The sequence below is a fragment of the Bos grunniens genome, chromosome 1 (genome assembly GCF_055505025.1).
Source record: "Bos grunniens cultivar Pamir isolate PY7600 chromosome 1, Bosgru_T2T1.0, whole genome shotgun sequence".
NCBI lineage: Eukaryota > Metazoa > Chordata > Mammalia > Artiodactyla > Bovidae > Bos > Bos grunniens.
In genome coordinates this window covers 17,810,486-17,882,207 of record NC_141165.1, presented here as the reverse complement: position 1 = coordinate 17,882,207, position 71,722 = coordinate 17,810,486, and the positions used below count along the sequence as shown (strand labels likewise).

General features: G+C 44.3%; 1 protein-coding gene across 2 annotated transcripts; it reads left to right on the top strand.

Moving 5' to 3' along the window:
* The first annotated feature begins 18,608 nt into the window (after positions 1 to 18,608).
* Positions 18,609 to 62,593, top strand: B3GALT5 (beta-1,3-galactosyltransferase 5). Of its 2 annotated transcripts, none has more exons than XM_086341873.1 (3): positions 18,609 to 18,722; positions 57,292 to 57,437; positions 58,340 to 62,593. In XM_086341873.1, the coding sequence occupies exon 3, from the start codon at positions 58,340 to 58,342 to the stop codon at positions 59,273 to 59,275; it is 936 nt and encodes a 311-aa protein (XP_086197999.1). In that variant the 5' UTR covers positions 18,609 to 18,722; positions 57,292 to 57,437; the 3' UTR covers positions 59,276 to 62,593. The 2 variants fall into 2 exon arrangements, with proteins under 2 accessions (XP_086197999.1, XP_086197905.1); XM_086341779.1 differs by having other exon boundaries at positions 18,636 to 18,755.
* Positions 62,594 to 71,722: the final 9,129 nt, after the last annotated feature.

The window sequence follows — 71,722 nt, the reverse complement described above, 5'->3', positions numbered from 1 at the left end:
ACTGTTATGAGTTTACTAACTGTCCATATACCTTCTTCGGGAAGTGACTGTTTAAGTCTTTTGTACATATTTATGTTCAATTGTTTGTTTTCTTACTGTTGAGTTTTGAAAGTTCTTTGTTTTTTTAAACTTCACCTTTTATTGTATGCAATTCAGAAGTTTTCAGTATATTCATGGAATTCTGCATCCATTACCACTAACTGTATAATATTTTCACCATTTCCAAAGAAATCACACATGCAGTAACTGACGGGTTTCCCTGGTGGCTCAGCTGGTAAAAAATCTACCTGCAAGGCAGGAGACTCTGGTTTGATTCCTGGGTTGGGAATATCCCCTGGAGAAGGACTAGGCTAGCCACTCCAGTATTCTTGCCTGGAGAATCCCTATGGACAGAGCCTGGCGGACTATAGTCCATGGGGTCACAAAGAGTAGGATGTGACTTAGTGACTCAGCACAGCATAGCACATGTAGTAACAGACACTCTCTATTGAGTTTTAAAAAAATATTTGTTTATTTTTGGCTGTGCTGGGTCTTCGTTGCTGCATGGGCTTTTCTCTAATTGCAGAGAGTAGGGGCTACTCTTCTAGTTGTGGTGCAAGGGTTTCTCACTGTGGTGGCTTTTCTTATTGCAGAGCATGGACTCTAGGCATGCAGGCTTCAGTAGTTGCAGTGAGTGGGATCAGTAGTTGGGGCTCCCAGGCTCCAAAGTGTGGGCTCAGTAGTTGTGGTGCACTGGCTTATTTGCTCTGCAGCATGTAGAATCTTCCCAAACTAGGGATAGAACCTGTGTCCCCTGCATTAGCAGGTGGATTCTTTACCACTGAGCCACCAGGGAAGCCCTCTATTGAGTTCTGAAAGTTCTTCACATATACTGGATACAAGTTCTTCCTCATCCCCTCACTTAGAATGAAGTGATTCTTCCTCATCCTCCCATCACATTCTGTTAAACTTCATTCACATCCAGATTCAACTCTTGAAATGAACAGTTACTGATGAGTTGGTCTCTCTTCTGCCACTGGGGCTCCTGAAGGAGAAAGAGAATGACTTTTATCTTCTTCTGTGCCCTCCTCAAAGGATGAGCAATGTGTGAAGACAACGCTCCAGAGTTTATACTTTTGAAATGAAAGTCTGCTCTTGCAAGTGGCCCTCGGGAGTAGATTCTCTACAATGACTCTCTAGGAGCAAAACTCAGGACATGTATAAGTCTCAATTGTAAAAGAATATTTGAGTGTGAAGTTGATTTCAACACCCCCCCAAAATAGTTTCAAGGTAGGTAGACAGCGTCTCTGACAATGATGTGCATACCTCCAAATAATGGCTTTATTGAGAGGAAGGCAAATTCTTCTGAAGGCAATGCTGACATAAGTGTTGGGGACTCTCATATAACCTTCCATCCTGTTGCCCACTGTTCAGATGAGGATACTGGAGGAGCCAACTTCCAAAGCCAGCATCTTGCAGAATTAGAATGAGCGGACTCTCAGTGACCCCACCTTTCTGTCACCTCCCTGACTTGGAAGATGCAAGGTGCAATGTCTTTAAGATGCAAGGCAAACATCTGTTTGTAGACTTCAGAATCTGGTTATGTTTAGATGTTCCAGCATTCACTGGAGATGTCAAGGGATGCAAGGCAAACACCTGTTTGTAGACTTCAGAATTTGGTTAGGTTTATTTATTAATTTTTTCACTTTATTTATTTATTTTTTTGGAGGCTAATTACTATACAATATTGTATTGGTTTTGCCATACATTGACATGAATCTGCCATGGGTGTACACGTGCTTCCCATCCTGAACCCCCCTCCCACATCCCTCCCCATCCCATCCCTCTGGGTCATCCCAGTGCACCAGCCCCAAGCACCCTGTGTCATGCATCGAACTTGGACTGGCGATCCATTTCACGTATGATAATATACACGTTTCAATGCCATTCTCCCAAACCATCCCACCCTCACCCTCTCCCACAGAGTCCAAAAGACTGTTCTATACATCTGTGTCTCTTTTGCTGTCTTGCATACAGGGCTATCATTACCATCTTTCTAAATTCCCTATATATGCGTTAGTATATTGTATTGCTGTTTTTCTTTCTGGCTCACTTTACTCTGTATAATAGGCTCCAGTTTCATCCACCTCATTAGAACTGATTCAAATGTATTCTTTTTAATGGCCGAGTAATACTCCATTGTGTATACGTACCGCAGCTTTCTTATCCATTCGTCTGCTGATGGACATCTAGGTTGCTTCCATGTCCTGGCTATTATAAACAGTGCTGCAATGAACATTGGGGTATACGTGTCTCTTTCAAATTCAGGTTTCCTCTGTGTGTATGCCCAGCAGTGGAATTGCTGGGTCATAAGTTAGTTCTATTTCCAGTTTTGTAAGGAATCTCCACACTGTTCTCCATAGTGGCTGTACTAGTTTGCATTCCCACCAAGAGTGTAAGAGGTTTCCCTTTTCTCCACACCCTCTCCAGCATTTATTGCTTGTAGACTTTTGGATCGCAGCCGTTCCGACTGGCGTGAAATGGTACCTCATTGTGGTTTTGATTTGCATTTCTCTGATAATGAGTGATGTTGAGCATCTTTTCATGTGTTTGTTAGCCATCTGTATGTCTTCTTTGGAGAAATGTCTATTTAGTTCTTTGGCCCATTTTTTGATTGGGTCGTTTATTTTTCTGGAATTGAGCTGCAGGAGTTGCTTGTATATTTTTTAGATTAATTCTTTGTCAGTTGCTTCATTTGTTATTATTTTCTCCCATTCTGAAGGTTGACTTTTCACCTTCCTTACAGTTTCTTTTGTTGTGCAAAAGCTTTTAATTTTAATTAGGTTCCATTTGTTTATTTTTGCTTTTATTTTCAATATTTTGGAAGGTGGGTCATAGAGGATCCTGCTGCGGTTTATGTCGGAGAGTGTTTTGCCTATGTTTTCCTCTAGGAGTTTTATAGTTTCTGGCCTTATGTTTAGATCTTTAATCCATTTTGAGTTTATTTTTGTGTATGGTGTTAGAAAGTGTTCTAGTTTCATTTTTTTACAAGTTGTTGATCAGTTTTCCCAGCACCACTTGTTAAAAAGATTGTCTTTTCTCCATTGTATAGTCTTGCCTCCTTTGTCAAAGATAAGGTGTCCATATGTGCGTGGATTTATCTCTGGGCTTTCTATTTTGTTCCATTGATCTATATTTCTGTCTTTGTGCCAGTACCATAGTGTCTTGATGACTGTGACTTTGTAGTAGAGCCTTAAGTCAGGTAGGTTGATTCCTCCAGTTCCATTCTTCTTTCTCAAGATTGCTTTGGCTATTCGAGGTTTTTTGTATTTCCATACCGATTGTGAAATTATTTGTTCTAGTTCTGTGAAAAATACTGTTGATAGCTTGTAGACATTGCATTTAATCTATAGATTGCTTTGGGTAATATATTCATTTTCACTATATTCAGTCTTCCGATCCATGAACATGGTATATTTCTCCATCTCTTTGTGTCCTCTTTGATTTTTCACCAGTGTTTTATAGTTTTCTATATATAGGTGTTTTGTTTCTTTAAGCAGATATATTCAAAGTATTTTGTTTTTTTCGTTGCAATGGTGAATATAATTGTTTCCGTAATTTCTCTTTCTGTTTTCTCATTGTTAGTGTATAGGAATGCAAGGGATTTCTGTGTGTTGATTTTATATCCTGCAACTTTACTATATACATTAATTAGCTCTTGTAATTTTCTGGTGGAGTCTTTAGGGTTTTCTATGTAGAGGATCATGTCATCTGCAAATAGTGAGAGTTTTACTTCTTTTCCAATCTGGATTCCTTTTATTTCTTCTTCTGCTCTGATCGCTGTGGCCAAAACTTCCAAAATTATGTTGAATAGTAGTGGTGAGAGTGGACACCCTTGTCTTGTTCCTGACTTTAGGGGAAATGCTTTCAATTTTTCACCATTGAGGATAATGTTTGCTGTGGGTTTGTCATATATAGCTTTTATTATGTTGCGATATGTTTCTTCTATTCCTGCTTTCTGGAGGGTTTTTATCATAAATGGATGTTGAATTTTGTCAAAGGCTTTCTCTGCATCTATTGAGATAATCATATGGTTTTTATCTTTCAATTTGTTAATGGGGTGTATTACACCGATTGATCTGTGGATACTGAAGAATTCTTGCATCCCTGGGATAAAGCCCACCTGGTCATGATGTATGATTTTTTAAATATGTTGTTGGATTCTGATTGCTAGAATTTTGTTAAGGATTTTTGCATCTATGTTCATCAGTGATATTGGCCTGTAGTTTTCTCTTTTTGTGGCAACTTTGTCAGGTTTTGGTATTATGGTGATGGTGGCCTCATAGAATGAGTTTGGAAGTTTACTTTCCTCTGCAATTTTCTGGAAGAGTTTGAGTAGGATGGGTGTTAGCTCTTCTCTAAATTTTTGGTAGAATTCAGCTGTGAAGCCGTCTGGTTCTGGGCTTTTGTTTGCTGGAAGATTTCTGATTACAGTTCCAATTTCCATGCTTGTGATGGATCTGTTAAGATTTTCCATTTCTTCCTGGTTCAGTTTTGGAAAGTTGTACTTTTCTAAGAATTTGTCCATTTCTTCCAAGTTGTCCATTTTATTGGCAAATAGTTGCTGATAGTAGTCTCTTATGATCCTTTGTATTTCTGTGTTGTCTGTTGTGATTTCTCCATTTTCATTTCTAATTTTGTTGATTTGATTTTTCTCCCTTTGTTTCTTGATGAGTCTGGCTAATGGTTTGTCAGTTTTATTTATCTTCTCAAGCTTTTAGCTTTGTTGATTTTTGCTATGGTCTCTTTTGTTCCTTTTGCATTTATTTCTGCCCTGATTTTTAAAATTTCTTTCCTTCTACTGACCCTGGGGTTCTTCACTTCTTCCTTTTCTAGTTGCTTTAGGCGTAGAGTTAGCTTATTTATCAGATTTTTTTTTCTTGTTTCTTGAGGTAAGCCTGTATTGCAATGAACCTTCCCCTTAGCACTGCTTTTACAGTGTCCCATAGGTTTTGGGTTGTTGTGTCCTCATTTTCATTCGTTTCTATGCATATTTGATTTCTTTTTGATTTCTTCTGTGATTTGTTGATTATTCAGCAGCGTGTTGTTCAGCCTCCATATGTTGGAATTCTTAGTAGTTTTTCTCTTGTTCAGTTCAGTCGCTCAGTCGTGTCCGACTATTTGTGACCCCATGTATCACAGCATGCCAAGCCTCCCTGTCCATCACCAACTCCCAGAGTTCACTCAGACTCATGTCCATCAAGTCAGTGACGCCATCCAGCCATCTCATCCTCTGTCATCCCCTTCTCCTCCTGCCCTCAATCCCTCCCAGCATCAGGGTCTTTTCCAATGAGTCAACTCTTTGCATGAGGTGGCCAAAGTACTTGAGTTTCAGCTTTAGCATCAGTCCTTACAAAGAACACCCAGGGTTGATCTTCAGAATGGACTGGTTGGATCTCCTTGCAGTCCAAGGGACTCTTAAGAGTCTTCTCCAACACCACAGTTCAAAAGCATCAATTCTTTGGCACTCAGCCTTCTTCACAGTCCAACTCTCACATCCATACATGACCACAGGAAAAAACATAGCCTTGACTAGACGAACCTTTGTTGGCAAAGTAATGTCTCTGCTTTTGAATATGCTATCTAGGTTGGTCAGAACTTTCCTTCCAAGGAGTAAGCGTCTTTTAATTTCATGGCTGCAGTCACCATCTGCAGTGATTTTGGAGCCCAGAAAAATAAAGTCTGACAGTGTTTCCACTGTTTCTCCATCTATTTGCCATGAAGTGATGGGACCAGGTGCCGTGATCTTCGTTTTCTGAATGTTGAACTTTAATCCGACTTTTTCACTCTCCACTTTCACTTTCATCAAGAGGCTTTTGAGTTCCTCTTCACTTTCTGCCATAAGGGTGGTGTCATCTGCATAGCTGAGGTTATTGATATTTCTCTTGGCAATCTTGATTCCAGCTTGTTTCTTCCTGCCCAGCGTTTCTTATGATGTACTCTGCATAGAAGTTAAATAAACAGGGTGACAATATACAGCCTTGATGTACTCCTTTTCCTATTTGGAACCAGTCTGTTGTTCCATGTCCAGTTCTAACTGTTGCTTCCTCACCTGCATATAGATTTCTCAAGAGGCAGATCAGGTGGTCTGGTATTTCCATCTCTTTCAGAATTTTCCACAGTTTATTGTGATCCACACAGTCAAAGGCTTTGGCATAGTCAATAAAGCAGAAGTAGATGTTTTTCTGGAACTCTCTTGCTTTTTCCATGATCCAGCGGATGTTGGCAATTTGATCTCTGGTTCCTCCGCCTTTTCTAAAACCATCTTGAACATCTGGAAGTTCACGGTTCACATATTGCTGAAGCCTGGCTTGGAGAATTTTGAGCATTACTTTACCAGCGTGTGAGATGAGTGCAGTTGTGTGGTAGTTTGAGCATTGTTTGGCATTGCCTTTCTTTGGGATTGGAATGAAAACTAACCTTTTCCAGTCCTGTGGCCACTGCTGAGTTTTCCAAATTTGCTGGCATATTGAGTGCAGCACTTTCACGGCATCATCTTTCAGGATTTGAAAGAGCTCAACTGGAATTCCATCACCTCCACTAGCTTTTTCGTAGTGATGCTTTCTAAGGCCCACTTGACTTCACATTCTAGGATGTCTGGCTCTAGGTCAGTGGTTACACCATCGTGATTATATGGGTCATGAAGATCTTTTTTGTACAGTTCTGTGTATTCTTGCCACCTCTTCTTAATATCTTCTGCTTCTGTTAGGTCCATACCATTTCTGTTCTTTATCAAGCCCATCTTTGCATGAAATGTTCCCTGGGTATCTCTAATTTTCTTAAAGAGATGTCTAGTTTTTCCCATTCTGTTGTTTTCCTCTATTTCTTTGCACTGATTGCTGAAGAAGGCTTTCTTATCTCTTCTTGCTATTCTTTGGAACTCTGCATTCAGATGCTTATATCTTTCCTTTTCTCCTTTGCTTTTCACTTCTCTTCTTTTCACAGCTATTTGTAAGGCCTACCCAGACAGTCATTTTGCTTTTTTGCATTTCTTTTCCACGGGGATGGTCTTGATCCCTGTCTCCTGTACAGTATCACGCACATCTGTCCATAGTTCATCAGGCACTCTATCTATCAGATCTAGGCCTGTAAATCTATTTCTCACTTCCACTATATAATCATAAGGGATTTGATTTAGGTCATACCTGAATGGTCTAGTGGTTTTCCCTACTTTCTTCAATTTAAGTCTGAATTTGGCAATAAGGAGTTCATGATCTGAGCCACAGTCAGCTCCCAGTCTTGTTTTTGCTGACTGTATAGAGCTTCTCCATCTTTGGCTGCAAAGAATATAATCAATCTGATTTCAGTGTTGACCATCTGGTGACGTCCATGTGTAGAGTCTTCTCTTTTGTTGTTGGAAGAGGGTGTTTGTTATGATCAGTGCATTTTCTTGCAAAACTCTATTGGTCTTTGCCCTGCTTCATTCCGTATTCCAAGGCCAAATTTGCCTGTCACTCCAGGTGTTCCTTGACTTCCTACTTTTGCATTCCAGTCCCCTATAATGAAAAGAACATCTTATTTTGGGTGTTAGTTCTAAAAGGTCTTGTAGGTCTTCATAGAACCGTTCAACTTCAGCTTCTTCAGTGTTACTGGTTGGGGCATAGACTTGGATCACTGTGGTATTGAATGGTTTGCCTTGGAAACGAAAAGAGATCATTCTGTCGTTTTTGAGATTGCATCCAAGTACTGCATTTCGGACTCTTTTGTTGACCATGATGGCTACTCCATTTCTTCTGAGGGATTCCTGCCTGCAGTAGTAGATATAATGGTCATTTGAGTTAAATTCACTCATTCCAGTCTATTTTAGTTTGCTGATTCCTAGAATGTCGACATTCACTGTTGCCATCTCTTGTTTGACCACTTCCAATTTACCTTGATTCATGGACCTGACATTCCAGGTTCCTATGCAATATTGCTCTTTACAGCATCGGACCTTGCTTCTATCACCAGTCACATCCACAGCTGGGTATTCTTTTTGCTTTGGCTCCATCCCTTCATTATTTCTGGAGTTATTTCTCCACTAATCTCCAGTAGCATATTGGGCACCTACTGACCTGGGGAGTTTCTCCTTCAGTATCCTATCATTTTGCCTTTTCTTATTGTTCATGGGGTTCTCAAGGCAAGAATACTGAAGTGGTTTGCCATTCCCTTCTCCAGTGGACCACATTCTGTCAGATCTCTCCACCATGACCCGCCCATCTTGGGTTGTCCCACGGGCATGGCTTAGTTTCATTGGGTTAGACAAGGCTGTGGTCCTAGTGTGATTAGTTTGACTAGTTTTCTGTGAGTATGGTTTCAGTGTGTCTGCCCTCTGATGCCCTCTTGCAACACCCATCATCTTACTTGGGTTTCTCTTACCTTGGGCATAGGGTATCTTGTCACGGCTACTCCAGCAAATCGCAGCCCCTGCTCCTTACCTTGGACGAGGGGTATCTCCTCACCGCCTCCCTTTCTGACCTTCAACGTGGGCTAGCTCCTCGAGGCCCTCCTGCGCCCCCGCAGCCACAGCTCCTTGGACGTGGGGTTGCTCCTCCCGGCCGCCGCCCCTGACCTCGGATGTGGGGTAGCTCCTCTCGGCTGCCCCCCCTGACCTCGGACATGGGGTAACTCCTCTTGGTCTCTGCCCTTCGGGCATGGGGTCCTCCCGGCTTCTGCCCCTGACTTCAGACATGGGGTAGCTCCTCTCGGCCGCACTTAGTGCGCTGGTCATCGCAGCCACCTGGATTGAGATTTAATCTTACTGCATTGTGGTCAGAAGAGATGCTTGGAATGATTTCAATTTTTTTGAATTTACAAGGCTAGATATATGGCCCAGGATCTGATCTATCCTGAAGAAGGTTCCATGTGCACTTGAGAAAAAGGTGAAATTCATTGTTTTGGGTGAAATGTCCTATAGATATCAGTTAGGTCTAACTGGTCTATTGTATCATTTAAAGTTTGTGTTTCCTTGTTAATTTTCTGTTTAGTTGATCTATCCAGAGGTGTGAATGGGGTAGTAAAGTCTCCCACTATTATTGTGTTATTATTATTTTCCCCTTTCATACTTGTTAGCATTTGTCTTACATATTGCGGTGCTCCTATGTTGGGTGCATATATATTTATAATTGTTATATCTTCTTCTTGGATTGATCCTTTGATCATTATGTAGTGTCCTTCTTTGACTCTTTTTATGGCCTTTGTTTTAAAGTCTATTTTATCTGATATGAGTATTGCTATTCCTGCTTTCTTTTGGCTTCTGTTTACGCGGAATATCTTTTTCCAGCCCTTCACTTTCAGTCTGTATGTGTCCCTTGTTTTAAAGTAGGTCTCTTGTAGACAACATATATAGGGGTCTTGTTTTTGTATCCATTCAGCAAGTCTTTGTCTTTTGGTTGAGGCGTTCAATCCATTTACATTTAAGGTAATTATTGATAAGTATGATCCTGTTGCCATTTACTTTATTGTTTTGGGTTCAAGTTTATACACCCTTTCTGTGTTTCCTGTCTAGAGAAGATCCTTTAGCATTTGTTGGAGAGCTGGTTTGGTGGTGCTGAATTCTCTCAGCTTTTGCTTATTTGTAAAGCTTTTGATTTGAATAAGATCCTTGCTGGGTACAGTAATCTGGGCTTAGGTTATTTTCTTTCATCACTTTAAGTATGTCTTACCATTCCCTTCTGGCCTGAAGAGTTTCTATTGAAAGATCAGCTGTTATCCTTATGGGAATCCCCTGGTGTGTTATTTGTTGTGTTTCCCTTGTGGCTTTTAATATTTGTTCTTTGTGTTTGACCTTTGTTAATTTGATTAATATGTGTCTTGGGGTGTTTTGCCTTTGGTTTATCCTGTTTGGGACACTCTAGGTTTTTTGGACTTGGCTGACTATTTCCTTCCCCATTTTAGGGAAGTTTTCAACTATTATCTCAAGTATTTTCTCATGGCCTTCCTTTTTGTCTTCTTCTTCTGGGACTCCTATGATTTGAATGTTGGGGCATTTAACATTGTCCCAGAGGTCTCTGAGGTTGTCCTCATTTCTTTTAATTCTTTTTTCTTTTTTCCTCTCTGTTTCATTTATTTCTACCATTCTATCTTCTACCTCACTAATCCTATCTTCTGCCTCCGTTATTCTACTGTTGGTTCCCTCCAGAGTGTTTTTTATCTCATTTATTGCATTATTCGTTATATATTGACTCTTTTTTATTTCTTCTAGGTCCTAGTTAAACCTTTCTTGCATCTTCCCGATCTTGTTTCCAGGCTATTTATCTGTAACTCCATTTTGTTTTCAAGATTTTGGATCATTTTCACTATCATTATTTGGAATTCTTTATCAGGTAGATTCCCTATCTCTTCCTCTTTTATTTGGTTTGGTGGTCATTTATCCTATTCTTTTACTGGCTGGGTATTTCTCTGCCTTTTCATCTTGTTTATATTGCTGTGTTTGGTGTGGCCTTTCTGTATTCTGGCAGTTTGTAGTTCCTTTTTATTGTGGAGGTTCCTTGCTGTGGGTGGGGTTGGACGTATGGCTTGTCGAGGTTTCCTGGTCAGGGAAGCTTGTGTCAGTGTTCTGGTGGGGGAGCTGTATTTCTTCTGTCTGGAGTGCAATGAAGTGTCCAGTAATGAGATTTGAAATGTCAGTGGGTTTGGTGTGACTTTGGGTAGCCTGTATATTGAAGCTCAGGGCTATGTTCCTGTGTTATTGAAGAATTTGCATGGTATGTCTTGCTCTGGAACTTTTTGGCCTTTGGGTTGTGCTTGGTTTCAGTGTAGGTATGGAGGCATTTGATGAGCTCCTATCGATTAATGTTCCCTGGAGTCAGGAATTCTCTGGTGTCGTCAGGATTTGGACTTAAGCCTCCTGCTTCTGGTTTTCAGTCTTATTCTTACAGTAGCCTCAAGACTTCTCCATCTATACAGCACCGATGATAAAACATCTAGGTTAATGATGAAAAGTTTCTCCACAGTGAGGGACACCCAGAGAGATACACAGAGTTACATGGAGAAGAGAAGAGGGAGGAGGGAGATAGAGGTGACCAGGAGGAGAAGAGGGGGAATCAAAGGGGAGAGAGCAATCTAGCCAGTAATCACTTCCCTGTGTGCTCTCCACCATCTGGATCCCTCAGAGATGTTCACGGAGTTACACAGAGAGGAAAAGAGGGAGGAAGGAACCAGAGGTGGCCAGGAGGATAAAAGGGGGAATCAAAAGGAGAGAGAGAGATCCAGCCGGTAATCAGTTCCCTAGGTTTTCTCCACAACCTGGAACACACAAAGAGATTCACAGAGTTGGGTAGAGAAGAGAAAGGGGAGGGAGGAGATAGAGGTGACCTGGTGGAGAAAAAGGAGACTCCAAAGGGGGAGAGAGCAGTCAAGCCAGTGATCTTGCTCCCAAGTAAAAATGGGTACTGAAGACTGGGTTCTTAAAGGTACAAAATTGATAAAAAATACCAAAAAGCAAAGATTACAAATCTAGCATAGAGGTTAGATTCTCAAAAATACAGTATTAAAGGAAAAAACAAAGTCACAAAAATTATTTTATATATATATATATATATATATGAAGTTTGCTTTAAAAATTGGGTCTTTTTTTTTGCAAAGTAATGGTAGGTTATAAGAATAAAAATTAAAGGAGTAATAGAGGACTTAAAAATAAAAAAAATTTTTTAATTAAAACAATGATAATAGAAAAAATATATCTAGGACTTTCTCTGGAGTTTTTGTGGACAGTGTGGGGTCAGTTCATTTTCAGATAGTTCCTTGATCTGGCTTACACTTCTCAAGATCTATAGGCCCCTTCCTATGTAGTCAGTGCTAACTGCAGGGTTTTAATCCTTTGCACCTGTCACTTCCAAAGCGGTTCCCTCTGTTTATTTTAGCTTCTTCTGTTTGCTGGCCTCTTCAGTGTCTAATTTCCACCCTGGCACAAGGGGGTGGTGGTGGTCACTTTTTTAGGCTCACTTGTTCAGTCATGCTATGGGGATGGAGGAACACTGCAAACAAATATCACTGGCATGTGTGGGGAGTGCTCCCAGTGTCTCGGCGACACTGGGTTTGCCCCTGCTCACGGCGTGTGTGCTTTCCCAGTCAGCACTGCTCAGGCTCTAGGTTGCTCTGGCGGGAACTGTCTGAGGCTGGCCCTGGGTTGTATGCACTTCCCAGGTCTAAGCCACTCAGGTTCAGGTACTAGGGTACTCCACAAAGGCACAGACTCAGTTGGGCCTGAGTTTTGTGCCCTTCCCAGGTCCGAGCAGCTCAGGTGACAAGGTGCTTGGCGAGCGTGGTCACTGCGACTTATTGCCTCCCCTGTCCCTGCTGCCCGGTTTTCTGCACCTTCTCAGGTGTGCTGTTTGTCTCTCCTGGGGAGCTGATCTCTGGCTGCAACCCTCCTGGCAGATGTTGACGGTTCAGAATCCCAAGGAGTCTTGGTTAGCAATGAAGCCTGCTTGCAGTTTGGTAGATCATGCCTCTTTGGGGCTGCGATTGCCCCTTCCAGCTCTGGCTGCCCTCGCCTGCCTGTCTCTGGTGGGGGATGGGCCAGTCTGTAGCTGGCTAGCTCTGCTCAGTCCTTTGTTCTGTGAGGGGGCCTGGCAGTGTCTTCAGTTCAGTTCAGTCGCTCAGTCGTGTCCGACTCTTTGCGATCCCATGAATCGCAGCATGCCAGGCCTCCCTGTCCATCACAAACTCCCAGAGTTCACTCAGAGTCACGTCCATCGAGTCAGTGAGGCCATCCAGCCATCTCATCCTCTGTAGTCCCCTTCTCCTCCTGCCCCCAATCCCTCCCAGCATCAGAGTCTTTTCCAATGAGTCAACTCTTCGCATGAGGTGGGCAAAGTACTGGAGTTTCAGCTTTAGCATCATTCCTTCCAAAGAAATCCCAGGGCTGATCTCCTTCAGAATGGACTGGTTGGATCTCCTTGTAGTCCAAGGGACTCTCAAGAGTCTTCTCCAACACCACAGTTCAAAAGTATCAATTCTTCAGCACTCAGCTTTCTTCATAGTCCAACTCTCATATCCATACATGACTACTGGAGAAACCATAGCCTTGACTAACTGGCCCTTTGTTGGCAAAGTAATGTCTCTGCTTTTGAATATGCTATCTAGGTTGGTCATAACTTTTCTTCCAAGGAGTAAGCGTCTTTTAGTTTCATGGCTGCAGTCACCATCTGCAGTGATTTTGGAGCCCCCTAAAAATAAAGTCTGACACTGTTTCCACTGTTTTCCCATTTATTTCCCATGAAGTGATGGGACAAGATGCCATGGGTTAGGGCTTTTGGCAGGATAGCTATCCCACAGTCTGAGTTGCTATCTCAAGCTAGTTCACTCAGATTGCCCTCGCGGCATTCAGACCTTTACCCTAAGCAATGCAGCCCACCCCTCCCTGTCCAACCCCTGCTTGCTAGTGGCGGATGCAAGCGTCTCCACTGCTTCTCTGCTGGGAGTTGCCTTTAGGCACATAATCTGTGGGTTTTAATTATTTATTTATTTTTCCTCCCGGTTATGTTGCCCTCTGAGGTTCCAAGGCTCACCACAGACTCACAGGTGAGAGTGTTTCCTGGTGTTTGGAAACTTCTCTCTTTTTTAAGACTCCCTTCCCAGGATGGATCTCTGTCCCTACCTCTTTTCCTCCCTTTTTATCTTTTATATTTTGTCCTACCTCCTTTTGAAGACAATGGGCTGCCTTTCTGGGTGCCTGATGTCCTCTGCCAGCATTCAGAAGTTGTTTTGTGGAATTTGCTCAGTGTTCAAATGTTCTTTCGTTGAATTTGTGGGGGAGAAAGTGGTCTCCCCGTCCTATTCCTCCGCCATCTTAGGACCGCTTCCCTCCTGGTTAGGTTTAGATGTTCCAGCATTCACTGGAGATGTCCAGGGGAGCATGTCCCTGTGTGAATGATGTGCACTATGTTGAGAAGTCAGTATGGTCAGAAGTTAGCATACAGCATGAAAGTAAGTGTTAATTGTTCTGTCCTGCCTGACTCTTTGCAACCCTATGGACTATTACCCACCAGGTTCCTCTGTCCATGGGGATTCTCCAGGCAAGAATACTGGGGTGGGTAGCCATTCCCTTCTCCAGGGGATCTTCCCGACCCAGGGATCGAACCCCAGTCTCTTGCATTGCAGGCAGATTCTTCACCGTCTAAGCCACCATGGTAGCCCAGTATACAGCATAATAATGTGTACTATGCAGAGAAGTTAGAGCTGACTCTCAACAGCTGAAAGTCCAAGGGGTCATTTTTTAAGAGTTCTTGGGTTTCTTATGTGTCATAAAACTTCATTGTTCTGGAATAATCCCCTCAATAAAATACTTACATGAAAGTACAAAATACAGAATATACTGATGCAGGTTTATATACACTCTGGCCATGCCCTGAGGGCTGAAGCACTCTATTTTTTCTGAGGTGGCTGGGGTCATCCAAACTCAGCCCTCCTCCCTAACCTGACCTAGCTAACTCTAACCCTCTCTAGCTGAAAGATTGTCTCTGTGGTGCCCCTCAGAGTGTGAAGCTCTTTATTATTTGCGAGGTGTGGTCCTATCTATTTATAGGAATGAGCAGCCATACTTATTCCAATCTGTAGGGCCATAGCTTTGTCTTCTTAGGACCACATGGGCCAACCTGGCTCTAGCCAGAATCTCCTCACTATCTCTTGTATTGGCAGGTGGGTTCTTTACCACTAGTTCCACCTGGGGAGCCAACATACACCAAACTCTGAGCTAATTTCAGCCACTTTCTCTGAGCTCAGAATATCAGTTCCCAAACCCTTCACCTTGGTCCATGAGAACCTTATTTAAGGCTTCAGGAAACTGCTGATGGCCTGAAAAACCTCACTGGCTCAGTCATTCTAATTGGTAGTGAATTCCCTGGGAGCACCATTTTTCAAGCTTCAAAGAACTTCTAATCAGCTCTCTAATTTGCATGAGGGCCCAGGGACCATCCCACGGATGCTGGTTCCACCAGCTTCTTGAACTAGATGTGCAGGACTCCTTGCTGGCAGCTGTTCTCTAACACAAATGAGAAGTAAGCAACACACCCACCTCCTGTGATCACCAATGAAGGGAAGGATCTTTCCATGCCTCCCACAACACCTGAGACCCAACCTAACAGCATAAGGGGAGTTTTCTCCATCACTCCAGCCCCTCTGCACTCTCTGCCCTTGGTCCCTCCTCCCACCTGTCTATCCAGCAAGTATGGTTCAAGCATCCACTCTGTGCCAGGGTGAACTTGTGCTGGGGATGTGCTGGCCTGCCCTGAAGTCCCTGAGGTTCTGGAAGGGGAGACAAGCACACACAAGGGAGCAGATGGTCTTGGCAGTGCCAAGGGGCAGAAGGGTAGAGTCATGTGATAGGGAGTGATGAAGGTGGAGCATGTGGGCACTAGTGGTGTTCAGGGGAGGCCTGTCTGGTAGGTGGTACCCAAGTAGGATCTGAGTAAAGCCCGGGAGAGTCCCAGGGATATCTGGAGGAGGAACATTCCAGACAGAGGGAAGAGAGGAGGGGCCCAGACCCTGCCGTGGGAGTGAGCTTGACCTGATCAAGAGACACAGGAAGTCGACTTTGGCCAGAGTCCCCACTCTACATGTAGTGAAGCCTTCCAGTCTAAGAAACGGCCCTTTTCCATGGGGCCATCACTGATAAACGTCTTCTGTAGGATCTGTGGGGTGCTGGGTTCCCTACCTTTCTATTAGAGCAGTGCTTTGCAATTAGGGGCAACTTTGCTTCCTTTGGGACACGAACCAGTGTCTGGAGACAGGTGTGTGTGTGTGTGTGTGTGTGTATTCGCACACACACCAGCATGCCTGGCAATGCCTGGCATCTAGTGGGGAGAGGCCAGGTTTCCTGCTAAATACCCCACAACACACAGGATGGTCCCCACAGCAGAGTTCTCTGAGCCAAAGTGTCCACTGCGCCGGGGTTGGGTGCTCTGGTTTGGGTCCGGATGGCGTGGGACTGGCAGTCACGTCCCTGGTGCAGAGAGGAGTGGAGGCGGGGGTGGGGGGTGGACACAGTGCCAGAGATGCCTCTGCTTCAGCTAAACCCTTTCTTCAAGTGGAGCGTAGTGCACTGCACTGACGGCGGGGTAGGGGAAGGGCGGAGGGGGAATCCACCCCAGGGTGACAGGCACAGCAGCCAGAATCCCCCACCTTCCCCCCACCCCCCTCGCCCCTCCTGGAGCTCAGCAAACACCAGCTAGCGTCAGGGCCTCAGCCAGGGGGAACTGGGATCCATCCAGAAGGTGGTGCTTCCCCTTTCCGGACAGGTGTGTCCAATGCTACGCGATTTGTGTACACAGACCACAGTCACCACGTGGTAGTGCTGAGCCACCGAGAGGCAAATTCCAGTCTCAGCCTTCGCTCTGCTTTTTCAGCATTCTCATCTCAGGGGAACACTGGCCTCCACCCCGGGTTCCATGTCCCCAGGCCCTTTTCTCTAGGTCCTGGACTTTCCTTGCTCCGCCGCACACCCCCTCCCCACGCCCTCAAGATTAAAATACATCTGCTCCATGTCACGGTCCCTCGGGATACCAGAAGCGAAGCCCTGAGCCCACGGAGCTGAGGTGTCTGTGACTTGGTACCCACGTTCAGAAAAAGGAGCGCGAGATTGGGAGGGACTTGGCTGAGGAAGCGAGAAAGAGAGAGAGAGGGAGGAGAGGGGTCCCTGGGGAGACCAGGCTTCACCTCGCTCACCCGTTACGCTCTGCCCGCCCCACCTAACCGCTGTGGAGCCTGCGTCCGCCTGGTCTTGCGGGATGAAAAGCGCTCAGCTGTGAGGCCGTTTGGTTACCCCAGGGAACATGCGGTATCCACCGAGGGCTGTGCAGGAGCGCGGGGGAGGCGGGTAATCGCATCACCCTGACACTAGCGCTGACTCTCATCTGATCAGCCTCTTCCCCGGGGGTCCGCCCGCCACCCACAGCTCCGCCCACTGGATCCCGGGAGCCACTTCCTTTCTCTGCAAGCCCGCAACAGCCGTTCTGCGCATCTTAGGCTTTGGCGCTGCAGCTCACTAAGTATTCGGGGGTCTTCTTCCTCCCTTCCCCCCACGAGAGCTCACTTCATCTTTGCGCCAGAACGATCACGATAACCGTGGCGAAATAAGGCCTGACAGTCTTCCGGGGTTATGGCAGATACGAGCTTAAGGAAGAGCAGTCAGTTCATTTGGCCTGCTGTAGGGCCTGAGCATTGGGAATTAGAAAACTTTCCCACGCAATTTTACTGTGAGGCCAGGGTTGACAACCCCTGAATTGGATGATCATGGACAAGTCCCCCGTTCTTAAAAAAAACAAACAAACAAAAAAAGCGAAAGCAGCTCAGTCTTGTCCGACTCTTTGCGACCCCATGGACTATACAGTCCATGGAATTCTCCAGGCCAGAATACTGAGTGGGTAGCCTTTCCCTTCTCCAGAGAATCTTCCCAACCCAGGGATCGAACCCACGTCTCCTGCATTGTAGGTGGATTCTTTACCAGCTGAGCCTCAAGGGAACATACATGTATATTTTTGTACATGAATATCTGTCTGTCTATATTTTCTCTGCCAGAGACAGCTGGGGTCCCCTAGGCACCTTCTCATTCATCTGATCCCTTTCGCGCTCCCCATAGACTGTAGCCTGCCAGACTCCTCTCTCCATGGGATTCTCCAGGCAATGATATTGGAGTGGGTTGCCATGCCCTTCTCCAGCGGATTTTCCTGACCCAGGGATTGAACCTGCAGCTCCTGCATTGGCAGGTGGACTCTTCACCACTGAGCCACCTGGGAAGCCCACATGAGTATCTATCTGTCTATATTTTCCCTGTCAGAGAGAGCTGGGGTCTCCCAGGCACCTTCTCATCCATCTGACCCCCTTCACGCTTCCTAACTTCCCAGCGCCTCAGTTTCCTCATCTGTTAAGTGGGAACAGTGCGTACTTCACTCGGCGGTCCTAAGGATTAAACAGCCCCCGTAACTTGTCCTTCTGTTATCTGACCTCGAATCTGCCCATCACCAAACGGCTCTGAAAATGGCATCTCTTTTCTGAAAGAGCGGAGGCCCTCCTTGAGGCATCTGGGGTTTGGGGAAGCGCGGGACCGCGGGGCCTTCCCGCACAGAGGGTGTTTTGGTTTTTTCGAAGTTAACTTCGGGACCGTTTCCATGGTGGGCAGGGAGAGAAACTCAAGGCTCCCCTCTCCCCTCAAGGTATGTGTGTGTGTGTGGAGGGGGGGCGGGGTGGGTTCTGCTGGAGAAGGAAATGGCAACCCGCTTCAGTATTCTTGCCTGGGAAATCCCATGGACAGAGGAGCCTGGCGGGCTACAGTCCCTGGGCTCCCAAAGAGTTGGACACGACTGAGCGACTAAACAATAACAACAACAACAGCAACGGGAATTTGAACAAACTCCACCGCCCTGAATGTCCGGTGCTGCGCGAAAGATGCTCTTCCGCTGGGGGGCCACCAAAGCGGAACAGCGCAGACGGTGCCTGCCGCCTCCCCTGGCGCTGGGCGTCGGGGTCAAGTCACCTCCCGGAGCCCCGCGCGGGGCACGGGTGGGGACTCGGGGGGCCCAGCCATCCCCAGCAGCAGCGCCCCGAGTCCCCGCCCGCCTGCCGGCTCCTCACCTATCAGATTTCCTGTGCGCACCGCGCGCCGCTCCTCCCACCTCCTAAAGGCCAGCGCAGGGGACCGCCGCGCTCCGTCAGGACCCAGCTACTCAAGGGACGGCGCAATGCGGCTCTGAGCTCGGGCATCGGTACGGCCCCGCGCAGGGAGTGCGGGGCGCGCGGTGAGGCCCGGCGGAGCGGCGTGTGGCGCGGGCGGTGCGCGGGCGCGAGACATGCAGCCCCTGGGGACCTGGAGGCGGGGGCGCGGGCCCGGTGCACTTCTGAGGCTCACCTAGCCTACTAGGGGCTTGACTTCTCTCTTTCTGCTTTGTAAATTAAGGAAATGGTTACAAGACCAGATTTGACCAAACTTGGTCTGTAACAGTGTACTCATTTAAAAAAAATCTACCCCCCCTTTTTTTTCTGGTTGTTGTTGTTGTTTTGTTGTTGAGAAGTTCTAACCTATTAGCAGATTTCTGTTATACAACATAGTGTTATCAACTGTCTTCATCCCCGGTGGTTCAGACGGTAATCTGCCTGCAGTGTAGGAGACCCAGGTTTAATCCCTGGGTCCGGCAGATCCCCTGGAGAAGGAAATGGCAACCCACTCCAGTATTCTTGCCTGGAGAATTCCACGACAGAGGAACCTGGTGGGCTACAGTCCATGGGGTCGCTATTGCCGCCTTGCTATAAACATTAGGTTGTCAGAAACACTAGTTCCTTCACCGCTCTAGCTCCTGGCAACCATTCTTCTACTGTTTCTATGATTTCCACTTTGTTTTTTAAAAATTAAGATTCCACATATAAGTGATACCAGGTAATATTGGCAGCGCTTGTCTTTCTGTGGCTAACTTCACTTAGCATAATGCCCTCTTGGGTCATCCATGGTGTTACAGAGGGCAGGATTTTTTCCCCCTTTTTTAAGGCTGACAGCATGGAATGTCTGTATATCTTTATCTATATCCATATATACACATAAATATAGCATTTCCTTTATCTGTTTGCCTGTCCACACTAAGATTGTGTCTGTACCTTGGCTCTTGTGAATAATGCTGCAGTGAGCACTGGAGTACAGTTAGCTCTTTGAGATGATGTTTTCGTTTCCTTTAGGTTTTATACTCAGAGATGGAATTGCTGGATCCTATGGTAGTTCTGATTTCTTAAGGAACCTCCACACTGTTTTCCACAGTGGCTACACCAGTTTGCATTTCCATGAACAGTACACGTGTTCTATTACTTTTTTCTCCACATGCTCGAGGACATTGTTATCTCTTGTTCTTTTGATAATAAGCATCCTAACAGGTGTGAGGTGATGGCTCCATTGTGGTTCTGATTTGCATTGCCCTGATGATTACAGTTTTTGAGCACATTTTCACATACCTGTTGGCCATAAGTATGTCCTCTTGGGAAGAAAGATTCCTTGCCTTTTGCCCATGTTTAAATTGGATGCTTTGTTTATTTCTTGTTATTGATAACTAGAGGAGGAAATGGCAACCCACTCCAGTATTCCTGCCTGCAGAGTCCCATGGACAGAGGAACCTGGTGGGCTACAGTGCATGGGATTGCAAAGAGTCGGATAGGACTGAGAGACTGAGCATGCATGCGTGCTATTGGTAACAATGTATTGATTTCTGAAGAGTTATCCCTACTTTCATTACATGCCCAGGAAGTTGGGTTACTGACTGGACATAGTGCAAGCAGAAGACTAGGGAATTAACACTGAATAGAAAGTCTCACAGTTAAAATGAATAAGCCAATCTAAGAAAAAAAAAATCAATTCCTTAGCACTGGGCCCAGACAGCTCCTGCAGAACGTGGGCGTTGTGGGGGTGCTGACAGGCAGGCGATGTGGTGAAAAGACATCTTTTCACTGAGTGCCAGTAGGGTTTTGATTTTGAGTCTCTTTAGCTCATTCCTAAATACCTTACAATTTTATAATCAACATTTTAGTAATATCTCTGCCAGTCGTGTGTGTGTGTGTGTGTGTGTGTGTGTGTGTGTGTGTGTGTGCACGCGTTATGCATGGTAAATAGTGCGCCTAACTTTTTAAGGAATCCTGTTTCTGTTTCACTTTCTTTGTTTGTTTGTTTTGGTATCTGACCTGTTGGGGATAAATACAGCTTCCAAAACCCTTTCCAAATCACCAGTAATCAGATATTGTGAAGTTATTTTTTGCTTTCTCTTTATATTAGCATGACAAACTTAAAAAAAAATCCTCATTATGTATTTGCCTTTTGTAAATAATTAGTAGTACCTCCCATTCCCTTGTGTCCCTCATTTACTGTTTCTGCCCCTGCACTTTTACTTGGAGGAGTAGAATTTAATGAAGATAGAGATCTGAGGAGAGTGTCATATTCTAGTGAGCACTAGTGGTGGGGCACGGCTACTGTGTAGAGTATCTTATAGACAGGAAATTCGGCTACTGTGTAGAGTATCTTATATACAGAAAATTCCTAGAGTCACATTTGTGGTTAAATGCATGCTGCTTCTGACCATCCTTACATGTAACAGAATATTTCAGTTAAGTTACATAGTGTGGTAGATGGCCATCTTCTATGGTGTTTCCTCCTCTTTTTTTGTAAACTGATGGGTTTTTATTTTTGCTTTTTAGTTAATTATCTATTTATTTTTGGCTCTGCTGGGTCTTTGTTTCTGCGGGTTTCTGTTTTGCTTTCTCTAGTTATGGCAGGGACTACTCTTCTCTGTGGTGTGCAGGCTTCTCATTGCTGTGGCTTCTCTTGTTTCGGAGCATGGATTCTAGGCACAAAGTAGTTGAAGGCTCTAGAGCACAGCTGAGTTATTAGTGTACTGCTGTACAGGCTTAGTTGGGGCATGTGGGATCTTCCCTGACCAGGGATCAAACCTGTGTCTCCTGTACTGACAGGTGACCACCCAGCCACCAGGGAAGCCCTGGTATTTCTTCTTAAACAGCTACATGTAAGAGGCAAATTGTTTCCAAGAGAGAGCATTTTGTATTTTCCTTTAAGTGAAATAAGTCAGACAAGGCAAATACTGTATGATCTTATGTGTGGAATCTAAAACAAACAAGAGAAAACCTCTCCAAAACTGAACCCAGAGATATAGAGAACAGATGGCAGTTATCAGAGGCTGCGAGAGTAGGGGGTGGAGGTGGGTTGGGGGGCATTGCCCTAATGGTGCGGGAGTGAGTGATGAGAATGAAGACAGAACATGAAAGCTAGTGCCATGGGTCGGAGACCTGCAACCTCTATTGGACTGAGGTTCAGAGTCCACTTGGAGTCCAGCTTTATTCCTAACTGCAGACTACAAGACTTTCTTTGATCTTATCTTTCTCCAAACACTACACTGACGTGGTCCAGATCTCCTTGTTTTCACCCGAGGCCATTCCCTCCTGGGCTAGTCTTGAGAACAGTCAGCAAGTGCGTAGGCAGTGTTCATGCCTGGTGTTGAACTGGTGTTCCGAGGTTCCGAGGTCCATTCATGATCTCAATCATAATCCTTTCTGGGTCTGCCCTTGGGGTTTGTAACAAGGCAGTTATGCTAAGAAAAGCATAAAAGATAATCACTAACACAGTTGATTAATATACACTGTTTTTGCAGGTGCTATTTCTATGGAATTTCTCAAGGTTGTGAAAGCACATTATTTAGGAATTCCCACTACCAGGGTAGGGGGGTGTTAGGCAGAATGAGTGAAGACGCTCAAAAGTTACAAACTTATAAGAGAAATATGTCCTGAGAATGTTATCAATACATGGAGAAAAATAAATCTCTCTCTCAAATCTTCCTTTTAAGGAATGGATGCATAATCTATTAAGATCTCTTTTCTATGTCTTTTCATTTTTTCTTTCTCTTCTCAAGTCAGTTCATCTTAAATAGTTCCTTTGTTAGGTAAAATTAAGCTCTGATATGTGCAAAGAGGATTTCAATATGAGGTCCATTGACATATAACTCCTATAAATGCAAGTTGAGTATAAAAATATTTCACTAAATCGTTACCGTAAAAAATTGAGAAGTACAATGCTGTCTTTGGAAAGAGTCTTCCACACACGGGCACCCTTTCTTTTGTAGGATTCCTCAGTTGGTGTTTTGAATAAACAAGAATCACAATTAATGTCTGATTTTCTGAGAGGCTGCATGCCTGTCCCAGTCTTCCTTGCAGGGGTGACAGACTCATCCTTTCATGAACGGACCAGTGTGCAGCCCTCCTTCCTCAGTCCTGCTTGCTCATCTGCAGGCAGTGGACAAGTGCAGACTTAGGTCAGTTCAGTTCAGTTGCTCAGTTGTGTCCGACTCTTTGCGACCCCATGAGTTGCAGCACGCCAGGCCTCCCTGTCCATCACCAACTCCTGGAGTTCACCCAAGCTCTTGTCCCATTGAGTCGGTGATGCCATCCAGCCATCTCATCCTCTGTCGTCCCCTTCTTCTGCTGCCCTCAATCCCTCCCAGCATCAGAGGCTTTTCCAGTGAGTTAACTCTTTGCATGAGGTGGCCAAAGTATTGGAGTTTCAGCTTTAGCATCAGTCCTGAAAGTGAAAGAGGAGAGTGAAAAAGTTGGCTTAAAGCTCAACATTCAGAAAACTAAGATCATGGCATCTGGTCCCATCACTTCATGGGAAATAAATGAGACTTAGGTCAGTTCGGACCAATTCTGGAAGGGAGTCGGGGGCTCCACTGCCGCCTACCTGGGCATGGATTTGGACTTGGACTTCAAGCCAGGCGCTGGTGTCCCAGGAGAGTCCTTTGTTTCTCAGGATGCTTGTCTATTTTGACCCAGCTTCCAATCAAATTTTCACTTGGTTCTCTGCCAGAAGGTAGATCCTTGTCGCGGATCCACGTTCCAATGGTCTTGAAACTCGGCTTGACCCTGGTCAGCCTCTCTCCCCAGATGCTTGGGAGGCTGCCTAAGATGAACCTGGAGACTTTGAACTACCTCATTCCTTGCTCTCTGAATATAACTGTCAACACCAGTCAGCCACTCACTGACTTTGTTGGGTAGAGGCCTTGTTTGATCTACTGCCACCCTGCCCCCAACTGATGCTCTTGGGTGATCCCAGCTTTGTAACCTCCTGTGGTGTTCTGTTGACCTCCTCTGCTGCTGCTCCCCACCTCCAGGAAAACCCTCTGAATGGGTAGGGGCTTCTTCCAGCCCTCTTAATTCCAGACTGTTCTCCTTTGCCCTTGGCCTGAGCTTGCTTCTGTGACTGGCCTCTTGTGGGTTTTGACAAGACCTCACTTATTAAGGGACTGAACCTGTGTCTGAAGAGGCAAGGGATGGGTAAGGTGGCTTCTAGACATTTTGACAACAAGTGTGATCTTCCTTGAAAACTGGATTAGGAGGTATGGGTATTGTGGAATGAGATGCACTTGGAAGAAGGTATCAACCAGAATTTTTATATCTAATTTTGAGTGGTTTCCCATAGTCCCAATAGAAGAAACAGAGTGAGAAGTGGAGTGGGACCACGCTGGGTAAAGGAAGCAGCTGGCCATTTATTCACACATTCGTGGAGAGATAAAAATTATGGATGCTGGACCCAGATGCCCGAGTTCATATCCCAGCTGTGTCAGGTACTTGTTTGGTGATCTTGGGCAAGTTACTTCATTTCTTCCTGCCTCACTTTCCTCAGTAAAGAATCTGCCTGCAATGCAGGAGACCTGGGTTCCATCCCTGGGTTGGGAAGATCCCCTGGAGAAGGGAGTAGCTACCCACTCCAGTATTCTTGCCTGGAGAATATCTTGGACAGAGTAGTCTGGCAGGCTATAGTCCATGGGGTCACAAAGAATTGGACACGCCTGAGCAATTAACACTTTCACTTTACTCTAATGAGATGGGAGACAATAATGGTATTTATTTCCTTGGGGGATAGTTTTGAGATTAATGGTTTCATAGGTGTAAAGTTTTACAGTAGTGCCATTATGTAATACATGTTACAGAAGTTACAGCTATTAATGATATTTGCCTTTTATGTGCCAATCCTTTAGCCATGTTGTATACAGTTGCTGCAGGTCAAGGATGAGAAATAAAAATAAAGTAACAAAGCTAGTTTTCTTTTATTAAATTAAAAAAAAAAGCAATTGTCTCCCAAATGTGCCCAAACTATTTTGAGCAGTAGTAGAATTGCTGGACACTCCAGTACTCTTGCCTGGAAAATCCCATGGACGGAGGAGCCTGGTAGGTTCCTGGTAGGTTCGCGACCATGAGGTCGAGAAGAGTCGGACAAGACTCAGCAACTTCACTTTCACTTTTCACTTTCATGCATTGGAGAAGGAAATGGCAACCCACTCCAGTGTTCTTGCCTGGAGAATCCCAGGGACGGGGGAGCCTGGTGGGCTGCCGTCTATGGGGTCACACAGAGTTGGACATGACTGAAGTGACTTAGCAGCAGAATTGCTGGAATAAAATAACTAATGTCAGGGCTGTAGTATTTAATTTGATGTCTCAGTTTTGGTCTCTAAACCCTTTCATTTAACTTCTGACTCTCTGTAATTATTTCAAGCCATTCCTGGGCATTACTATTTAAGTTTTCAACTCTTTCTATGCTATTTCTCACCATTTCTAATTTATTTATTAGTTTTGTAGAGGTGTTTTGCTCTCAGGATGTTTCCTGAATTCTGTAGTTTCCCTTTGTAATCTCCTTTCTTTGCCTTGTCCTCTCATGTTTTCTTTCTTGTTTTGCTGATTTTATGTTCTTAATTTTTCATAGTGGATCATTTATTGGAAGAACTTTTTTTTCTTTTTGTAACTTAGAGTGTGGTCAACACTTTTAAAGCCTGAAGTGAGTGATAGGACACAGATAGCTTAATTTTAAAAAATGTTTTGGCCACACCTTGAGTCATACAGGGTCTTAGTTCCTTGACCGGGGATTGAACCCATGCCCCCTGCATTGAGAGTACAGAGTCTTAACCACTGGACCAGGGATGTTCCACAGACAGCTTTAAAAGAGTTAAGAAGTACTAATCACTCCAGTTTCTAATGAAATATTACAAATTAGGTTCAAGGCAAAAAATGCGTGATCTAGAGACGGAATCAAGGGTGGAGAAATAGCCACCCAGAGGTACTTCTCTTGTGTTGGCTATCACCAGCACCTGCATGAGAACTTCTCACCCATTTCTGGGAGAATATTTCCTTCCAGGCTGGCTTCTGCACTTGGTTTTCCTTCTTTACTTTTGTCATAGTTGTGTGTATTTGCTCTGCCATTTCTTTTAATGTCAAGTATATTTAAGAAGGGCAGCTTCAGCTGTACCTTCCAACTTAATTTGAGTGACTTGTCCTTGATGGCTTCTGTCCTTGTGTGAGAAGTGTTTTCTTTCTGAGCTTCAGTTTGCATCCTGGACATCATGCTTTATCCACTTTTCTGTTGCCTGAGGAGATCAAGGAGGAGAAAGTATAGCTGGTTGTTGTTGAGGCACTAAGTCATGTCCGACTCTTTGTGACCCCATGGACTGAAGCATGCCAGGCTTCCCTGTCCTTCACTACCTCCCAGAGTTTGCTCAAGTTCATGTCCATTGAGTTGGTGATGTTACTAACCATCTCATCCTCTGCGACTCCCTTCTCCTTTGGCCTTCAACCTTTCCCAGCTTAGGGGTTTTTTCCAATGAGTTGGCTCTTCACATCAGGTGACCAAAGTGTTGGAGCTTTAGCTTCAGCATCAGTCCCTCCAATGAATATTCAGTGCTGATTTTCTTTAGGATTGACTGGTTTGATCTTGCAGTCCAAGGGACTCTCAAGAGTCTTCTCCAGTACCATCATTCAAAAGCATCAATTCCTTGGCACTCAGCCTTCTTTATGGTCCAACTCTCAATTCCATACGTGACTACTGGAAAAGCCATAGCTTTGACTATACGGACCTTTGTCAGCAAATGATGTCTTTGCTTTTTAATATGCTGTCTAGGTTTCTCATGGCTTTCTTTCCAAAAGGCAAGCATCGTCTAATTTCATGTTTATAGTCACCATCTGCAGTAATTTTGGAGCCCAAGAAAAGAAAATCTGTCACTGCTTTTACTTTTTCCCCTTACATTTGCCATGAAGTGATGGGACCGGATTCTATGAGCTTAGTTATTTTTTAATGGTGTAGCTGGAGTTGTGACTAATCATGATGTTAGGATTGGTGGATTTAATATCTGTTTTTCCTGTCATTTTATTCAAAGTTGCTTGGAAAGTTCTTCTAAATTCACAATATGACAACAGCATTCTTGTATGTTTGTGTCTCCTTTTGCACACAGGTGTGTTCCCTTTAGAGTACATTTCTAGAAGACAGTAAATGGATAAAAAGGCATGTTAACTCCATCTTTCTAAGGTGGTTGTACTAATTTATGCCCCCACCTGCTCAGTGTATAGTTCTGTTTCTCTGTAGCCTCCTCATTGCTTAGATTTATTGGACTTTTATGAACATATGGGATGCATGTATCTTTTTGAATTATAATTTAGTCTAGATATATGCCCAGGAGTGGAATTGCTGAATCATGGACTTTAAAATTTTTGTTAATTTAATGGGTGTTAAATTTTATAGTTTTTTTATGCTGATTTAAAAAAATTATTTATTTTTAATTGAAGGATAATTGCTTTGCAATATTGTGTTGGTTTCTGCCATGTCAACTTGAATCAACCACAGGTATATATATGTCCCCTCCCTCTTGAACTTCCCTCCCACCTCCTACCCCTGTAGGTTGTGACAGAGCCTGGGTTTGAGTTCCCTGAGTCATGCAGCAAATTCCCACTGGCTATCTAAATAGTAACTCTGTTTTAAAGTGCATTTGCCTTATTCTAGTAGAGCATCTTTTCATCTATATATACATAATAATAAAAATGTATATGTATACATATATATGTAATGACTCATCTATGAATGGTCTGTTTATGTCTTTTGCTCATTTTTCATGTGGGGGTATCTTTTTGATCTAGAGAAGTCTTTTTTACACATTCTAGATCCTTCATGTCAGTAATATACATTGTAAATATCTACTACTAGCCTATGGCTTATATTTTTTCATTTTTAATTTGCTAATTTTCATTTATGGCTTGTGCTTTTTTTTCTGCTTTAAGAATTTCCTCACTTTTTACCAATAGCCTTGTATATTTTCTTCTAATCATCTTTACTTCTTGCTTTTTATGTTCAGATTTTTAATTCTCTTTGAATTTACTTTTGCTGTTGTTGACTTAAAAAAGACACACTGCGTAAGAGTTGGTAGTTAAGTTTTATTTGGGGCAGAAATGAGGACTGCAGCCCGGGAGACAGCACCTCAGAGAGCTGAGAAACTGCTCCAAAAAGGTAGTGGTGGAAGGTCAGTATACGTGATTTTGGTGAAGGGGAAATTCAATGCATTAAAGCACTTATCTTACAAAAGGTTTTCTGTTAGTCTTGAGTAGCTGATGTCACCATGAAGGGATTTAGTGCTTTTCTAGATATGAGATTGGGGATTGGGGCCACGAAACCAGGTCCTGAAAATATCTATCTAAAAGCCTGTTCCACCAGTTTTCATGGAGCACAAAGTACGTCATTCTCCACCCTGAACTCCCTTCAGGGCCTATTGAAGGCCAACAGCTGCAGCAGTGTAGGATTCAGTCTCTGCAGAGGCAGATGGCAAATGCCCTTGGTGAGTGGCAATTTGTAGTTGACAGTATGTTGTGAGCTAAGATTTCAAATTTAATTTTTCCATTGAATTATCACTAGCCCCAGATCTCATTCAGTAGTCAAGTCCTTTCCTTGGTGATTTCTGATACCATTTCTCTGTGTATATATGTAGATTTCCAGGCTGTCTCTTCTCTTTTATTGGTTATTTTGATCTGCTCAGGCTGCCATAGCAAAAATACCATAGACTGGGTGCCTTAAACAACAGAAATGTTTTTCTCACAGTTCTGGAGGCTGGAAGTGGGATATCATGGTGTCAGCAGAGTATGGTTCTCATGAGAACCCTCTTCCTAGCTTTCAGATGGCAGACTTGTGGCTGTGTCCTCACAAGAGAGTGAAATCTTGCCCTTCCTCTTCTCAAAAGATCACCCTGTTGAATTAGAATCCCACCCTATGACCTCATTTATTCTTAATGACCTTCTAGAAGCCCCTGTCAAATTGGGTTTAGAGCTTTTTGTGGGAGGAAACAGTTGGGTCCATTTTTGTTGTTTATTTGCTCAGTCGCGTCTGACTCTTTGCAACTGCATGGACTGCAGCACCCCAGGTTTTCCTGTCCTTCATAACTCCTGGAATTTTCTCACACTCACATCCATTGAGTAGGTGATGCCATCCAACTATCTCATTTTTTGTCACCCCCTTCTCCTCCTGCCCTCAATGTTTCCCAGCCTCAGGGTCTTTTCAGTGAAGCATTTTAACTATATATAATTTGAAGTTTTTCAGCATTTTTTTTTATCAATTTCTCTATCATGATGAGGACCTTAGCACACTTTAATTATCAAACAACTGCTCTCCTTTATTTTTCAACTGTTTCTGGAGTTTGGCTATAATTTTTCAGACATGAAAAATTAGTTCTTTGCATGGATATAAATTAATTAAATTTAATCACATATTTGGTCTACTTCTGTGCCATTTTTGTGTCCCTTATTGATAAAGGTGAAAGAGGAGAGTGAAAAAGCTGGCTTAAAACTCAACATTCAAAAAACTAAGATCATGACATCTGGTCCTGTCACTTCATGGCAAGTAGATGGGGGAAAATGGAAACAGTGGCAGATTTTCTTTTCTTGGGCTCCAAAATCACTGTGGACAGTGACTGCATCCATGAAGTTAAAAGACAGTTGCTCGTTGGAAGAAAAGCTATGACAAAGCTAGACAGCGTATTTAAAAGCAGAGATGTCACTTTGCTGACCAAGGTCTGACTAGTCAAAGCTATGGTTTTTCCAGTTGTTACGTGTGGATGTGAGAGTTGGACCATAAAGAAGGCTGAGCACCAAAGGATTAATGCTTTTGAATTGTGGTGCTGGAGAAGACTCTTGAGAGTCCCTTGAACTGCAAGGATATCAAACCAGTCAATCCCAAAGGAAATCAGCCCTGAATATTCATTGAAAGGACTGTACTGGAACTGGAACTCCAATACTTTGGCTGCCTGATGTGAAAAGCCAACTCACTGGAAAAGACCCTGATGCTGGGAAAGATTGAGAGCAGGAGAAGGGAGCAACAGAGGATGAGATGGTTGGATGGCATCACTGACTCAGTGGACATGAGCTTGAGCAAACTCCTGAAGACAGGGAAGGACAGGGAAATCTGGTGTGCTGCAGTCCATGGGGTCGCAAAAAGTCTTAGCAACTACTTGATGTCATGTGGTGTGCAGTGTGGGCAAGCCTGCCCCACTCTGATGGAAAGGATTCCATGTTCCCACTCACCCTGACCTTGGCTTCTCTTCAACCCCTGATTCTTTTTATTTTTTTATTAACAATTTTATTGGAATATAATATCCACAGCATATATTTTTTGCATAGAGTTTACAATTCAGTGAATCTGAAATTCTTTTTTATTAACTTGTGTAAATTATATTTAAATTAAGTTGACTACTTTAGCCACAATTTCAGGACATTTAGTACATCCTCCATGGTTTGCATCCATTTTTCCTGTCTAGTTGCTGAACGTTTCATCATTTCAAAGAGAAACCCTATACCCACTATCATTCACTTCTCCCCAGAGCCCCTGGCCCTTGGGAGCCCTCATCCTGACTTCTCGCTATGAGTTTGACCATTCTAGGAACCTCACGTAAGTATTTTCCCTTGTGTGACTGGCTTATTTCACTTAGCATCATGTCTTCAACCTTCACTCATGTTGTAAAGTGTATCAGAATTTCTTTTTTTTTCAAGGCTGAATATTATTCCATTGTATGAATATGCCACATTTTGTTTATCCATTAATTTGTCAGTGGGCACTTAGGCTGCTTCTACCCTTTTGGCTATTGTGAATAATGCTGCTATAAACATGGGTGTACAAATATTTTTTCAAATCCCTGGTTTCATGTCTTTTGAGTTTATACTCAAAGGAGAATTACTGGATCATGTGGTATGCCTGTCTTCTTATTTTAAGGATTGCCATACTGTTTTTCACAGTGCCTCATCATTTTATATTTCCACTAGCAGTGCACAGGGAAGCTTCTAATTTCTTCACATACTTGGCAGCACTTTTTAATTTTTAAAAATCTGTGTTTTTATAATAGCCATCCTAATGGGGTGAAGTAGTAGCTCACTGTGGATTTGATTTGCATTTCTCTAATGATTAGTGGGGAAAACCACTGGACCATTCAGGTATGACCTAAATCAAATCCCTTATGATTATACAGTGGAAGTGAGAAATAGATTTAAGGGACCAGATCTGATAGACAGAGTGCCTGATGAACTATGGACAGATGTTCGTGATTCTGTACAGGAGACAGGGATCAAGACCATCCCCATGGAAAAGAAATGCAAAAAAGCAAAATGGCTGTCTGAGGAGGCCTTAAAAATAGCTGTGAAAAGGAGAGAAGCCAAAAACAAAGGAGAAGAGGAAAGATATAAGCATCTGAATGCAGAGTTCCAAAGAATAGCAAGGAGAGATAAGAAAGCCTTCCTCAGTGATCAATGCAAAGAAAAAGAGGAAAACAACAGAATGGGAAAGACTAGAGATCTCTTCAAGAAAATTAGAGATACCAAGGGAACATTTCATGCAAAGATGAGCTCAATAAAGGACAGAAATGGTATGGATCTAACAGAAACAGAAGATATTAAGAAGAGGTGGCAAGAATACACAGAAGAATTGTACAAAACAGAGCTTCACAACCAAGATAATCACGATGGTGTGATCACTGACCTAGAGCTAGACATCCTGGAATGTGAAGTCAAGTGGGCCTTAGACAGAATCACTACGAACAAAGCTAGTGGAGGTGATGGAATTCCAGTTGAGCCATTTCAAATTCTGAAAGATGATGCTGTGAAAGTGCTGCCCTCAATATGACAGCAAATTAGGAAAACTCAGCAGTGGCCACAGGACTGGAAAAGGTCAGTTTTCATTCCAATCCCAAAGAAAGGCAATGCCAAACAATGCTCAAACTACCACACAATTGCACTCATCTCACACGCTAGTAAAATACTGCTCAAAATTCTCCAAACTAGGTTTCAGCAATACGTGAACCTTGAACTTCCAGATGTTCAAGCTGGTTTTAGAAAAGGCAGAGGAACCAGAGATCAAATTGCCAACATCTGCTGGATCATGGAAAAAGCAAGAGAGTTCCAGAAAAACATCTATTTCTGCTTTATTGACTATGCCAAAGCCTTTGACTGTGTGGATCACAATAAACTGTGGGAAATTCTGAAAGAGATGGGAATACCAGACCACTGACCTGCCTCTTGAGAAACCTATGTGCAGGTCAGGAAGCAACAGTTAGAACTGGACATGGAACAACAAACTGGTTCCAAATAGGAAAAGGAGTTCGTCAAGGCTGTATATTGTCACCCTGCTCATTTAACTTCTATGCAGAGTACATCATGAGAAACGCTGGACTGGAAGAAGCACAAGCTGGAATCAAGATTGCTGGGAGAAATATCAATAACCTCAGATATGCAGATGACACCACCCTTATGGCAGAAAGTGAAGAGGAACTAAAGAGCCTCTTGATGAAAGTGAAAGAGGAGAGTGAAAAACTTGGCTTAAAGCTCAACATTCAGAAAACGAAGATCATGGCATTCAGAAAACTAAGATCATGGTCCTATCACTTCATGGGAAATAAATGGGGAAATAGTGGAAACAGTGTCAGACTTTATTTTTCTGGGCTCCAAAATCACTGCAGGGGGTACTCTTTCTGCCCCCTTCTGATGCGTATGTCAGAAGCTTTCTCTATCTCCTTTATACTTTAATAAAACTTTATTACACAAAAGCTCTGAGCGATCAAGCCTCGTCTCTGGCCCCGAATTGAATTCTTCTCCTCCGGGGGCCAAGAATCCTGGTGTATTCGCGTGATTCAACAACAACCTTTCATCTTGGGGGCTCGTCCGGGATCCTTCAGGACAAGGTAAGGATGCTTGGAGCTTTAGTTCTTTGTTCTCTTAGTGAACATGTTTTCTGCTATGCTTTACTAACTCTACCGTGTGCTTGTGTGAATGAATGGCATGCCCTGCGTGAAACAAGTAAGGAGCTCTGCTCTGCGGTTCCACGGTGATCTCATAGGGCTTATGGCAGAAACCTGTCGGGGCGTTATACCGACCTGCCAATGCCAAGAGGCACCCAATGTCTCCTTCGGGAACCGACCAGAAATGGACAAAGCGTGTGGACCGAACTCTCCTTTCTCGGTCTCTTTAACCATTTCATGACTCCTTGGGAATTACACTAGCAAGCGGGTACTCTTTCTGCCCCCTTCTGATGCCTATGTCAGAAGCTTTCTCTATCTCCTTTATACTTTAATAAAACTTTATTACACACACACACACACACACACACAAAACAAAATCACTGCAGATGGTGACTGCAGCCATGAAATTAAAGACGCTTACTCCTGGGAAGGAAAGTTATGACCAACCTAGATAGCATATTCAAAAGCAGAGACATTACTTTGCCAACAAAGGTTCGTCTAGTCAAGGCTATGGTTTTTCCAGTGGTCATGTATGGATGTGAGAGTTGGACTGTCAAGAAAGTTGAGTGCTGAAGAATTGATGCTTTTGAACTGTGGTGTTGGAAAAGACTCTTGAGAGTCCCTTGGACTGCAAGGAGATCCAACCAGTCCATCCTAAAGGAGATCAGTCCTGGGTGTTCATTGGAAGGACTGATGCTGAGGCTGAAACTCCAATACTTTGGCCACCTCATGCGAAGAGTTGACTCATTGGGAAAGACTCTGATGCTGGGAGGGATTGAGGGCAGGAGGAGAAGGGGATGACAGAGGATGAGATGGCTGGATGGCATCACCAACTTGATGGACATGAGTTTGAGTGAACTCTGGGAGTTGGTGATGGACAGGGAGGCCTGGTGTGCTGTGATTCATGGGGTTGCAAAGAGTCAGACATGACTTAGCGACTGAACTGAACTGAATGGTTAGTGATGTTGAGCATCTTTTCATGCATTTATTTGCTGTCTGAATATCTTCTGTGGAGAAATGTGTATTGAAGACTTTTGCCCATTTTTAAATCAGGGTGTTTGTTTTTTGTTGTTGATGAGCCCCTATTTGTTAACAGGTAAGATATTTTTACTGTCATGAACTTTACTTTGGGGAAAGATATTGACTGGCACTTTGTTTATTTTCTGCTTTTATCTTTCTATCATAGTTCCCCATCAATTATTATTTATTGCTGTCCTAGTTCATCCTGTTCTCAGAGTTGACCCAGCAGATCTATTCCTTCTCTTCCCTTCCCACATTCCTTGTTTTGGACTCTTGTCTTTTTAACTGTTGATTCCTTGGATGGAGAGTTTTACTTAAGCCAGCTGTCCCATGTTGCTTTCTTTTTCTTCCTAAGGATTGTCATCTGCTTTCTGATTTTAGCCACAATTCCTCCACTGAAGCTGCATATCGGAAGTCCAGGAGCTTCTGACTCCACATTTTTTTTTTTTTGTATGATTGGCACTAATGATGATTTCTTCCTTCTTGAGGCTCCTTTGGTCCCTGGGACACTTGTCTGTGAAGGGAGTGAGCAGTGGGGTTTAGAACTATGGGCCTTTGCCTGGCTGTAGATGCCAGCTTTGAGCATGAACTCGCTCTAGGACCCAGGCTAGTGACTTCATTCTGTGGGATTCCCCGCAGTGAAGGAGAACGTTAACACCCACCTCAGAGATGTGTGATGAACATGGAATGAGTTATCACATGAAACCTGCGTAGACACAGTAGTTCACACACAGGAAGTGTTAATTTTCAGCCACTACTGGGACAGTACAGTTGGTCCTCTGTATCAGTGGGCTCTGTATCATTGAATATTAACCAACTATGGATAGGAAATATTCAGGAAGAGAAATTATGAAAAGTATCTAAAAGCAAACCTTGAAGTTGCCTTGTACCTGCCAGTGTTGATGTAGCACTTGGATTGTATTAGAGATGCATCATCTCTAGTAATCTAGGGATGATTTAAAGTGTACAGGAGGATGTGCATAGGTTATATGCAAATACTTTGCCATTTTATAAGAGAATTGAGCTTCCTTGAATTTTGGTGTCCGCAGGGGTGCTAGACCCAGCCTCCCGTAGACACCGAGGGGTGAATATAATTGGTTTTCCTCTTATGTGTCCAGTTGATCCCTTTTCTCCTCCATTTGTTCCCCTCCTGACTCTTGTTTACTAAATAATTCTGTACTTTGCTCCTCATTGTTCTTTTCCTAGACATTGTGTTGCTCTTGTCATTTCAATGTACACCTTTATGCAGGCAGATTCTCACCAGGTCACCTCTCTACCTTTTAAAAGGAGACTTCTTGTAGCATGAAACTGCTAAATAGACATATTTTGGGGAGGACATTTTGACCCTTGTCAAAGCACTCCATGTCAGCTGCCCCCTCACCGTCTCATACACAGCCATGTCAGTTCCACATAAAGCCTGGACAAATTTGATCTTTCACTTATTTCCATAAATTGCATTTTTAAAATTTTTTGAGTTTTTTTTTAATGTAGACCTTTCTTTATAAAGCCTTTATTGAATTTGTTACAATATTGCTTTTGTATTATTTTTTGATTTTTGTGGCCAAGACGTGGAATCTTAGCTCCCTGACCAGGGATCAAACCTGCACCCTCTGCATTGGAAGATAAAGTCTCAACTACTGGACTGCCGGGGCAGTCCCTGAATTGCATTATTTTGAAGATGAAATCACAAGTGTCACCCTGCACCATGCACCTTACAGGACCATGTTAAGTGATTATATTCTGAGCGAATGTAAGAAGAGATGGTGGGGCTTTATAAATCAAGCAAACTAATGTCATGGAAGTCTTAGGAATGATCTAGAATAGAGCCTGGAGCTTACTAGTTCCTATTCTGTGAGGTACTTTATTGACTTTTGCAAAAACTTTAGGAGGGAGGTAGTATTATCTTCTCTTTTAAGAAAATTTCCATTTCTCATTTATAGAGAAAATAGGCTTAAGAAGGTAGATATGCCTGGAGTCCCATAACTATCAAGTGACTGACTTAAGATTTGACCCAGTTCCTTGGGTTCCAAACACAGAACTCTTAACATCTTGATTGTCTTTTATATGTATCATTTCCCGTTTTCCGTTTCTCATTTTATTCTTTCCTATCCCCCTTCCTATATTTCTTAGATACTCTAGAGCTTAGTTCCTTTCAAAGAGATGATGTGTGTGATTTCTCAATAATATCTCATTTTAATGTTTGAATGAATTCAATCCTGCTTTTAGCTTTATTCTCTCTCTTTTCTGTGATTTTCATTTGTTGTCTAAATTCTTTTATGAGCTGAATCCTTTTCTTTCCTTCTTTTCTTTAATAACAGAAATACTTAAGGCTATACATTTGCCTCTGAAAGCAACTTAGAGCACATTCTAAAGGATCTTATTTAGTGTTCTTTTTTGTTTTATAAGTAATCTGTTATTACATCTTTAATATCTCCTTTTCACCTCATAGTTAATTTTTGTTTATTTCTAAGGGACTGGGATTTGATGATCTTTTTAAAAAGTGTTAGTTGCTCAGTCATGTCCAACTCTTTGTGACCCCATGGACTGTAGTCTGCCAGGCTCCTGTCCATGGAATTTTCCAGGCAAGAATACTGAAGTGGGTAGCATTCCCTTCTTGTTAAACTTAATGTTACTTCTTGGTTTTAGTTTATTGCTGTGATGATGGTCCATTGTTTTCCTCTTAAGTCTGTATACAGTTATATTGCTATTTAGAAATATGCATAGTTATAATTATGGAAATGCTGGTTTGAAATGAAAATGAGCAGGATTTGAAAACAGTGCTTATAATTCACTTACTTGAGTCTAAATTTTGAGTTCTTGTTTCTCCAACTGATGTGCTTTGTTTCTTTTATTATTAAAATAAAATACATATTCTCAATAAAATTCTTAGGGCACATTTCTAGCTTTGGTTTTTATAGGAAAATGGTTCCAGCCTGCTCTGTAACAACCAGCACGCAGTGAAAAAATGAAGAGCTGTTGTTAAGTTGAACAGTAGTTCTAGCTAACAAACCCATCAACGTTTAACAATTTTAATGAGCTTTTCTAAAGTGTCATATTTTCACTTTGAGTCTTTTCACATTAAAATCTATGGTCTTCCTGCCAATGTTATATTTAATGAAGCTGTGTGCTTTCAGGCAGATTTGGATCAAAGTGAATGTGAGTGAGCTGGAAGCAGAATCCATTACAAACCCAAGTGTCTGAGGGGAAATTTCCTGAGCATGTGGGACTCGGTTCTATTCATTCCTTTGGGGCAATCTTAGCCACGGTCCGAGATGTCCCAGGGCAGTGAGTCATTCAGGACTACTTGGGAATTGGTAAGTTAGGTCAGTGAAATGTTTCTCTCACATATTTCTCCTTCTTCCACTGATTCACGGTGTCTGTGCTGGGTTTCCAAGGGAGAAATTGTGAAAGACACAAGGAAGTGACTGGCATTTGATCCAGGAAATGTTTGCACGTTAGTATTTTCTTTTTATTTTCAGGAAAGGTGGTTTATGTAGATTTACTGACAAACTATGATGACCTAGAGGTGGCAGAGGAGTGTTGACTTAAAAAAAAAAAAGTCACAACTTAGAAAGTGAGAATTATGTTTTATTTGGTGGGAATTTTTAGGACTTCAAGCCTGAGAGACAACACTTCAAGTGACTCTGAGAGAACTGTTCCAAGGAAGTGAAGAGGGGAGCCAGGTTATATAGAAGTTTTGCAGCAAAGGGCAGGTAGTCTGAACATCAAAAGATTATTGTTAGTTAAGGAAAAGCAGATATCTCAAGGAATTTAGCACTTTTCTCTGTATGGGAAAATGCAAGAGTCTGGGCTCACTGAAATAATTTCCTTTCATATGCATCTTAGCTGTCTGGGGCCAGTTGTTGTTCAGTCACTCAGTTGGGTCCGACTGCAACCCCATGGATTGCAGCACGCCAGACTTCCTTTACTATCTCCCGGAGTGTGCTCAAACACATGTCCATTGAGTCAGTGATGCCATCCAACCATCACCCACTTCTCCTGCCCTCAACCTTTCCCAGCGTCAGTCTCTTTTCCAATGAGTCGGCTCTTCATATCAGGTGGCCAAAGTATTGGAATTTCAGCTTCAGCATCAGTCCTTCCTATGAATATTCAGGGTTGATTTCCTTTAGGATTGACTGGCTTAATCTCCTTGCTGTTTAAGGAACTGTATCCTGTTTGTGTGTGTGTGTGTGTGTGTGTCCCTCCCCCCATAGCCTTAGGGAGTGGGTGGGATGCCAGATCATACGTTTTACTCTTCCTGGGTAACCTCAGGGCTCAGAAATTCACATTTGGAGGGCCGGAGTTGCTGATGGCTGTGACAATCTTGTTTATTGATACAGCAGGAAATACTCCATTTCTTAGGAAGGGGGTGCAGTTCTGGAGAGGTAAGATGTGGTAGGAAAAACTAAGAAAGGAGGGGACACAGCTGAATGGAAGTACTCCCATCTGTTTTCAACTCTTGAATGTTGTAACCATCTGTCTGCTCTTCAATTACTGTTCCTGCCTTTCGAGCTTTCTTTAAACGGAAATAAAAACCTAGTGGGCAAAAATTATGGAAAAAACCATTTTCCTTTCAAAATATTCATAGAGAGAGGAGGAAGTCTGTCCTGACAGATCTAAATGCAGTATGGCTTGTAGGCGGAATTCTGCCCAGTACCCCGCTATTGTGTTTGCAGCTTAGCAAAACTTGCACAGGTGCATTGCTGATATTCAGGCAGTTACTGCTTTGAGTAATTTTATTCATTTATTCACTTAGTAAATGCTGAAGTGTTCTAGGGATGACATATCAAGGGGCCAGAAGTGAGGGTCTTAAAGAATAGAAATTGCTTGTCTCACAGCTTTGGAGGCTGGAAGTCTGAGGTCAAGGTGTCTGCAGGACTGGTTTTGAGATCTGTGAGGGGAGAATCTATTCCAGGCCTCTCCTTTCATTTTTCCTTTAAAACTTTTTTTGATTGGAGAATAATTGATTTGCAATGTTGTGTTGGTTTCTGCTGTACAACAAAATAAATCAGCTATAAGTATACATATGTCCTCTCCCTCTTGAGCTTCCCTCCCACCATTCCCCATCACCACCCTCCTAGGTCATCACAGAGCACAGAGCTGGGCTCCCTGTCTTATACAGCAGCCTCCCACTATCTGTCTGTTTTACATACCATTCAGTGGCTAAGTGGTGGTGACTCTTTGCGACCCCATGAACTGCAGCATGCCAGGCTTCCCTGTCTTTCATTATTTCCCAGAGTTTGCTCAAACTCATGTCCATTGAGTCAGTGATGCCATCCAACCGTCTCATCCTCTGTTACCTCCTTCTCCACCTGTCCTCAGTCTTTCCCAGCATCAGGATCTTTTCCAATGAGTTGACTCTTTGCATCAGGTGGCCAGAATATTGGAGCTTCAGCTTCAGCATCAGTCCTTCCAATGAATATTCAGGGTTGATTTCCTTTAGGATATACTGGCTTGATTTTCTTGCAGGCCAAGGTACTCTCAAGAATCTTCTCCAGCACCACAATTTGAAAGCATCAATTCTTTGGTGCTCAGTCTTCTTTATATAAGGTCTAACTCTCATATCCATATGTGACTACTGGAAAAACTATAGCTTTGACTTATATGGGCCTTTGTTGGCAAAGTGATGTCTCTGCTTTTTAATATGCTGTCTAGATTTGTCATAGCTTTTCTTCCAAGAAGTAAGTGTCTTTTAATTTTGTGTCTGCAGTCGCTATCTGCAGTGATTTTGGAGCCCAAGAAAATAAAATGTCTCTGTTTCCGCTTTTTCTCCATCTGTTTGCCATGAAGTGATGGGACCGGATGCCATGATCTTTGTTTTTTGAAAGTTGAGTTTTAAGCCAGGTTTTTCACTCCTCTTTCACCCTCATCAAGAAAGAGGCTCTCTATTTCTTCAGTTTCTGCCATCAGAATGGTATCATCTGCATATCTGAGGTTGTTGATATTTCTCTCAGAACTCTTGATTTCAGCTTGTGATTCATCCAGCCCAGCATTTTGTATGAGGCTCAGATGGTACAGAATCCACCTACAATGCAAGATATCCTAGTTTAATTCTTGGGTTGGGAAGATCCCCTGGAGAAGGGAATGGCAACCCACTGTGGTATAGTATACTTGCTTGGAGAATCCCATGGACAGAGGAGCCTGGCAGGCTTCAGTTCATGGGTTGCAGAGAGTCAGACACGACTGTGACTAACACTTTCATTTTCACTCTGCATAGAAGTTAAACAAGCAAGGTGACAATATACATCCTTGATGCTCTCCTTTCCCAATTTTGAACTAGTCCGTTGTTCCATGTCCAGTTCTAACTGTTGCTTCTTGGCCTGCATACAAGTTTTTCTGGAGGCAGGTAAGGTGGTCTGGTATTCCCATCCCTTGAAGAATTTTCCACAGTTGGTTGTGATCCACATAATCAAAGGCTTTAGCATAGTCAATGAAGCAGAAGTAGATGTTGTTTTGGAATTCCCTTGCTTTTTCTGTGATACAACGGATGCTGGCAATTTGATCTCTGGTTCTTTTAGAAAAGGCAGAGGAACCAGGTATCAAATTTTACACATGGTAGTGTAAGTATGTCAATGTTAGTGTATGTGTGTCAGTGGTAGTATGTGTGTGTCCGGGGTAGTGTGTGTCTGTCTGTGGTAGTGTATGTGTGCCCGTGGTAGTGTGTGTGTGTCAATGGTACTGTATGTCTGTCTGTGGTAGTGTATGTGTGTCTGGGGTGGTTATGTGTGTGAGTGGTAGTGTCTATGTCAATACTACTGTCTCAATTCATCTCACTTTCCCTTTTCTCCAACTGTGAACAAGTCCTTTCTCTATGTCTGTGTCTCTATTCCTGCCCTGCAAATACCATCAGTACCATTTTTTTAGATTTCATATATATGTGCTAATATGCAGTACTTGTTTCTTGCTTTCTGACTTGCTTCACTTTGTATAACAGGCTCTAGGTGCTTTGATGACAATTTTTGACATTCCTTGGCTTATGGAAACATCACCCTGATCTCTGTCTTCATTGTCACTCGATGTTCTGTGTGTGTGTGTGTATGTGTGTGCATCTTTTCACTAAGGACCCCAGTCATATTGGATCAGGGACCACTCTGCTCCAGTATGAGCTCATCTTAAGTAGGTACATCTGCAGGGACCCTGTTTCCACATCAGGCCACTTTCTGGGGTCCTGAGGGTTAGGACTTCATATGGATTAGGGGGAAGACAATTCAAATCATTAACAGTAATATTCATTTACACATGCAGTAAATGTTTAGTTTGACAGCCATAAGTATGTTTTCTAAGTCTGTGAGTCTGTTTCTGTTTTGTAAATAAGTTTATGTGTATTATTATTATTTTTAGATTCTGCATGTAAGTGATATCATATGACATTTGTTCTTCTCTGTCTGACTTAATTCACTCATTATGACAGTCTCTAGATCCATCCGTGTTGCTGCAAATGACAATATTTCATTCTTTTTAAAAGGCTGAGTAATATTCCATTGCCACTGGAAAGTTTTAAGTGCTTGAATGATGCTGTTGGACTTGTGGTTTTGAGAAGTTCAGAGTCATGCAGCATAGAGGCTGGAGTGGAGGCGATTAAGTCTAGTGTTCATGAGATAAAGCAGTGAAAATGGGTTTGAGTTTGCTTCTTGTGGGCATATTCAAAGACCCTTCAGCCTGAAAAAAGGAGTGGGATTTGAGATGTCTATGGATGTTCATAGGCTTTTGGATTTGGAGTATGCAACAGGCTTCCCAGGTGGCACAGTGGTAAAGAATCTGCTTGCCAATGTGGGAAATGCAAGAGACTCGGGTTTGATCCCTGAGTTGGGAAGGTCCCCTGGAGAAGGAAGTGGCAACCCATTCCAATATTCTTGCCTGGGAAATCCCATGGACAGAGGAGCCTGGTGGGCTATAGTCCATGGGGTGGCAAGAGTCCAACACAGCTTAGTGGCTGAGTGAGCATGTATCAAAAAGTGTGGAAAGACAATATGGATTGAGGGATGATTTTGAGTATAACCAGTGAAGTGGATAAGTGAGACTATGTTAAGTAAGAAGAGAGGGTCAAGAGCACACCTCAATTTTACGGGCAAGATGAGGACAAGAGCTAACAAAGGAGAGTCAGAATGAGAAATCAGAGTGCTTAGAGAAGAAGCAGATGAGCAACTCTCAGTTCCAGTATGTGGTATCTAATTCCCTGACCAGGGATTGAAGCCAGGCCCCTTGCATTGGGAACAGAGTCTTAGCCACTTGACCACCAGGGAAATTCCGGTGGCTCAGCCTTGACACTATATCTTTTATAGTCTCATCTGATATATATGAAAATATCAGCAGTTTAATAGCCAAAAGGCATTTAGAATCTTTACTGAAATCTTTTATTTATTTATTTTTGTCTGTGTTGGGTCTTTGTTGCTGAGTGCAGGCTTTCTTTAGTTGCATGGTTTCTTTTGTTGCAAAGCTCAGGCTCTAGGTGTGCGAACTTCAGTAATTATAGCATGTGGGCTCAGTAGCTGTGGTTCTGGGTCTCTAAAGCACAGGCTCAATAGTTGTGGCTTGTGGGCTTAGTTGCTCTGTGGCACGTGGAATCTTCCTAGACCAGGGATCAAACTTGTGTCCCCAGCATTGGCAGGCAGATTCTTAACCTCTGGACCACCAAGGAAGTTCCCTGAAATCTTTTGAAGAGCACCAAAGGCGATTCCATTCATAATGCAAAACAAGAGTTTAAATTCTCCCTCCTCTTCTGCTTTCTGAGTTACCCTGTCCCCTTGCTCTAAATCCTCCACTGTGTCTCCAACCCTCCCTATCCCTTTCATTGATCCTGGCACCTCTTATCTTCCATGTTGGTTTTCTTCTGTTCTACTGGAAGCTCTCTACCTTTTTCGGTATTTCTCAATTCTTCCCTCATCTGTGGCCCATAAAGGACAGAAATGGTATGGACATGATAGAAGCAGAAGATATTAAGACGAAGTGGCAAGAATACACAGAAGAACTGTACAAAAAAGATCTTCATGACCAAGATAATCATGACAGTGTGATCACTCACCTAGAGCCAGACATCCTGGAATGTAAAGTCAAGGGGGCCTTAGGAAGCATCACTACAAACAAAGCTAGTGAAGGTGATAGAATTCCAGTGGAGCTATTTCAAATCCTAAAACATGATGCTGTGAAAGTGCTGCACTCAATATGCCAGGCAATTTGGAAAACTCAGCAGTGGCCACAGGACTGGAAATGGTCAGTTTTCATTCCAATCCCAAAGAAAGGCAATGCCAAAGAGTGCTCAAACTACCACACAATTGCACTCATCTCACATGCTAGTAAAGTAATGCTCAAAATTCTTCAAACCAGGCTTCAGCAGTACGTGAACCATGAACTTCCAGATGTTCAAGCTGGTTTTAGAAAAGGCAGAGGAACCAGAGATCAAATTGCCAACATCTGCTGGATCATGGAAAAAGCAAGGGAGTTCCAGAAAAACATCTATTTCTGCTTTATTGACTATGCCAAAGCCTTTGTGTGGATCACCACAAACTGTGGAAAATTCTGAAAGAGATGGGAATACCAGATCACCTGACCTGCCTCTTGAGAAATTTGTATGTAGGTCAGGAAGCAACAGTTAGAAATGGACATGGAACAACAGACTGGTTCAAAATCAGGAAAGGAGTACGTCAAGGCTGTATATTGTCACTGTGTTTATTTAACACATACAGAGTACATTACGAGAAACACTGGGCTGGAAGAAGCACAAGCTGGAATCAAGATTTCTGGGAGAAATATCAATAACAACAGTATGCAGATGACGCCACCCTTATGGCAGAAAGTGAAGAACTAAAGAGCCTCTTGATGAAAGTGAAAGAGGAGAGTGAAAAAGTTGGCTTAAAGTTCAACATTCAGAAAACTAAGATCATGGCATCTGGTCCAGTCACTTCATGGCAAATAGATGGGGAAACAATGGAAACAGTGTCAGACTTTATTATTTTGGGCTCCAAAATCACTGCAGATGGTGACTGCAGCCATGAAATTAAAAGACGCTTACTCCTTGAAGGGAAGTTATGACCAACCTAGATAGCATATTAAAAAACAGAGACATTACTTTGACAACAAAGGTCTGTCTAGTCAAGGCTATAGTTTTTCCAGTGGTCATGTATGGATGTGAGAGTTGGACTATAAAGAAAGCTGAGTGCCAAAGAATTGATGCTTTTGAACTGTGGTGTTGGAGAAGACTCTTGAGACAAGTCCCCTGGACTGCAAGGAGATCCAACCAGTCCATCCTAAAGGAGATTAGTCCTGGGTGTTCATTGGAAGGACTGATGTTGAAGCTGAAACTCCAATACTTTGGCCACCTGATGCGAAGAGCTGACTCATTTGAAAAGACTCTGATGCTGGGAAAGATTGAGGGCAGGAGGAGAAGGGGTCAACAGAGGATGAGATGGTTGGATGGCATCACTGACTTAATGGACGAGTTTGGGTAAACTCCGGGAGTTGATGATGGACAGGTGTGCTGCGGTTCATGGGGTCACAAAGAGTCAAACATGACTGACTGACTGAACTGAACTGTGACCTTAATTCCATGCAAGGAACATGTTGGTAATGACAGCATTCTTGGCAGAGTGGGTCAGAGGAATAGCCTGTCAGTATTCCTCTGTTAACTGTTTGCTGACCTGAAGCAGGTTAATGGTGACTTTTGCTAGAATGCTTTTAGATAAGCAACAGGAGCAGAAGCAGATTTCAGTGTGTTGAAGATTAATTCATTGCTAGATAAGTCCGTCCAAAGTGGTGAGTGGAGACTATTTTTTTCCGGAAGCTTGATTTGGAAACAAGAAAATAAGAGGCTTACTAGAAGATGCCAGGTTACTTAGATAAAGTCCCTTAATCTTTTTTTTGGGGGGGGGGGAGGAATGAAGTTTTGTTTTGCAACCATACTTAAAGCAGAAATTCATGTAGGTAGTGGCTATTATCTTAAGAGAAAAAACAATACCATTTGCATTCCTTGTTATCAATATATATTGTCATTGGAACTGATGAGGAAGAAATACACAGTATCCTTCCCCCTCCCCAGCCAGAAACCTGGATCCCAGAACAGGAACATTTCTACTGTGTGTGTGTGTGCTCAGTTGTGTCTGACTCTTTGCAACCCCATGGACTGTAGCCCTCCAGGCTCCTCTGTCCATGGGTTTCTCCATGCAGGAATAGGGAAGTGGGTAGCTGTTCCCTTCTCCAGGGGATCTTCCTGACCCGGGGACTGAACCCACATCTCTTGTGTCTCCTGCATTGGCAGGTGGGTTCTTTTCCACTCAAACCACCTGGGAAGCCCCACTTTCTACTTAGAGATGTTTAAACATTATGAGAACAGGGTGAGCTATGAGGGGGAGTCAACCTTGAGGGGAAGGAATGAGGAGAGTGATAGGGAATGATGCAGGGAAAAAGTGTCCTTTGTTTTATGATCATAGACTTCCCCCAGATGATTTATTCAGCAAATATTTGTGGATCTCCCACCATTTCCTTCCAATTGTGCTGTTCCTTGGGGTTCCTGGGAATGTAGCAGGTGGACAGAATATCCCATCATTCCCTTGCTAATTTTTTTTTTCCTAACCCAAAAATTCCCAATGGGAACTGGCTATTGAATTCTTCTATTAAAAGACTGAGTCCTTTAGGTCTGTAAACAGGGGAATGGTTGCATGTTTGCTGTAGTTGGGGAGGCAGATGTAGACAGGTGGCTCCTTCCATCACAGGAGACTAGTTGTGTTTATACCTGGGCCCCTTGGTAATAATTAGTGAAGTTGCTCAGTCGTGTCTGGCTCTTTGCGACTCTGTGGACTGTAGCCTACCAGGCTCCTCTGTCCATTTCCTCCTCCAGAGGATCTTCCCAACCCAGGGATCAAACCCAGGTATCCCGCATTGTAGGCACACACTTTACCGTCTGAGCCACCAGGGAAGTCCTTTGGTAATAATGGCCTCCCAAAAAGTACGTGTGATACCCGTCAGCATACCTGTCACCACTATGGTAGGTAATCCCAAGTTTAAACATGTAAGGAAAGGTCAAGTTTAAATTAGTGAATGTTGTGCAGTGGCATTCACTTTCTTTGCTTCTGCACTCTATATGGTCTGGAAATACAGGATGGTTAACAGACATTGCTATGGAAGGGTCTTGACAAGGTCTGAACTAGGGTCTGAGTAGGAATGTCCATAACCAGCACAATATTTATATATATGTCGCAGTTGGGAAGCTTGTATCTAGCGTGTCATGTGGAAATTTGCTTTCTTGAGAAGACTGCAGAGATGTTTGGTCAATCTTTCCTCCTAGTTGCTAATTCTCCACAAATGTTTACTGTTTACTCTTCACGGTGAGTTTTGTAAATGAAAATCTGGGTTGAACAGTCTTGGGAGTTTGAGTGAAGTCTCTTGGCAACTGTGTAGGTCAGTGTTTGAATAAAAAAGAAAGGGTTCTTAACTCTCCCCCATCAGTGAATTTCTTGGCCGAGTGTCATGGCTTCAACATTTTGTCTAGACCCTGGGGACAGGGTCTGCTTCAGGCCAGGCCAAATGATCTTGAACTCAATGGGCAGAAGTCATGCTATTGCTACTGCCATTTAGTTACTAAAGAAAAGAAGAAAGAAAGTGAAAGTTGCTCAGTCCTGTCTGACTCTTTGCAACCCCATGGACTATAAAGTCCATGGAATTCTCCAGGTCAGAATACTGAAGTGGGTGGCCTTTCCCTTCTCCAGGGGATCTTCCCAACCCAGGGGTAGAACCCAGGTCTCCCACCTTGCAGGCAGATTCATTACCAGCTGAGCCACAAGGGAAACCCAAGAATACTGGAGTGGGTAGCCTATCCCTTCTTCAGGGGATCTTCATGATCCAGGAATTGAACTGCGGTCTCCTGCATTGCAGGCAGATTTTTTACCAGTGAGCTATCAGGGAAGCCCATTTAGTTACTAAGTCACTTCCAACTCTGCGACCCCATGGACTGAAGTAGCCTGCCAGGTTTTCTGGCCATGGGATTTCCCAGGCAAGAATACTGGAGTGGATTGCCATTCTCTTCTCCAGGAGATCTTCCTGACCCAGGGATAGAACCCATGTCTCTTACATTGACTGACAGGGTCTTTACTACTGAGCCACCAAGGAAGCCTTGCAGAGGTCACAAGGTTTTCTGTATGTTTGCTAGAAAAACAGCTCCTTTCCTAGCCACAGGTCATCAGTAGAATCTGCCCATTTTCTTAAAGACAAACAGGGAGTAACAACAGGCTGGAGGAAGCTATGTGATTACTATACAGGAAAAGATGACAGACATAAAGAAGTATTGGTCATCTTGGGTAGACATCATGCCCTTGTTATAAGAGCATCCACTGTGAAATCAGATTGTCCTACCACACTTCCTGCGGTGACATCTAGGGCCTGAAATAGCTCACAGTTCAAAGCTATCTTTCAGCGCAAGATAGATGGTGATAATCATAATTACCAGGGGCTGCTCAAGAGTGGGCCTGACTGTGTGGACGAGATTGCCTGTGTTTGGATTCAGTTTTTCCCTGTCTGTGTGTAGATTTCTTTGGCTGTTGGCTGTCATGCTTGAGAGTGAGCTGCTGAGTGATGAAATCCGTGGTGAGAAAGTCATCCCACACTAAAAGGGAGTTGCTGATTGAGGGTTATCTGCTTGTGCTGTGGAGGGGCGGGTCTGTAAGTCAAGAGGCTGTTCTGCCAGAGATTTATCTGCTTCTGAAAAAAGTCACTCGGCTATATTGACAAGTGACATAGGCTTTTGAATTTTGTCTCCAGACAGCAATGGTTTATTATGTGTCTGCAGCCATGAAATTAAGACACTTGCTCCTTGGAAGAAAAGCTATGACAAACCTAGACAATGTATTAAAAAGCAGAGACATCACTTTGCCAGCAGACATCTGTATAGTCAAAGCTAAGGTTTTTCCAGAAGTCATGTATGAATGTGAGAGTTGGGCCATAAAGAAGGGTGAGTGCCAAAGAATTGATGCTTTCGAACTGTGGTGCTGGAGAAGACTCTTGAGCATCCCTTGTGTAGCAAGGAGATCAAACCAGTCAATCTTTAAGAAAATCAGCCCAGAATATTCACTGAAAGGACTGAAGCTGAAGCTACCATACTTTGGCCACCTGATGCCATTGGAGGAGGAGCCGACTCATTGGAAAAGACCCTGATGCTGGGAAAGATTGAGGGTAGGAGGAGAAGGGGGCGACAGAGTATGAGATGGCTGGACGGCATCACCAACTCAATGGACATGAGTTTGAGCAAACTCTGGGAAGTAGTGAAGAACAGGGAAATCTGGTGTCTATGGGGTTGCAAAGACACAACTGAGTGACTGAACAACAACAAAAATTACTGTGTGTGCTCTATTCTCTAAATGAAGACAATCTTTTCTCTGTCTCTCTTTTATTGAAATGTGGCTGATTTACAATGTTGTGTTAATTATTGCTGTACAGCAAAGTGACTCAGTTATACACACAGATATATTCTTTTTCATAGTCTTTTCAATTATGCTTTATCACAGGATATTGGATATAGTTCCCAGTGCTCTACAGTAGGACCTTGTTGTTTATTCATCCTATATATATATATAAGTTGGCATCTGCTATTCCCTACCTCCCACTCCACCCCTCTCCCACCCACCTCCCACTTGGGAGCCACCAGTCTGATCTTTATGTCCCTGATTCTGTTTCATAGACAGGTTTGTTTGTGTCATATTCGAGGTTCCAAAGTGGTACCTCAAAGTGGTACCATAGGGTGTCTGTCTTTCTCTTTCTGACTTACTTCACTTACTGTGATGATATGGTAATATTTGCAGTTGGGGCTTTTGGAAGGTGACTAGGTTTAGACTTAGTGCATTCTCTCTGCCTCTCTCTCTCTCCCTCTTCTCTCACCTGTGCCACGTGAGGACAGAAGGAGAAACTGGCCATCACCAGCCAGGAAGAGGGTTTTTGCTGCAACCCAGCCCTACTGCCAGCCTGATCTCAGACTTCAGCCACAGAATCTGTGAGAAAATAAATGTCCGTGGTTTAAGCCTCCATGTCAACGGTGTTCTGTTAAGGCAGCTTGACTGCCCTAAAATAAAAAAATTCAGAGTTAACTTTTTCTTAAAGAACAATATGTGTACAGAAAAAAAAATACCATAACTACAAGTTTCATTGAATTTTTACACACTGAATGAATTCATAAAACATCATTTCCCCTTTGTTTTTAAACTAGCTGCATTGCCTATACTTATTTGTTCACTTTGGCAAAACTAATACAATATTGTAAAGTTTAAAAATAAAATAAAAAAAAAAGAAATAACATATTTGACTCTTCATTAGGATTTCATCCGTGACGTGTCCTAATAATATCTTTAGAACATCATAATTGTTAGTGCATTTAATGTTTAAAGTCTACATGTGAAATAACTAAGCTTGTTTTTTCCTTCTGTCTCAATATGGGTTGGGAGACGGGTGGAATTTCCATTAGAGCATTATTTCTGGAGTACCATATAGAATGCTATTTATTTTGAACAACTTAAATTCCAACAGCAACAGGCTTCATTACCTTTATTTTTTCTCCTTTTGTTCCATTAGAAGTTCAAATAGATACAACATATGCATTATTATAGTTGCTGTTCAGTTCGCTTGGTCGTGTCCGACTCATTGCGACCCCGTGAACTGCAGCACTCCAGGCTTCTCTGTCCTTCACCATCTCCTGGAGTTTGCTCAGATTCATGTCCATTGAATCAGTGATGCCATCCAACCATCTCATACTCTGTCACCCCCTTTTCTTCCTGCCCTCAATCTTTCCCAGCATTAGGGTCTTTTCCATTGAGTCAGCTCTTCACATCAGGTGGCCAAAGTATGGGAACTTCAGCTTCAGTGTCAGTCCTTCCAATGAATATTCAGAGTTGATTTCCTTTAAGACTGACTGGTTTGACCTCCTTGCAGTCCAGGGGACTCTCAAGAGTCTTCTTCAGTACCACAGTCAGAAAGCATTAATTCTTCAGCGCTCAGCCTTCTTTATGGTCCAACTCTCACATCTGTACATAACCAGTGGAAAAAAACATAGCTTGGACTATACAGACCTTGCTGTCCAGGTTTGTCGTAGCTTTTCTTCCAAGGGGCAAGTGTCTTTTAATTTCATGGCTGTGGTCACCATCTACAGTGATTTTTGGAGCCCCAAATCATAAAATCTGTCACTGTTTCCACTTTTTGCCCATCTATTTGCCATGAAGTGATGGGACCAGATGCCATAATCTTCACTTTTGGATGTTGGGTTTTAAGCCAGCTTTTTCACTCTCTTCTTTCACCTTCATCAAGAAGCTCTTTAGTTCCTCTTCCCTTTCTGCCATTAAAGTGATATTATCTGCATATCTTATGTAGCTGATATTTCTCCTGGCAATCTTGATTCCAGTCTTGATTCCAATCTTGCCTGTGAGTCTTCTAGCCAGGCAATTCATATAATGCATTATTATTAACCAATGAAATTATCCTGCTTTGGTGTATTTTAAGTTGCTAAGTGCTAACTTACTAACAATCATGGCTTTCTTCTGGCCATTTCTTTTCTGTGATAATAGTTAAATCCTGTAAAACAGAACTGGAGACTAAATGTGTTCTCAAAGCTCAGCATCTGCTTGTTCTGAGACCAGAGATCATTGGTGTGAATCTCAGGGCTCTATTTTCTCAGCCACTTGGGGTGGTTGGAGCTGCCATGTTCAAAGTAAGCGGGAGGCTTCTATGTTCTATTATGGATGGGGAGAGAGGTCCCCCCCACCCCAGAACCCCAGACTCAGCAGTTCATAAAGCCTAGAGAAGCTCTGGACTAATTCCCTGATGTCCTCAGAAAAGTCAGACTCCTCAAGGCCGTGCTGGTCTCCAGCCTCACTTCCAAGTGTCCCCTTTGTTCCTCCTAGATTCCTGCTTCTGCCTGTGGGCCTCCCTGGAGCAGCAATCCTGAGCATCCTCAAGTAGGAGTTCTCTCCTCTGTGCTGTGAAAGCAAAGCCAGAGTGGGATGCAGATAAAACAGCAAGAACAGCTTTTATTCCAGAAGTACTGTCATAGGGGAAACTTGACCTTGGCACAGAGCTAGGCTCAACTCTGAGTACTGAGGATTTACAGCCAAGGAAGAGGTTGGGGGGGTGGAGTGGGTTTGTGGTTGGGGAATTACTGTGAGGAAACACTAGGGGTCAGGGAATTCTGGCCAAAGTGAATTTGACAGGATGATTGCCGAAGGTGGGCCTCAAGTTTGGGGGAAGGAAATTTGACCAGATAATAATAAAAAACTTATTTATTTGTTTGTGTTGGGTCTCAGTTGCAGCATGTGGAGTCTTCATTAGGTTATGTGGGGTCTTTTGTGGCGGTGCATGGTCTCAGCAACCAGGCTTAGTTGTCCCGAGGCATGTGGGTTCTTAGTTCCCCGACTGGGGATTGAACCTGTGTCCCCTGCATTGCAAGGTGGATTCTTAACCACTGGACCACCAGCAAAGTCCCTTGACCAGATATTGAGGGTGAGGGGTTCTGGGTAAACCCACTTAGCAGGATGCTTGATGAAACAGGGTGACACAAAGATGGCATGGGAGTCCAAGGCTGAGGTCTTGCTGAGAAGGGGGTTCAGAGAAGGCCGATTGAAGTTCTGTCAAGGATGGCCTTTCAGGTTCACAGGCAGGTTTTCCTTGCTGTGTCATGTCCATAGTTACAGCTATGCTCATCCTTAGGGCTGTGAGCACCTCAAAAGTTTACTTTCTTTATCCTTGAGCCCCAGCCTCCTGGACCCTGCCCCTCCTCTGCAAAGGAGACACTCAGAAGAGGTTTTTTGAGGCAGTGAAAGCACCCAGGGTGTGAGGGCCCAGGGCTAGCTCCCTCTTGAAAGCCAGAGGCCACATGAAAGCTCTTCCAGTGGGAAGTGTTCCTGTCCTAGCTGGTCAGCCATAAAGGACAAACATACAATGCCCCTGAGTCTGTGTCAGTGGGGACACTTCACCAATATAATTTCCTGCAGTTCCAGCAGCAGGAGTGGTGAATGGTGAATGGGATTTTTGTTCACGGTCCTTGGTTGAGGTTGTGAGGTGATGGGAAAGGCAGAGGAAGAAACCATTTGTTGTGGGTCTGGATGTTCAAATTCCCTTCTCCCAAAGAGGAGGCCCCAGATGCCTTCTGAACACCTCTGGGCCCAGAATCTGGCCAGTGGCCTGGCGATGACCCACAGTGTCACAGGCAGCTGGTGTGCGTGGCCACAGTCCAAGGACACCTCTCAGGGGAAGGGAGGGGGGCCTCCACGGAGCTGGCACAGGGAGCCAGAGCAGATGGTTTTGAACATTTTTGAAATGGGAGAGGGGTTGAAATAGAGTTGATGGCTTATTTTGTTAAGTAGAAAAAATTTTTTAAATGGTCAGCCACCATCACCCTTCCCCCGCCCCCATAAAATTGAAAAATATATTTTACCCCCTGAAAGTGGTAAAAATGTGCAAAGCTCCCACTCCACACAACCTCAGCCCTGGTGCCCAGGCCCTTAAGGGAGGTCAGATAAAAACAAGTATTAAAACCTTCTTAGCGGGACTGGAAATGTGGGGGTGATGTCACCCAGTGCTTCAGATAGCCACAACTGCTATCTTTCCTCCTGTTTCCCTGGTGTCTCGGTGGTAAAGAATCTGCCTGCAATGCAGAAAAGTCGGGTTCGATCCCTGTGTCGGGAAGATCCCCTGGAGAAGGAAGTCACAACCCACTCTGGTATTCTTGGCTGCTGAATCCCATGGACAGAGGAGGCTGGCAGACTTCAGTCTGTGAGGTGGCGAAAGTTGGACATGACTGAGCACGCATGCATCTTCCCTCTCCTGGGATCATGGCCATCACGGTTTTGAAGCATGACCATCCCTCAGTTCGGGTGTGACAACCTGTCTACCAGTGGTGACAGGAGACCCTGAGCACCAGAGCTGGTCCAGCACCTTGAAAGGGAAAAAAAATTACATTCTTTTTGTCATGAACCTTTCATTGAAACAGCACTTCCTTCCATCATGAATATGGCACTGTGTTAGGTTCCTAGGGCTGCCGTAACAAAGTGCCGCACACTGAGGGCTCAGGACCCGAGGAGATAGGATGGTGTGGCTGTCGACAGATGCTTATCTTCTCATGGGGCTGGCGGCTGGAAATTTGCAGTCAGGTGTGGGCAGGGCTGAGGCTGTGGGGAGAGCCTGTCCCAGTCTGGCTGCTGGTAATCCTTGATGATCCCTGTCTGTAGACGTATCACCACCATTTCTGCCTTCATCTTCACTTGGTGTTCTTCCAGTGTGCCTATCTGTGTCCAAATGTCTTTTAAAGTTTTATTTATTTATTTATTTTATTTTTGGCTGTGCTGGGTCTTCCTGATCCAGGGGTCGAACCCACGTCTTCTGTGTCTCCTGCCATGCAGGCCTAGTCTTTATCACTGAGCCCTCAGTGAAGCCTGAGTATTATTTTGGTACACTTTAAAAAGTATTTTGATGCATTTATTTCAAAATAATTGATTTCCTTGGTTATCTTGTATCTTTTGTTTTATGAACTGTGTTGAAAGTTTCCATAATATAAAAATGTTTGAGAAGGGTTTGTGGCTCCCGCTGGCTTCAGGAAGAACTCAATTCCACAGAGAACCGTTAGGAGGCCCAGTTCTCTTCCTCTCACTGGCCCTCCAAGAGGTGGCCACTGTCCTCTGAACCCACCAGGCTGTGTTTTCTCTCTGGTGCTCCCAGACCCTCCAGGGCTGTGGCCTGTGATGGGAGCATCCAGCCAGGGGTGGAGCTCTGGGGCATCCCTGGACCACTCTTCCCACGCTCCTCCGGGCTGGGGTCATCCCTGGGTAGGGCACCCTCTGCTCGTTGTGACAGAATCCCCTTGCAAGGTGGACTTGAAAAGGAGGACTGAGGTGACAGTGTGGAGTGTCTCCATCCTGCTTCAGTTAGAAATCAGGAGGATGACATTTCCCTCTGCACTCATCTGGAGCTCTTGTGGTTGTACTCTTAGCAAAACTGGACATGGGCAGATGAACAGGAGAAAAAGAAACAATTTTACTTCCTATATACCGAAATCTCATAGAATTGGGACTTGAGAAGAGGTCAAAGCAGGCAGCCTTTAAACTTTTGAGACAAACAATAGACTCCTGGGATGTTGACAAGATAGAGAATCTCAGGTTTTGGGTGCTACTTCGTGAAGAATCTAGACAGCGTCTGGGCTGGAGTAGTAAATTAAAGAAGTAACAAGGTTTGTTTATATCCACTTTTCTGCCCCAGATTCTTCATTTCTGGAGATAAAGGTGTCTCTCTAGTTCCAGATTCAGAGAGGGCACCTTTCACATGAGAGATTTTTTGATTTTGGGGGGACAGTAAGGAGGGTCAGAGTGTCCCTTGCACTGGCTGCTTATTAAATAACTGTAATTCAAAGTAAACCATATGCCATTGAAACATATTTTGGAGTGACCTGCCGTAAGCTCCAAAAAGTCATGACAGAAGTAATTGCCACCAGATATCCAATGGTTTCCAACCATATTGAGAGGCAGGCATGGTTCTCCCCAGTTGGAGACATAGACACAAGTGGTTAGTATTTAAATACTTTGTCTCAAATAACACTCTCTTGTGATCTAGCCTGATGTGAACAAGATCTTTTGTTTCCAAATTCCTCCATCTTTCCATCCAAGCAGGGTGCCTGAGGTTAACAAAAGAGGACTTTTACGAATCTGCTCTGCAGCGTCTTAAACTGATCTAAAATGGAAAATGGAGTGCATACTGATTTGGCAATTATTGAAATATTGGAGCATCATCATAGCAACCACATACTTTGATTTGGAAGCCTGCCTTTCATGTCTGGCCAACTGGTATGTTACAGCAGCCTTCCAGGCCAGCAGCCGTCCAGGCTTCAGAGTTTGCAGAAAAAGTAAAGCCCAGACTTCCTGGGGTTGTGTTAATCCTGTTTTAAATTTTCTCTATATTGTGGTGTTTTGACATTAAAAAAGCATCATAATATACGAAAAATCTTTCTAGGGACTTCCCTGGCAGTCCAGTGGTTCAGACTCTGAGCTTCCATCCACATTAGGGAGGGCAATCTGCTTTATCCAGACTCCTGATTCAAATTTTCATATCATCCAAAAAACAGCATCACAGACACAACCAGCATGTCTGACCAGATTTTCAGGCACCTCCTGGCTCTGGCAAGCTGACACACAGTCATTGCCCTGCAAGAACTGTATTGCTCCCGTAGCTTCAGACGCTGACTCCTGGCCCTCCTCCGATGGGCCGAGGCTGGACTCTGGCTGGGCGCTGAGAGCTGTGGCCTAGCATGGGCTTGGGGCAGTTGTAGAGAGCTTCATTCACATGGCTTTATCCAAGTGATGCCCACTGGTGTTTTCAAAGGGGCCAGCCTAGAGTGGAATCACCGGGGACACACTAAAATGCAGATTCCTGGGTGCCAGACCTGCGTTATATGAGTCTGTGTGGGATGGAACCTTTTTTAAAAAACAATTTATTTTATTGAAATGAATATAGTTTTATATAGTTGATTTACAATGTTATGTTAATTTCCACTGTCCATTGAAGTGATTCAGCTTTATCTGTATATACATTCTCTTTTGTATTCTTTTCCGTTACAGTTTATCACAGGATATTGGATACAGTTCCCTGTGCCATGCAGTAGGTCCTCGTTGTTTATCCATTCTGTATATAATAGTTAGCATCTGCTAATCCCAAACTCCAGTCTGTCCTTCCCCTAACCCCTTTCCCTTTGGAACTCCGCGTCTGTCCTCTACATCCGTGAGTCTCTTGCTGTATCATAGATACGTTCACATGTGTCATATTTTACATTCCAGATATAAGTGACACTGGGTGATATTTGTCTTTTTCTTCCTGACTTACTTCACTTCACCTCTAGGTCCAGCGATATTGCTGTAAATGGCATTATTTCATTTTTTTTTTAAAGGAATGGAAGCTTTGATCTTGCATTTTTAACCAGCCTCTTGGGAGATTCTTATACCTGAGTTTGAGAGCCTCTGGGTTGTTCAGGCTGCATGTTGCTTGTTCTTTCTGCTTTCCCCACAATGCCCTTCTGCTCTCCAATGGCCTGGGGGATGGTGAGAGTCTTCTCAGATGTATGAGGATGGCGGGTCTGGAGCAGGTGTGCTGAAGGTGAAACCCAGCCCTCTGAACTGCTCACTGTCCTCTGTGAGTCCTGGGGCTGGGATTCCCAATCCCTGTTCTCACCTGTCACATCACACCTGCCCTTCAAGAATGAGCTTGAATACCACATCTTCCTTGTGGCCTATCCAGCAGGCTGGACAGTTCTCTTTCCTTCGAGGTCACAGGCCCCTTGGTTGTGTGCTTCAGCCCCAGGCACTGTCTCTGGCCTCAGAGTGGACCGTTGCTGTCTATTCCAGATCTTTCCCTTCAGCAGGCGGTCCTCCCACCAGCCCCCTTAAACTTAACTTTCTAGATCATCCCCTTGGCTTCCCAGCCCTCAGGCTGTGGACCTCTGATGCCTTTGTCTCCAGGCGCTGCAACCTCAGGAGGAGGGTTGGATTCTGGGTCCTGGTGACGCACCATATACTCAATCAGAGGTGCAGATGTAATTGGGGGTGCAAAGTAGAACGTTTGGAGAGCTTGCTTCTTGGTCTCTGCACTGTAGGCAGGAAGTTTCTTCCAACCGCACATGAAAACAAACAGCCCCAGCGAGCTTTGGCCAGTCGGATGGTCAGGCGTGGCGCTCTTCCTGCCCCCTGGATGCTGAGCATCCCTTCCTGGGGACTGAGATTCATATGGAGGGTCCCAGGAAAGGGCACAGGATGGGGGATGAGATCCGAGGGTTACTATTGAAACAACTGCTGAGGAAGAGCAGACTTATCCGAGAAAGGTAGCAGAATTGAAAAAGAGCATCTTTTGCCTGCATTGGCTTTTATGTTTCTTTCTAAAGCATACTGCAGGAGAAAATGCAATTTGGTTTCCCTTCCCCCTTCCCCCGCCGAAAGAGACTACACATCCTAGCCCTGCAAGTACAGTCTCACAAAAAAAGGGACAGACTTCTTAGCCTCTTACAGCATCAGCTCAGCATCATTCTCAAAGTCCATTTGCCTCCTGGGGTGATTTCTCTGAAGTTGGTGGGGGCTCCAGCTGATTACGAGCTCCACTGGGGGACCCAGGAGAACAAGAGCTGGATTAAGTTGACCTCCAGAGAGTCGGCTAGTTGTTCCATTTCTTTTATGGGGCATGTATTTGGAACAGATTTTTCCTTAATGAAATTTCAAAGTGCTCTTTTGCTGTCAAAATTACCGACCCTTCTTTGTTTCACACAGTGGGTTTCTTTTCTTGCCCTTTTGTCCTCTTATCCAGCATGATATTCTGAAAACACAGACATTGAGTTGAGAATTGATGTGTTTCCTCCCTATGTTAAGCCTTTAAACATCAGCCATGGACTCTACTATGTGACTGTAACTGACTTAGTTGTCTGCTGTGTCTCTTTAAAAAGTTCTGGAATGCTGTCCTAACCCACTAAGCTAAAAGGATTTTCAGATATTTGCATGCTCGTATTATTGTCAACAGAGCAACCATGTGGTGGGATGTGTCTTGATTGGACCATTTTACAGATGAGAAAAGTGAGGCTGGGGAATAATGTCCTACCGATGAGTAGTGCATCGGCACTATGGCAAATGCCTCAGCACAGCAAATAGTAAAGAGCTGCTGCTGAGGCATGAGCAATTTGAATAACACTGTTCTTGGTTTTTCCTTATAGGGCTTCCCAAGGCAGAGAATCATCACTTTCTGGCAAATAAACCAAGCCCAAGACCTAATTGTGCTGAATGTCATATGCTGACAGCTCTTGGAATCCACCCTTTGGCTTAGCTTTCAAACAAGAGGTTCATCTTACCCAGGAAAAGGGTGAGTTATTTGCTTTCTTAATGTTATAATGCTGACATGGATGATCCTGGATTTGTGGAGAATAAAAGAGATAGGTGAGCAAAAGAACATGCGTGCATGTAAAGTCGCTTTAGTCGTGTCTGACTCTGTGGGACCATATGGATTTTAGCCTGCCAGACTTCTCTGTCCATTGGATTCTCCAGGCAAGAATACTGGAATGGGTTGCCATGCCCTCTTCCAGGGGATCTTCCCCACCCAGGGATTGAACCTATGCCTCTTACATCTCCTGCATTGGCAGGTGAGTTCTTTATCACTAGTGCTACCTGGGAAGTCCAGTGAAAGAATAGGAGATTTAAAAAGTAACCTAAAAAAAAAAGAAAAGAAAAGAAAAGAAAAAAAAAAAGCCACTGCTTTGCACAGATGGAATTCCAAGGTAGTAGTACACATTGAAGACTGGTCTTGCTTCTTTCTGGGAGTGATGAAATGGTGCTTAAATCAGTCAAAGAAGAATGCCAGGGGTCTGTACATTTGGGTCTAGGACATATGCTTTCCAGCCTTGCAGGTTCTCTAGCTAGATGCCATTATGGAGTCAGAGAAGGGCAGAACTGGAAGGACAGACCTAGTGAGCTGTGTGGTTCCATGTCCTTCTAGATCAGGGATCCGAGACTCCCGCCCTGAAGGAGCCAGGACCACTGCCTGGTTCCTGTGGTCCCAATCTTCCACCAGGGAGTGAGAGACGGTGGCACTCATCTCTGCCTCCCTGTGGAATCTCATCACTCCACTTGTGTCTGCAACAAGACTCCAGAGTTTCTAAAACTTGAGCTATGAAGCATGGGTCTCGTCTCATCCCCCATCTCAGCCACCCAGGGCAAAGCTATACTCCTGCTTTTTGAGGTCTAACCATTTGATTGTTTTCCTTTCAGATGGCTTACATGAAGATGAGATGGGTATATATTTCCCTGATGGTCCTGGGAGTCTTTTGTCTGTATTATAACCTGGAGGATCTGAATCCTTTTAAAGGAGAACCAGTGATTTTCAAGAATGAACTTGGGGACTTCCTTCAGCTCCCAGATATAGATTGTGGGCAGGATCCCCCCTTTCTTATACTGCTGGTAGCTTCATCTCATGAGCAGTGGTTTGTCCGCTTGGTCATCCGGAGCACATGGGGAAAAGAAAAGATCATAAAGGGAAAGCGGATAAAAACATTCTTTCTCCTGGGAACTTCTCCCAGTAAACACATCTCAAGAGAAGTAGCCAAGGAGAGCCAGAAGTTTCGTGATATTATCCAAAAGGACTTCACAGATGATTATTTCAATCTGACCCTGAAGACCATGATGGGGATGCAGTGGATCTACAGCTTTTGTCCACAGACAACTTTTGTGATGAAAACAGACTCTGACATGTTCGTCAATATCTACTATCTTACTGAACTGCTCCTGAAGAAAAACAGAACAACTCGGTTTTTCACCGGCTTCCTAAAACTGAACGAGTATCCCATCAGGAAACGGTTCAATAAGTGGTTTGTCAGTAAGTACGAATATCCGTGGGACAAGTACCCACCCTTCTGCTCTGGCACTGGCTACGTTTTCTCTAGCGACGTGGCGGGTGAGGTGTACCATGTTGCCAATAGCGTGCCCTTCATTAAACTGGAAGATGTCTTTGTGGGGCTCTGCCTGAAAAGACTGAAGATCAGACTGGAGGAACTTCACTCTGAGCAGACTTTCTTCCCTGAAGGGTTACCGTTCACCACCTGCCGTTATAAGAAGATTGTGGCCTCCCATCATATCAAGCCACGAGACATCCTGAGGTACTGGCAGGCTCTGGAAGGTTCCCTGCCAGAAGAGTGTCCAGATAACTGAGGGGAGCCTAGAAGTGCCTGTGGACCACCTCGGTGATGGCTTTTGAAAGATCTTTGATGGTGTGGCTGAGACTCCCCAGGTCAGGGAGGGAGCAAGGAAGGAAGAGGCAGAACACAAGGTCCTGCAGCCTTCCCTGTCTAAACATAAATGCCACCACGGATGAAGCCCCATTTGGTACCCGAGCCATAATAGACACCATCTCTTGAGCACCTACCCTGAGGCACTAACTCATGTGCAGCTGCATCTTCTCATGTCAGGAGACAGCATCCACATGGAGTGGTGGGTGTCACCATTGCCACTTCACAAACAAGGAGACAGCAGCTTAGAGAGGGATGGGGACCTGTCTCAAGGATGACAGCCGGCAGACACCAGAGCGAGGGGGAGAGCCCAGTGTCGTCAGATCCCAGGCGGCAGCCCCCGTCTCAGTCCACCCTTGTGAGCTGCCTCCTGGGAGAGGATTGTGGCCATGGGGGCTTCAAGGGGGGCCTTGCTGCTGGCATCCGTCAGTCCCTTGTAAGAGTCCCCTCTTCCTCCTCAAGTCCCATTCTTGTGCTTTTTAGTGCAGAGACTTGGGTGAACCAATGCCCCCCGTCCCTCCGGTACTGAGTTCCCTGGGTTCACGATGAGTCTGGCTGGCCTGAGACCCTGTTAGCAGCTTGGCACTCAACTCACTACAAAGACATTGCTGCAGTGGCTGCAGCTCTACCCCCAGGAAACACCCAGTTCTGGATAGAATCCAGTCTTTAGAAACCAGATTCAGCTCAGAAATCACTGTGAAGCTTGGCCTGCTGTACACACCTGTTGGCCCTTCTGCTGAGTGGGGGATCCCTGAGAGAACAGCATTTCTTCCCTGGTGTCCATGGTGACCCTGTCTGTTGGCTCCATCTGTCCTTGGTCTGCACTTCAGGTCTCCAAGTGCACACTGGAGGGTGGTTGGATGCGTCATCCATGAAGGATGCTGGGAGCTTTTCTGGGAACTGGGAATGATTTAAGTCAAGACCCTCTCAAGCAGCCCCTGGGATGTGGAACGCTGAACTGAGTCTTGGTCCAAGGTGCGTCTCCCTGAGTGCGTGTCCTAAGCCCAATCCCAGCTCAGCGTCACTGCATTCCTCAGATGGCCAAGGAACAGATGCATTTTGTGATATGGACTTTAGTATGCATCTCATGGGGGTTTGGAAGAGCCTGTTCTGCAGGGTTGTGTGGAAACAAAACACTTTTTTTTTTTTTTTTTGGCAGAATCTGCCCATTCAGCCACTGTCACACTGACATACAAAGCCATCTTGCTCCCAATCTCCAGGAGGATCAGTTCTTACTTTCTACTTTATTGCACCGAACTTTAGCAGCACTCAGAGCCGAGGCCTCACATGACTGTGAAACTTACAAATGTTGAACGAAGCTTTGACCTGAACACAGGAAGAGGTGTCTGCTGCAGAATGGTCACAGCCGGGTTGATCTGCAAAATGGCATCTTATTTTGCACAGTGTTTTTCATTTCTGGATGGAGCTGCTTCTTGGCGGATATGTTTTCTTATCCCAGCTTCTCTGAATGTGCTGGGTCATGTTCAGAAAAGCTACCTTCTCAGGTGGGAAAATTAGGGACTGAGCTTGTTTTCTGAAGCCTGGATTTAGCAGGGCCAGTCCTCAGTCCCGTGGGACAGACTCCCTCTGATTTGGGGGATAACGGTGGGCTTTGGGCTTTGAGGGTGAAGGAGCCTTTGGCAATAGGGCTGCGTTTGTGCTTAGATGTCCACCTTGTCTGGTGTGCATGTCCATGTGGCCGCTGGGCTGGGATGGGAGGTTCATCTCACTCAGGATCTGGTCTCAGCACCTGCCCAAAGCCCTCTCCATAGGAGCACAAGCACACACTCAGCTCCACCCTCTGTGTGCTCTGAAACAGTTTTCTGCAAAACACATCCCTTGCCACCATCCCCAATTCTATTTCTTTATATAATGAAGACCTTTTATACTCTAAGGAAAAACATGTTTTGTGACTACAGAACTTGAAGGCACCTTTGAGCTTATTTGGTCTGGCATTTACATAGGATGAAAATAAAGCTCAAAGAGACCCAGAGGCTTGCCCAAGACCTCACAGCTTGTTTGTCATGGAGTGCAGGTTTCAGCCAGAGGTGTAGTCCGTGATGCTGTCTTGCTTGTATGTGAGAGTAAGAAACTGTGAAAGTGCAAATTAGGAGACAAGGTGAGGCCTCTGGGTGCTTCCAATAGCACCCAGAGTGAATTTCAGAATGGGACTGGAGAGGAGCCAGGCTGCTGTCTTCACTCACAGGTCCAGGGAGGAATGGTGCTCATGTGTGCTCAGGTGTGTATGCTCAGTTGCTAGGTCATGTCTGACTCTGTGATCCCAGTAACTGTAGCCCGCCAGACTCCTCTGTCCATGGATTTCTCCAGGCAAGAATACTGGAGTGGATTGCCATGCCTCCTCCAGGGGGTCTTCCCGATCCAGGGGTCTAACTCCCATCTCCTGTGTCTCCTGCATGGGCAGGTGGGTTCTTTACCACTGAGCCACATGGGACGTCCATGACACTGATGGCCAAGGCTAATTGCCAGACACCGAGATAAGGGCTTCACAAGTATTACTTCCTTAAATGCTCACAACTACTCCCCAGGAGGTGACTACCCACTTTCCTGCTTTTCAGTGCAGTTCAGTTCAGTCACTGTCGTGTCCAACTCTTTGCAACCCCACGGAATGCAGCAGGCCAGGCTTCCCTGTCCATCACCAACTCCTGGAGCTTGCTCAAATTCAGGTCTATCAAGTCAGTGATGCAATCCAACCTTCTTTACAGATGAGTAACCGAGCCATGAAATTAAAAGACACTTACTCCAAAAATAAACAAATGGGACCTAATTAACCTTAAAAGCTTCTGCACATCAAAGGAAACTATTAGCAAGGTGAAAAGACAGCCTTCAGAATGGGAGAAAATAATAGCAAATGAAGCAACCGACAAACAACTAATCTCAAAAATATACAAGCAACTCCTACAGCTCAACTCCAGAAAAATAAATGACCCAATCAAAAAATGGGCCAAAGAACTAAATAGACATTTCTCCAAAGAAGACATACAGATGGCTAACAAACACATGAAAAGATGCTCAACATCACTCATTATCAGAGAAATGCAAATCAAAACCACTATGAGGTACCATTTCACACCAGTCAGAATGGCTGCGATCCAAAAGTCTACAAATAATAAATGCTGGAGAGGGTGTGGAGAAAAGGGAACCCTCTTACACTGTTGGTGGGAATGCAACCTAGTACAGCCACTATGGAGAACAGTGTGGAGATTCCTTAAAAAACTGGAAATAGAACTGCCTTATGATCCAGCAATCCCACTGCTAGGCATACACACTGAGGAAACCAGAAGGGAAAGAGACACGTGTACCCCAATGTTCATCGCAGCACTGTTTATAATAGCCAGGACATGGAAGCAACCTAGATGTCCATCAGCAGATGAATGGATAAGAAAGCTGTGGTACATATACACAATGGAGTATTACTCAGCCATTAAAAAGAATACATTTGAATCAGTTCTAATGAGGTGGATGAAACTGGAGCCTATTATACAGAGTGAAGTAAGCCAGAAGGAAAAACATAAATACAGTATACTAACGCATATATATGGAATTTAGAAAGATGGTAACAATAACTCTGTATACGAGACAGCAAAAGAGACACTGATGTATAGAACAGTCTTATGGACTCTGTGGGAGAGGGAGAGGGTGGGAAGATTTGGGAGAATGGCATTGAAACATGTAAAATATCATGTAGGAAACGAGTTGCCAGTCCAGGTTCGATGCACGATGCTGGATGCTTGGGGCTGGTGCACTGGACGGCCCAGAGGGATGGTATGGGGAGGGAGGAGGGAGGAGGGTTCGGGATGGGGAACACATGTATACCTGTGGCGGATTCATTTTGATATTTGGCAAAACTAATACAATTATGTAAAGTTTAAAAATAAAATAAAATTAGAAAAAAAAAAAAAAGACACTTACTCCTTGGAAGGAAAGTTATGATCAACCTAGATAGCATATTCAAAAGCAGAGAAATTACTTTGCCAACAAAGGTTCGTCTAGTCAAGGCTACGGTTTTTCCTGTGGTCATGTATGGATGTGAGAGTTGGACTGTGAAGAAGGCTGAGTGCCGAAGAATTGATGCTTTTGAACTGTGGTGTTGGAGAAGACTCTTGAGAGTCCCTTGGACTACAAGGAGATCCAACCAGTCCATCCTAAAGGAGATCAGTCCTGGGTGTTCTTTGGAAGGACTGATGCTAAAGCTGAAACTCCAGTACTTTGGCCACCTCATGCAAAGAGTTGACTCATTGGAAAAGACTGTGATGCTGGGAGGGATTGGGGGTAGGAGGAAAAGGGGACGGCAGAGGATGAGATGGCTGGATGGTATCACCGACTCGATGGATGTGAGTCTGAGTGAAGTCCGGGAGTTGGTGATGTACAGGGAGGCCTGGCGTGCTGCAATTCATGGGGTTGCAAAGAGTCGGACACGACTGAGTGACTGAACTGAACTGAACTGAACCAAGGCAGAGAGAGCATGACCAGCTAGCTCAAGGTCACATAGCTGAAGTGTTCTTGGAAACACCACATGTGTTGGTCACAATCAGCACTGCCGCCCCTAGGCAGTCAGTTGGCCTGAGGGATGCAGTCTGTGTTCAGAGGGAGGCAGGTGCCCCCTCCCTTGGGGGTTCAGGCTGCACGTCTGGCCCTTCCACAGACTTCCCACACCACACACCCCCTCCCTTTAGGACATGAACCCCAAGTCCTCCGCTGGGCTGGAGACTGTACAAAGGAACCAGAGGGGCTCCCATAGGGCCGGCCTCTCCACTTGGGGGCTTGATCCCAGCTCTTCTAACCTCTGCAGAGCAAGCTCCTTGCTCAGGTTGTACTTTCACCCTCTCTGTGTTTTCCCCTTCTGCCAACTCAGCCCCCACACACCCAGACAGGCTGTTGTTTCTGATCTTCCAAACCATCATAAGCCCGTTCCCTTCACTGTCCCATGTCTGCTCCTTTGGCTCTTCTGCCCGAGATGGTTTTCCATATTTGTCCTCCTAAATTTGTCTCCTCTTCATCTGAAATCCCCTCTAATCAGACTCTGGTGCCTGGCTCCACGAGATGGTTCTCACTTAAGTCACTGATGACCTGAGAGATGTGGGTTCCAAGGTCAGGTCTGTGTTCTCATTGTGCTGCCTGCACTGCTGGTCTTGCCCACTTCTGGGGCACTGGATGCTCCGGACTCTCCTTCTCGCTGGTCCCTCCTTTGCTTGTTCCATCTCCTCACTCTGCCTTGGCCTCATTTATTTCCCCTCGTTGTACTCCGGTGGTCTCATCCAGCCCCATGGTTTAAAATATCCTCTTGTGCCGAGGGTGCCCATTTATCTCCAGCCTGGGGCTTTCTCTTGCTCTTCAGCCTCATAAATTTCATGGCCTACTTGACATCACAAGGTGAGCAAATATACAACTGCACTTGTCCTGAACTGTCTCCCCCAACTCCTGATCCACACTGCCTGCAGCCTTCACTTCCTCAGGTGATGACCCTTCCATGCTTCAGTCTTTGTTGTCATTCAGTCGTGAAGTTGTGCCCAACTCCTTGCGACCCCTTGGACTGCAGCATTCCAGGCTTCCCTAGCCTTCACTATCTCCTGGAGTTTGCTTAAACTTGTGTCCATTGAGTCAGTGATGCCATCTAACCATCTCATCCCTGCCCTGCTTCTCCTTCTGCCCTCAATCTTTCCCAGCATCAGTTTTGGAGCCTCAGCTTCAGCATCAGTTCTTCCAATGAATATTCAGGACTGATTTCTTTTAGGATTGACTGGTTTGATCTCATTGCAGTCCAAGGTACTCTCAAGACTTCTCCAGCACCACAATTGGAAAGCATCAGTCCTTCAGTGCTCAGCCTTCATTATGGTCCATCTCTCACATCCATACATGACTACTGGAAAAAGCATACCTTTGACTAGATGGACCTTTGTTGGCAAAGTGACGTCTCTGCTTTTTAATATGTTGTCTAGGTTTGTCATAGCTTTTCTTCCAAGGAGCAAGTGTATTTTAATTTCATGGCTGCAGCCACCATCTGCAGTGATTCTGGAGCCCAAGAAAATAAAGTCTGTCACTGTTTCCATTGTTTCCCCATCTATTTACCATGAAGGGATGAGACCAGATGCTGTGATCTTCATTTTTTGAATGTTGAGTTTTAAGCCAGCTTTTTCAATCTCCTCTTTCACCTTCATCAAGAGGCTCAAGGCAGACACTTTGAAGGCATCTGTGACTCTTCTCTCTCAACCAGTGCATCGGCTCTGCCTTTGTTTTATATCCAGAAGCCAATCGTTGCCCCCACCTGACCCCACCCCAAACCCCCATCATCTGGGACTTGTGTCCCTGCAGTAGCTTCTACCTGGGCTTCTGGCCTCCATCATTGCATCCTCTTCATCTGTTTCCTAAGCAGCATCCAGACTGCTCCTTTGAAAATATGGACCAGAGCATCTGACTTCTCTGCTCCAAACCCATCTCTGAGGAAACCCTCCAATGATGTCCCATCTTTTAAATCATTGTCTGCCTATGTTATCTCCTTACCTCCCCCCTTCCTGCTCTCCCCTCACTTACTCTGGCCTCCCTGAAAGGGAGTACTATTCCAGCCGCACTGGCCTTCTTGCTCTTCCTGGGATGTCCCAGGCACACTCTAATGACCTCAGGGCCTCTGCCAGGGTCATCCTTTCTTTGGACAGTCTCATGGCCCATTTCTTTGTTTCTTTAATGTCTTTAGCCATACATCATCCTCTCTTTAAAAGCCTCATCCTGACCACTTTCTATGGAATTGCAACTCATCCCACCTGGTGCCCCCTTGCCTTGTTATGTTGTTTCATTGCACTGATCAATTTCTAACAGAGTATAGCATATTTACTTATTATCATGCATCTATTTTGGTTATTGTTTATAGTTTGCTCCAGTTGAACAAAAGCTTAGTGCAAGAATGGTTCTTTGTTTTCTCCACTGAGGTACCTTACATTCTTAGCATAGTTCCTGGTACAAATTCTATACTCAATAAATATTTGCTGAATGGACATGTGATGACTTTTGTGGCCATTTTAAGGTGATCTTAAAGGGGAAGCAGGGAGCCTCAACTGAAAGGTGAAGGAGTTCTAAAATGTAGCCAACACTATGGACCCAACATGTAGTTCCAGTATCAGTCAGTAAATGGGATGCTGAAATCCTATTTTTACTGAAAACTGGGACCTGAAAACCTAGAAATGCTATATAGTAGTGCTTCGTGACTTCATGCCCTCTCCTTTTAAGGAATAGGAAATCTCTCACATTGAGAAGTAAATAGAATTCTATAATGTAATTTGTGTGCCTGCCCACATCCCCCAACCCCATCTTATCTCATCTACAACCTCCTTCTGTTGCTGGTGGTGGTTTAGTTGCTAAGTCATGTCTGACTCTTGTGACCCCATGGACTGTAGCCTACTAGGCTCCTGTGTCCATGGGATTTTCCAGGCAAGAATACTGGAGTGGGTAACCATTCCTTTCTCCAGGGGATCTTCCTGATCTAGGAATTGAAACTGGGTTTCCTGTATTGTAGGCAGATTCTTTACCTACTGAGCCACCAGGGAGGTCCTCCTGTTTTCATGATTATTGAAATTTACTTATTTTTCTCAACTGCATCTGACTTTTACTCCTAGGAGAATGACAACAATAAACCAAGTTGTCAGGAAATAGACGTCATTTTTAAAAATGGTGACAGCTGGAACAGAAGGTACAAAGGCAGTTTCAGATGAAGGTAGAATTGCGGTGCTTCCAAACTTCAAGAGGTTTTAGAGCTCATCCCTTTAGTTTATGTGTGAAAATCAAGATTTGTAGAATTAGAGCTTCAAGGCTGCACTCAGAGGGGTGCTGACCCTCAGTCTGATGCTACACCCACAATTGTGTGCTGACTTTTTCCTCCTTATGTAGTTAATTCCTGTTGTCTTAAAGCACACCATTGTAGCAGCAGAGCACTCTATAAAAAAGGGAGGAAGGAAAACTCCAAACCAACAAAACTCACCAGACCTCCTCTCCTGGAGTTCCCCAGTAGCACCTGCTCCCAGACATTCCCCAGGTGCACCCAAAAGGCACATCAGAAACACACTCCTCAGTCTCCTGCCCCTGAGCCCTGTCTTCCCCAGAGTTTCCAGTTGTAGGGAACGTTGCCACCAACCATCTGCTCTTTCAGTTCTGTGACTTCCCTCTGCTCTCTGCTGCCCTGCCGTGCCTGTTGGTCGCCGATCCCTGTGGTTTTGACAGCATCTCTCCACGTCCATCGTTGCAGCCTCAGTGCAGGCCACCATCTTGGGTCAGCTGGCGTTGCGCAGCATGTTTCTAACTGATCTCACAGATCTAATCACGGTGCTTTCCAACCTCTCTTCCACTTTACATCCAGAGTAATTAAAAAAAAACTTTATTGGAGTATAATTGATTTACTATGTGTGTGTTAGTTTCAAGTGTACAGCAAAGTGATATATATGTGTGTGTGTGTGTGTTTTCTTTTTCAGATTCTTTTCCATCATAGGTTAATATGAAATGTTGACTATAGTTCCCTGTACTATACAGTATGTCCTTGCTGTTTATTTTATTTGTGGTGGTGTGTGTCTGCTAATCCCAAACTCCTAATTTACCTGCCCCCCCACCCCCCACCTTCCCCTTTGATAACCATGAATTTGTTCTCTAAGTCTGTGAGTTTATTTGTTTCATAAATAAGTTCATTTGTATCATTTTTTTTAGATTCGACATATAAGTGATATCATATGATATTTTCTTTCTCTGACTTACTTCACTTAGTGTAATATGCTCTAGATCTATCCATTTTGCTGTGAATAGAGTAAATTTTTTTTTTTTTTAAAAGATGATCTGATTAGGAAACTCAAAGACTCAGGGAAGCTGAACAATTTCCCCCAGGGAATTCTGTCCTCTTGTCCATGAGCTGCCGGCTATTTCAGAGATCAGCCTGGTGACCCCAGCTCCTGCTGGGCCTCATAGCAATGTTCCACTGATCCCTGAAGGCTGGCATAAAGTGCTAACATGCACTTTTAAAACAAAACAAATTAATTTTCATGGGAGTTCTTGGATCCTCTTGAACGTGGCTACTCTGGGGGTGGGGCTGCCTGGGTTTGAATTTTACCTCCCTCTCTCACTCAACAAGCAAGTCACTTATCTTGACTTCTTTCTTTTTTCCATCTGAAAAATGGGACAATAGTTGTTCTCACCTCACAGTGTTATTGTGTTAGTCAAGATGATGTGTGTGTGAATTGATCAGTAACTTGAGTGGTTCTGCTGAAGGTCAGTGTCTGGACTTGGATTTTGGTGCATTTTATAGTGATCTGTGGGCCAATCAAGAGATCTTTGGGGTGAGTCTTTAAGACTTTGTTCAGCTTTGGCTCCTTTCTGTCTTTCTGATGTTCCCTGGCACTCCTGAAGAAGTTCTTCTATCCGTTGTGTTCTTCAGCATTGCAGAGTACAGTGTTTCTGACTCAGTTCATTCAAAAGGTATGACAGCCTGAACAGGTGATAAACAAATGGAGTGGAGGTGCCTTTGAGGTTATCTGTAGTCTAAAAATGGAGAAGGTAATGGCACCTCACTCCAGTACTCTTGCCTGGAAAATCCCATGGATGGAGGAGCCTGGTAGGCTGCAGTCCATGGGGTCGTGAAGAGTCAGACATGACTGAGCAACTTCCCTTTCACTTTTCACTTTCATGCATTGGAGAAGGAAATGGTAACCCACTCCAGTGTTCTTGCCTGGAGAATCCCAGGGATGGGGGAGCCTGGTGGGCTGCCGTCTATGGGGTCACACAGAGTCAGACACAACTGAAGTGACTTAGCAGCAGCAGCAGTCTAAAAAATAGCCTCCTTTTTCAGATAAGAAAATCAAGACTCAGGAAAGTGGAGTGACTTTGTCAAGTCCTTCAATTAGCAGCATCTCCAGGAGCAGAAACCAGCATCAGAAAGCTCGTGTCAGCCGTTCATTCATCTGTTTATTCACTCTTTGGACACATATGGTCAGTGTTTTTTACAAGACACCAGGAATAAGGGTCAAGCTGAGGTTCACGGCCATGGGTTCTGCAAACAGAGTGGTAGCTGGGCAAACACACGATGTCAAGAGGATAGAGGGGGTGTCTGTTCCCTTGGCAACTGAAAGAAGCAGTGTTTGTTTAGTGCCATCTCGGTTGATAGATGCCAGAAACCTTTTCACATCTGCTGTCTCGATTTCTCACAGCAGCCATTCTTATTATGAACAACCCCCTGGTTTTGAGTTGAGGTTCAGAGTGACTCATTGACTTGACAGGGAGGCTCAGATGTGAAGAGACCACCCCTCCCCCACCTCTTGGCCTTCAGTGCCTCGCCTTTCACCAGCGGGTGGTAGGTGAGCCCTCCCAAGGTCTTTAGGGACTGGCAAACCTCCTGAGTCCTCAGGAAGCTCAGCTCTGCCCCCGGCCCAGCTGTCCAAGGGGTCTGCCATCTTGTCTTTGTTCCACTTGCCACCATTTCTTTCCCAAGTGTCGACAACCTCTCTGCTCCTTCCCTGTCCTGTGTGACCTGGGATTCAGCCCTTTGTCATCAGTGGTGTCCCAGGAACCTCCTCTTTAGCTGGGTCCTCTGACCTGTCCTGTCCTGGCCAGCCCTGTCCTGAGCTCACTCAGCTCTCCATCTGATGGTTTGAACAAGTGTCTGACTTCAGAACATGAACCCCTCCAGGCCAGCCCAGCTCACTTTCCACCTCTGTTTACCCAAAGACCTTGCCAAAGAAGCCATCCTTCAAAATAGTGTGGATTCAACACTACAGGCATTGGCTTCTATCAGTGTGTGCATGTGAGTGTGTGCCTGTGTGGGTGATCTGAGGCTGTAAGCAGAGGCACTCAGTCGTGGCCAGTTTCTGTGTGTTACTTCACCTCCCCAATTCTGTGAAGGGCAGTAAGAGGAGAGGTGGCGTTTGCTCACGTGGGAGGTAAAGAGCCGGAGCCCCCAGTGTTCTCAGTTCCCGGGGCGTCAGTGGGAGTCTGAGAGGTCCCTTTGTCCTCTGTGACAGAGCAGGTACATGCTGCACTGGGTGTGGTGGGAATCGAGGCTGTAGGAATGGTCTAGAGTCACCTTGTTCAGAGATTTTCCGGACTCCACTTTTCAAGCAGGATATTTAGAAAAAGTGAAAGAAAGTGAAAGAGATCAAACAGCATCTTGAATTTGGATGTATGTCTCAGAAGCAAGAAGTAGTGTGCACACACTACTATTTAGAGTGATCTGTGCCTCTGAGCCCTGATACATGGGCTAAAGGGAAGAGACCAGGTTGGGGGGGGGTCTCATGGGCTCTCCAGGCAGAAGTCTATGGCTGTACCAGAGATAAGTAATTAACAAGCTTTAATACAACAGCTGCTGTTCCTCCTGATTTTAAAAATAGATGAGATGCTTACCTCTCCTTCACATCTCCCACTGGGAAGTATTTGTCTTCTCTCTCTTTCTCTCTTTTTTTTTTTAAGAATTTATTTCAGTATTTGTCATATCAAGACGGACATTTTAGCAATTTCCCAGGTGTGGTCAACTTCTTACAGGCATCCCTTCTCTCTGTTAGGCCCCCTGCCTGGTAGGGAGGAGATACTTGGTCAGTTAGTTTTGGGGTTAAATATTTGGGCAGAATGGTGGACTGGAGAAAAAGATGAAGTGAACTTCAGGTCCCTTCAAACACTATTCTTGAAGCCTCTTTTCTAGATTGTTGTTGACACATATTTTTATTTGTTTGGTTCTATATGACCCAGAAGTCTGTATGTGAGCTTGAGCTGAGGTGTGTTAGAAATAAACTCCCAACGATGTGTCTGGGAGATGAACTGTACTGACATCCTCTCTTTTGAATTTGATGGGAGGATTTGTAGCTTGTGGGAAGTTAGAAACCTGAGTTCCTTTATTTTGCTGCTTTTTAAGTATGACTATGAGGGAAGAACTCTTTGCTCTCAGATCAGAAACTGAGCAGTGAAGCCACCTTCCCCCTATATGGGTTAAAGAACTGTGAAGGCTGGACGAGCTGAGAGGACAAGGAAGCAGGGTATGTCCCAGTGCCTGCCGTTTGGAATAGAGACAGACAAAAAAATGAGGTTTTAATTAATTTAAAAACTGAATTCTTCTCTTATCAGACACAGTCAGCCTTAAGCATAAGTAGAAAAATGAATTCCATAGTGAAACATAGTTTTTGGAGGCATGCAGTTTTGCCTTATCTGTTTGTCCCATTGCCTATTTATTCTGGCTGAGTACACAGAGTTCGGGTGGCTGGGGTGGCCTTTACCCAGCCTGGCCCAGAGTTCCTGCCGCACATGCTGTGGGGGAGGCCGTGCAAGGTCTTGAGTCCCCAAACAAAGAGGCAAACCAGGAATTCCCTTGTAGTTCAGTGGCTAAGACTCTGTGCTCCCA

What these genes read in the sequence shown, in the direction of transcription:
- B3GALT5 (XM_086341873.1), top strand. Translation starts at nt 58,340, where the DNA reads ATGGCTTACATGAAGATGAGATGGGTATATATTTCCCTGATGGTCCTG.